This window comes from Geospiza fortis, unplaced genomic scaffold (genome assembly GCF_000277835.1).
Source record: "Geospiza fortis unplaced genomic scaffold, GeoFor_1.0 scaffold11, whole genome shotgun sequence".
Lineage (NCBI taxonomy): Eukaryota > Metazoa > Chordata > Aves > Passeriformes > Thraupidae > Geospiza > Geospiza fortis.
This window is the reverse complement of record NW_005054304.1, coordinates 9,182,010-9,248,777: the sequence shown is the minus strand read 5'-3', so window position 1 is coordinate 9,248,777 and position 66,768 is coordinate 9,182,010. Positions and strand designations below refer to the sequence as shown.

The window sequence follows — 66,768 nt, the reverse complement described above, 5'->3', positions numbered from 1 at the left end:
TGATTGCTTCTTTTGCTTGCTCCATCTGCAGCACATGGCTTTTGGGGCTGGCTCTGAAACACTCAGCAGAAGTTGATAGGCTGTGATTTATGAACTGTTATATTCCTCACTGTGGATCCCAAGAGTGCAAGGATGGGCAATGAGGATTAGAGCTATTCCCAAGGCAGGGAAACCAGTGACGAGCAGGAGGAGCCTCTGACCTGCTTCTTGGCTGAGCACTGCCCCACAGCTTTATGGGAAAGCTAGTTCTTTGGGAAAGCAACTCCAGAGAGGTGGTGTGAATAAAGATATAAACAGGAAATCCTGAGCAATGATAGAAGGAGCTGATGCTGCGCTTACTCATCTCCCTTCAGTTTAGGATATCAGGTAATATGGACAACTGACTGCAATCTCCTTATTTTCCATCAGTTTCTTCCCGGACAGATGCACAAAGTGATGCTTCACTCTGCAAACTGAACAAGAAAGTGGCCTCCTGCACATTTTATCTTCACTCCTAAATTCTCAGTTATGTATGTATACATTTATCTGCATATCTATAGGCATGTTCACAAATTTCCTATATTCTGCATGTTCACAACATGCACTGACAGTTCTGGAATTATATTTTTTGTGCCACAAAAGGCATCTAAAACATCATGGCTATGCCTTGACCATTTTGTTCCAAAAGAGAGGAACCACAGCCACTAAGACCAGGACAGTAGCAAATACATCTTTGGTGCTGGTATTTTTCCAAGCACTGGTGCTTTTTAAAGAGTTATTCCAAGTTGGGGAGTAGCACTAAACTTGAAAATACTGAGCTCTGCAATAGAGTTGCTGTATTTATTACTCTGATGTAGCTTTGGACTCAGCCTCTGATCTAGCATCTGTTTGAACCTCTGTGTTCTGTATATGGTAGGAGAGGGGATGAAAGAGTCAGGGTCAAACCACAGATCTGGTGGTTTTCTCCATCTGCAGAACTCCAGCTTCTCAGCACCATTTGGGAGGGGACTTGTAACCTACAGGGTAACTGTGCTGTTGGCCTCTTGCTATGTCTCCTTTGCCAAAAAAAGAAAAAAAATCCTTACAAAATATACATAGGGATGAGAAAGAGGTTCCAAATACTGAGGAGCTTGTTGCTGTAGCTGCCTCTTGCCTATTGAAAGGCAAAGCTCAGCAGAGCTCAGAAACGAAATCTGACTCTGAGTTGTTATAATCATGAACCATTTCTTTCTACGGAGCTGTGCAACAGACTGGAACTCAGGCAGTAAAAAGTGCTTGTGTTGCCACCCACCAGGTGTCTAGAAGGTGGTCTGCTATGCTCACATTCAGTGAATTAATAAGGCCACTATACCTAGAAAACCCAGAAAGTGACGTCTGACTTCCGCATACAAGAAACCAACATTTCAGTGCAACTCCCTCATATGGATTTTATAACCAAATCCTAATTACTGATCAGTCCTTCTCAAAAATCTGCTCTGAATCAAGTGCACATCAGAGTACTTAATTGGCAGAGTTAAAAAACATCAAATCCAATAATCAGCATTGCAAACACAAACAATGTATGATTTTAGTGACTAATATGTTGCTGTTATTTTCAACTCAAAAGACCAAATATGTACTATTTTCCCTGTGTGCAGCATATGAGAAAATCCAGATTATATGCACTTCAATTTTCATCTGTTTCCTATCAAACAGTCCACTTGCATTTCACTCATAATGGTAAAAGCAAGGTTAAGCCATTCAGCAACTGACTGTCACTTCCTGAGACTGAGCTTTAATCTCATCTCAGACTATGTCCTGTAACAACCATGATAATATCTGAGAAGTGATGGATCAATCCCTTCACTGTTCAGAGAAAAATGAGGTATTTTTTTATTGTACTTGAGAAAAAATATGAAAAAAAGATTTTGAGCTATTTTAAAGTGCCAATTTCTTTTAAACTTGAAGAATATAATGATTGGCATCTTACATTTCTATCGGGACACCCACTGGGAATTAAGTTCCATGTCCATAATGTAAGCTCCTAAATATATTGGGCACATCATGGAAAGATTGATATTTCTTTAATGATGACACTGCCAAGGTAATAAAACCTTACACTGCAATGTTACCTCTTTATACCAAAAATATACAGAAATAAACAAATAGAACATGTTGAGAAATTATACAGAAACTCTGTTAAACATTTTAAAGGGTAATAAAAATGCCTTTGGCCCATTAAGTGCACTCTACTGACTACATGAGCCAGTGCCAGAAGGTATCAAAGCCTTTACAAAGAAAGATAAATAAAAGAAAAAGGTCTAAGAATTTAGTAGTGTATGTTCTTGCTGAATAATTAAATGAATGTGCTGGGCATAACCCAGGAAAAAGCATATGGGCCGTTTCATCTTACAGAAACCCCAGTGCATACACATATACATGTACACATTATGTAAACACACATATATTTATACCCATAAGCACACTTGATATGGGCATGAGAGCCCACGTGATGGTTTGCCAGGAATATGATACAATCAATGATCATTCTGCCCTTATCAATTCAGCAGTGTAATTCTTTTGGCTTTCTCCTAAATGTAAAACTCCAGGGTACCTTCTAATATTACATTAGGAAACCTGAATCACCTATAAAAAAACCTTTTCCCTTTTCTCCATTATTTTTACCTCAAGCAGTTGAGCAAGTTTCTGCCCAGATGCAAAGAAGTGTCCCACAGTCCCAAGTCCAATTTCTTCTGAGCACTGAAATGTCCTGGGACATCGATTTTTCCAGTTCTGCAAATGACAGATCAAACCTCGAAATAAGTATTTCTTATTTTATTTCATAACTGATTTATGACTAAAAAAAATTACATGTATTAATGTCTGCATCAATGCGTATTTTCATATCCCTTGTGCAGCAAATTCATGAGGCAAGATCCGAATCCTAGAACCAACTGTTAAAATGACACCTACTGTAAATTCTTCTAAAAAGTGAACTTTTTATGTAGAGCTAACCACAATTCCAGATGCTGTTCTATCCCTAAACCTGTGGATCTCTTTCTAAACGACAATGCTTTGGGTTTTTATACTGTACATATGTCTAGTTGCAGTAATGAGCACCTTAAACTTTGTGATTGCATTTGCTCTGGTATCTCTTTATGTGGCCAAATGAGTCAGGACAGGCCCTGTGCATTAAATAATTTTTCGAAAACAATATAACTCCAAATGATACTTTCCTTCAAGCTTCTGAGATAACTTCTCTGCTTTGCATCTTCCTTATAAAGATTATCTTTTATCAGAATTTCACATGGTCTACTAAATGAAAATAACAACCCACAATGAGCTGAACTCTCTGCCCATATAAATTGCAACCCATTAGATGTAACATCTTGAAAGATGACAGGGGACTCTTCTGTCATGTTATTCTCAAGTCAGCTGTCTTTTTAAGGATCCAAAATACATAAAGCATCTCCCGGAGTCACTCTAACTGAGTTTGGATCCTTTTAGTAACAGTTTTATAAAATAAATCACTATCTTCAAGTGAAAAGATTTGGGTAACGCTGTGCGGGTGAAGAGGAAATTGATGACTTGCTTGGAAAAATGCAAAGACAAAGGAAACACGGATGAAATTTTCACTTTGCTATTTGAAACAACCACAAAAGGTTGGGAAGTCAGACTGGGATTACTCCAGCAACTGTGTGCACTCCTCTCTTTGTACAGGAATGGTAATTTAATCTATTTACAGTGACTTGTACCATGACCTCTGGAAGGCGTCACAATAAACTCAGAAAGGATCTATGAAAAACATGTTTGAAAAATTCATATCTAACCACACGACAAAAAGTTTGGCTTCCTGTTTGAGACAGATGGAAGAGATTTCACATAAAGCCCATGTAGTTTCATTTTCTTGTGTTCAAACCCAAACCAGCTGAGGTCTAAGTGACTTTAAATCACTAAATAGTCATTTTTTCCCTTTACCTAATTTAATTTTTCTCTTGCTGTTGAATTTATGCATCCTTCAGCTGCTAAGCTAATATGTGGAATGTGACCTGCAAGGAATTTTCCATGAACATTGCTATGTAGGGCTGGAGTCAGGTTAAAACAAGATATACACACACATGGAGGCAAGAATAAGCATCTCCCCTATGCTCATTCTAATAGCTTGAGCCAACTGAAACAATATTTTCCTGAAGAGTTTGAAATACTATGAACAGCACAAGCATAAGATTTCAGATTTGGTCTCTTATCCATCCATTTTTCTCCAGGCATGTTGTTGGAATTGTGTAAGTAACAACACCACAAGATAATTGACAGGGGAGAAAAAGGGTATAATACGGATTAGCAGCACAGATAGTTTCTTATCAGCCAAACCAGGAATAAGAATGTAGACATGAGTAAGAATTTCATAGATAACATTTGGCAGCTGGTGTAAACCATGGGTAGGATGAATGGGGTGAACCTGGAATTATTGCAGATTGGCTCTTCTGCTTCAGCAGTAGCTGAAGAGCTCATAATGCTAATCCTGCACAGAGTGTTATCATTAATACACATAGTTCAACCTAGTAAGCTAATACAGCTCACACTATCCTGTTAATTCATTTGCCAAGCTAATCAGTCATTAACCACTCTTGTGTTTCGTCACTTATTTAATTTCCACATTTTGTAATATTTTCATTCACACCTAAAATCATAGAAAGCTATTTATGAAATAGAAGGTGGTTTGATATGGCATTTTCAGCAACATTTCCTGGAAAGTGTGTAAAATTAAATATTAATCCAGTTAAGTCCTTGCTTTCCATCAAGGAGAGCATTTCTCACACACAAACGCACAAAATTTTGCCCCCAAGTGTGAAATTAAAATTATAATTCTTTGTCTCCTTGATAGGATCACAGGATAATTCTGTTTGGAAGGCACCTGCTGAAGTGTCTGGCCTAGCCTCCTGCTGGAAGTAAGGCACACCAGGTTGCTCAGTGATTCAGAGATTCAGTTGGGACTCAAAAACTTGAAGGAATGGAGACTACACAACCTCTCTGAGCAACACAATATCCCAATAAGATAATACAGTGCAATTAATTTCATGGGCAAATCCATAAGTCACATTCTTTTCAAGATGTACTTCCTTTTACTATATATCTTCAAAAGCAAGAGGGTGAAAAAGAACTGAAAAACATCCCCATCTTATTCTATTTTCATTTTTCACATTTATTTTTTCATTAGTTGAACTTCATGAAACTTATCAGTATGAGGCTTTTAGAACTTGTGGTCCAAAATATATATGTTTGAAAATGAATAGGGTGTTTTAATAGATCCAAGATATTTCTCTCAATGGTTGCATCTGAACTTATCTGAGACCTCTGGGACTGCATACCCTGGTTCCAGACATGCCTCTATTTGCCCACAGAGTGTGTAATAGCAATAATAATAGCACCAGCCTGGTGTGTGAGCCCAGCCTGCTGCTCTCCCTGTGGCCTGCAGTGAATGAGCACAATTGCTCAGCTGACATCTCCACTACTCTTGAAAGCAAAGCTCAGCTAGACCATTTAGTCAACTCTGACTGTTCTGATTTTACATAAAAGATCACATATTAACTTCAACTCTTTCTGCTACAAGAACTTCATCATCTATACCAATTTTATATAGCACTTTTATTTTTTTTCCTATGAGCTTGTGATAGTGTTTTGTTTCTCCCCAGTGATAGTAGAAAAGGACCTGATGAGGGCCATGAAACTTCTGCTGCATTGCAGAGCAGTTTTTAGGAAAGGTCCTGCTAGTTGGCTATTTTTATTTTCTGGCATCATTAGATGTCTGGAAAAATGCCCTGTTTGAGTCCAGGCACATGGACTTCAGAAATTGTTATATATTAACCAGAAATTTCCTCTTTCCCCACCTACTTTTAAAATTTTTAACAGTGGAATATATTGAAACATGCAGAGAACTGAAAGATGGCCAAGAGGACTTACGTAAAACTCACTTAAATGGTCCACTTCTGCAGCAGAATAAATCAGAGGAAATATCAGCTAGGAAAGAGGATATCTAAAGAAAGTGACTGCAAACTGCTAGTTAAAAAAAAAGTGTGATATCCCTTTCAATTTCCCTTTTTCTACTCTCAAAGAGCCACAGCTAATTGGATTGCTTTCTGAAAGACTCCCATCAAATCCACTTTACTCTATAGAAACAAACAAACAAAGAAGTCACCCTTTCTTCCCTTGGACCAGCCCAGGATGTTTGCAGGCTGAGTACTTGAAGGGCAATGCAGTCACTCCACGTTGGGTAACAAGCATCTCCTGGGAGATGTGACAAGGGCTGAAATGTGTATGACAAACCCCATTCATCTGCCCCCTGCATTTCGCAGCCCAGCATCTTTTGTCTGTGGGGAGGAAGGGAGTGGAGTGCCTCCAAGATGAGGGCAAGGTTGGAAAGCGTGATCAGAGCCTGAATGCAGTGACATCTGTTAGGAGCACAGGGAGTTGATATTTCTAGGAACTCCCGTGACCGTTTATAGCCACATATTCCAAGAAAACTCCCAATATAGTTGCCATCGCGAACAAAGACTGCAGGCTATAAGCAACAGATGAGCTAACCTTCCTGCCTCTTGGAGCATATTTCCTTTGGCCTGGAGCAGGCACAGCCACCCTGGTGCAAGGTGGGGAAGGGGACAGTGGGTGGCTCCTGCCCTGCCTTTGAGGCCAGGGCACGAGCGAGAGAACAGGACTGAAGTGTTCCTTGCTGGAACAGCAATCGTAGCCAGGCTGCTCCCACCCACCCTGCTCCCTTGGCTCCTAAAGCTGACCAAGGCTGGGGACACTACAGCAACACCTCTCCTGAGGTCTTGGCTTCAGCCACAGCTGCTCTGTGGCACAATGGGACGTGCTCCTTTTTGGTTCATTTTCTGCCCAAGGACAGGGAGAGTGGGAGTCCCAGGAGATGCTGCACACATCCCAACCACCTCTCTTGTTCCAGCTTCTCAGTGCTAGCATTTTGGAAGAAAAAGCCCTACACTCTGCTGACAATCCTAGCTCCCAGCAAGCAGGCAGTGCAACCATCACTTTAACTGCTTTCCTCAAAATACCCTCTGAGCCTGAGTTTTGGCTCACCTGGCATTTGACTAATCATATCAAAGTCCTTACCTACGCTTTGTTTCTATTTTTATTTCCCCCTGTAATATTAGCTTCAGATGTCACTGTTTTGCTTTTTAATTAAAGACTTTGACATTTTAAAGGCACTTTATATTTCCTATCTTGGCAATATTCAAAGGAGGACTACACAGATGGGCAAATAATCATATCAAGATCTGAGGCAGTGCTTCCCTTTATCTTGGTCCACTTGGGTAAACCCACACCACATGCCAGTGTGAACTATTCTTGTAAAGAAGACAAGGGCTGTAAATCCCTGCTGAAACTTATTTGGGAAAGGTAATTTTGGCTATGCAAAAGTGCCATATATTAAATACAGTATAGGTGAAATTTGCTGGGAAGGGCTCTGACATTTTTAAGTTAAATGGTACCTATTAGAGAGTCTCCAAATCCTGAGCAAATGTAAGATAATATAATTTTATATATAATTTATACAGCAATTTAACATGTAGTCTCTTCAGAAAGAAACATCAAACCCTTTTCAATTCCATAGTCTCTGGCCTTTAAAATTAAATAAATTCCCTTCAGTTACTCCTAGGTATTCCATGTGCAAAGGCACTGTAATATTTTTTCTTATTTCTGAATAGGTGTCGTTAGACAGTGTCTTTAAGTGAGCTGTGCAAAGATGCAAACATTTGCTGTCTCCTTTCTCCTTTACAAAGCACCTGCATCTGTCTTCCTCATGCTTTCCCCAGGGAGAAGGGAAGCTGGGAGCCTCACAAAACAGCAATGGTAGCCTGAACCACTCCTGAAATGCAAGCATGAAAAATGTGATGGGGCTGATCCTACCTTGGGTGTCCATGAGTTAGGAACTACAGCTACAGAACCTAGTTTCTTTGAAAATATCCACGCCCTTCCCTGCCTTATTGCAAAGATTTTATGCCTCAGTAGGCAAATTATCCCAGCAAGCTCTGGGATATCAGTTTTGTTAGAATAATTTGCCACTGAATTAAGTTTCTCTGTAAACCTTTCATTTCTTACTATGCTCTAGTGGATTGGGAGGCACCTGAGACTCGCTTGTAAAACTGCAGGTGTCAGGTTTCTAGCACACAGTGTAATTCTCATAAGGACGTTTAAAAGTTAAAGCCACTCTCCCACATGAAGGTGGTCTAATTCCTGACAGGTAAGTGGCTGCTTGGTCCTGTTTTACTTCTTTCCACGGCGCTGTCTTTGGGTCCTCCATAGCACTGCAGAAGGAAAACCACACCCGCCAGCGGGGCAGGCTGGTGAACAAAGCCAAGGACATCATACATGGAAAAACCAACTCAAGTGGGGAAACTGACAAAACACAAGAGGTTTTAAGATATCCCCTAGAAAAACAGCAGCTGCTTTCTTATAAAGAGATGCAATGGTTACCAGCAGTTGCAGCCATCCAGGCCAAGCCCTGTGGCAATTCCACAGTTCCTGTCTCTGCTGCTGTGTCTGCAAACAGAACCAAACCTAACCAGCTTCAGATGGCCTCTTTTCTCTTCACATCATCTATAAATATCCATTTCCTCCTCTAATTCCACCATAAAACTCCCTTAGCTTGAATCTGCCCAGCTCTGGATCAGTGACATAGTTTAGATTTGACATCTTAGACCTCCATGCAACAAGAACTGAGAGGTCACTGCTGCTGACTTGAAGGAAGCTTTGTAACTCCACAGGGTGTGTGGGACATGGACACAGACCTGGGAAGCAGCAGGACTGCACAGTCACAATGAGTGCAGCTCTTCTGAACTATGCTGACATATAATTTCAGATACTAAATATGTCAGTGGTCTAGAACCAAAAATTGCCATTTGCTGGCTCTCAGGCAGCCATAACTTTCAGGAGAAGATTCACACTGGAACTAGAATCACATGAGCAATTGTACTGGTTCAACATCATTTACATTTGTTACCATCCTCAAATTCAGCCATGCAGTGTAATAATAATTTTATGAATCATTTTGATAAAACTCACCTTTTACACAAAATGACAAATGTGAGTAGCTTAGAAAATGTGCAGATTGCCTGGATCTGCACGCAAGAGAAGAGGCCTGCTCAATTTCAAAACAACAATAATTTTTAAAAAATGGTTAGGAATATAAACATTGATAAACTTGCCTTACAAATATTATTTTAAAGATACCTGTGACAGATTGCTTGAAGTCAAAGCCTAATACAGCAGTTATCTTCAAGGGGACTTTTTCACATGTTTAAGAGGAAGCACGTGCTTCAGGGCTTTGCTGGGTTCCAGGCACAATGTCCTAATAACAATCACCTGCAGTCTCTGCCTTATTCCAGCAGGCATTTCCCTGTCCAAATCCCAGGCCACAAATCCCAGAGTGCTGTAACAGTGTTGCTCTGAGTGACCAAGAATGAGAGAAGGGCTGCAGGCTGTGCTCTGTTTTACATCTTTATGAGGCAGAACATAAGGCTTTCTCTTCTTTGCATACATATGCAGGGGATTATCCATATATCAACCAAAACAAAAGAACGAAAATTAAAACCAGACTTATTGGAATTAATACAAAATAAACAGTTTGCTTAATATCTCTGTCTAATTTATCTTATGACAAAAGTGGAGCAAATGCTTCTGTCTAAGCTTGGGGGTGATGGTGTAGAGTAGGAAAAAAAGGAAAATATTTAGCTTACCTCACCTGAAAGCAATCTCCTCTTTGATCTTGTTTTGCTTGAATTGCTAGCACCACTACTTCTCCTGGATCATCAATTCCTTCTCCATCTCTATTTGTTCTTTTCCATGGACCTGCATGGTACTTAGTTGCTGGCTGGGGCTAAACCATGACAGGTCTTCATTTCTGTAGCTGCATAGACACAAGCCCTGTAGATTTTACACTACTCAGGTCATATCACTGACTGCTGTGCTTGGGCTTTACTGCTAATAAATAGTTGCTCGGATTTACTTTTACACCCCAAACCCCTAACAGTTTGAGCTTTGAACCAGACCAAGAGCATTGCTATAAACACAATAGCATTTGTCTTTGCTGTATGAATTATATTCCATTAAAAGAACATCTGTAAGGCTGAAAAGTAAGATGCTGTTAATTAGCAGATGGTGCCAATTCAGTCCTCTTTGGAAACAACCCTGGGTTACTGCGTGCTCCGGTTTTCCATAGCAGTCCCACTGCCTGCATGGCAAGTTTTGGCTGACATGCAGATCCCAATTTTTAAGGATGCTGGAACTCAGATGAACAAGCTCCCAGAAAGCTGATGGATCAAAACTAAAGTAAATTTACACCTTTTTTTATTGTTTATAAACACCAAACTATGTATAATTACAGAAAACACTCTTTATCATGCAGCATGTTAGTCTCGCCTAGCACAATCACATTATCAGGTTCTTTGGTGAGAAACAGTGAGAACACTGATGGATAAATATTTTTTGTGTGGTTCTTGTCCCATTTTCTCTATGATTAAATGCACTCCTTTGAGCTAAGCTATGTCCTTCACTCCCAAACACTGAAAATTCTTGGTGCATTAAAATGTTTCCCAAGTTCATCCCATGTGCTTTTCAGAGCCCCATCTCTATCCTGCCTCATGAGGGATACATGAGCTGGGGCTGGACAGGCTCCAGGTGAAGGAAACATGGACCAAGAGGCAAAAGCAGAAGCTCCTGAATACTTCCTCAATCCATGGTCCAGGACACCAGCCTGGCCAAAGCAGAGTTGCCTGAGACTGCACAGGGTGAGCATTTCACTCCTCCAGCATCCCCATCAGCCAGCTGTGGTACAGCAGTGCAGAGCCATTTCCAACCACAGCTGGGGCAGGTGGCCAGGGAAGGGGCAGAGTGTCCTTCCAGATGGACAGGATCTCCAAACAAGGCAGCACTGACAAATGACAAAGGGCAGATCAGACCCTCAAGCAGTTAACAATATCCAGCTGACACAGACTATGCAAATCTATAAAGCCCACTGATCCAAAGAAGCAATGGATTTGTTTGTCCTTGAGCTAGACCAAAAAGCTTCCAATAATGTGTCAGCTCCCAAAGCAGCTGGATGCCCCTTGCACAGGGACATGGTTTAGCTCTGGCACTCAGTGCCTCACTGAACAGCATTTTAAACAGCATTTGAAGAACAGAGGCTTCAACTTTACATATAGCAATACACAAAAAACTTCATGGTAGTGACTAGGTGAGGTTTTGCAATCCATTTCATGCCCCTAAGTTATAATACTGCACAAGGGTGCAGCAGCTCGAGGTGCATTCTGCTCTCACAGCCCCACACAGCTGCTGTGCAAAATCTTCCAGTGGGCTCTGTCAGAGGTGGCCAGGCCAAGAGCTGTAAGAAGTTCAGAGATGCAAAGCCCTGGGGGAATTTGAGATAGGGCTGCTACCTACAGACAGCACAAAATGGGATGGTGCAATTTGAAGCAGCAGCTGGCACTGAAAAGTTAAACAAATCTCACTTCAGCCTCTGGGCAGCCCCAGATCAGCTGGTGACAAAAAAGGATTTGCTTGTGCTCATGTACATCATGAAGATAAAAAAAAGTTATTTGACCTCAAAGAAAAAAGCTGTCAGAAAAAAAATGCGCACAATTTGGTGATGAATATAAATGTAGAACGGAGAGGGAAAAGCCCTTCCCATGAAGCTGCAAGGTCTGTGTGCCTCTTAGGTTCCCCTTTGGGGTATCCTCAGCTCCTGCCAGCTGTTTTACCTTGCCATACCCAAATTATCCCAGTTTTTCAGACCATGTGCTCATCAGTCTTTGACAAGAAACAACTGACAAAACAGCCTGACTTGCACAAGCCCTTGCTCTGTTTCTAAACTGTCTCCTCCTCTTTCCTCCTGTCACTGTGCCCTGAATCCTGCCCTTTGCTGTAGCTCACTTTTCCTTTCTGTCTTTACAGTGACTGAAAGCACAATTAAAAATTTCTGTGTAGCACACCTTTTTTCCCCTCCAGGAGAGAGATGGAAGCTTACTGTACATACATCATGGCAAGACATGAAGGACAGAATAGCAAACACTGTTACTGTTCAAAAAAACTGATTTGAATACCAATTTCCATCCTGGCTGATTTTGCAAACCCCTGCCAGGGAGATGTTAGAGTCCTCTCTCAACATGCTCCGTGAAAAATAAGTAATTATATCAACATAGACACATATTGATGAAAGTAGGCTCACACTTGCCCTCAACAGTGATTATCCTTGAATGTATACTGGTTTAAAAACCTAACCTAAAGCCTTCAAAGATGTATTTTTGGGTCTCTGGATGTGGGAGAACAAAGGCTCAGGGTCACCAGGATGCTCCTGCCAGTGGCAGGACCTATCCAGGGAAGAAGCTGAGGATGCAGGTGGCATTCCACAGCTCCCATATACAGATTTTCATTTAACTATCTGCACCCTTTGTGTAGTGGAGCAAAGATCACCACATTACTCCCACCACATCCCAAATTGTTATTCCCAGTTTCACGGTAATGCATCATGCTGTATGAATAATGATGCAGTGCTCCCAACAAGACACTACAATCCTCAAATGCTAATTACGACTGAACAGAAAAATACAAGATTCTCCTACTTACAGCCATGCAACTGCCTTTAAGATTAATATGGTATTAGGAAACTTATGCCAAAGCTCTACAACCTTATAAAGGACTTATTTTTCGGGGGAGTAGCATATAATAGGCTTCATCAGAGCACACCTCGAAACTGATTGCCACCACAGACACCCACTTGGAAAAAATTAAAAAGAAGTATCAAAACAATAACACGCAAGATTTAAAGACAGATTTGCAGCCTTATTGTAGCATCATTTAACTTCCACTTACACACACTGATTTATTTCAGAGAAAGTCCATCCTATTTTATTCTCCAGATACTACTTGTCTGAATTTCCCTGAATCCTCTACTGACTGTCAGTGGGTAGCAAGTGTGGAAAAAAAAAAGTCACACAGCAGATAAACTTCACTGTGGTTGTTCAAAGCCAAGTGTAAGTCCAAGACTGGATTCTGGGTGAAAGGAAATCCTGATAAAACCAAAGACCAAATCCTTAATTCTGAGTTTGCTCACTGGACAAATGTAAGCATAAAATTAAAATAGCTTTGATACCAGTAATTTTTAACTTGGAGGGGAATAAGTTGAAATCAGTGATATTGTACCTGTTTAGGTTATCCATGATTTTGGCCCTATACTTGTTTTCACGTGTTTCCCTTTTGCTTGATGGATTTCAAGAGAAACAAAGACTTTATGTGGGATATAATTACATTTTGGTCTAGTATCTCCAAATATTTTTCCAGAGGAAACTTCTGGGTGGGAAAACTTGACACTTGGAAAAGCATGACAAAACTTACTGAAAGTTTATATTTACCAAAGGAACATTTGACATTTCATTGATGCATCACAAAGAGAAATAAGGGACACACCTGACAGGATTATCTCATAATGAAGTATTTTAAAACAAACAATGGCACTGCCCAGCAGTAAGAAAAAGCGAAGCAAAGACAGGAGAACTGAAAAGGAACAACTCTGATCTACAGAAAATGTGAATATTACAGCACAACGACAAAATCCTTAGTCTCACAGTACAGGAGAAAGCTTGGACAAAAGCATATCCAAGATGCTGGATATTTTTCAACAGGTCAAGGTATTTTCAGTGCAAATACAAAAGTGCTTTATTACAATTGCACACCCTATTATCTTAAGTATTTTCAAAAATCAGCCATGCATAAATTTTAGTGGGGTGATTTTAAATTTCTTTAGAGATGTTTTTCCTTTCACTCCATATTATTATAACATGCCTTTCTCACACAACTTTCATGAGACTTCTAAAGACACAGTGGCTTTCTATCCCCAAACTACCATACACAAAATGGGTTGGAACTTATCAGAGATTTGCACTATTTTTTAGTTTCCTATCTAAGCCAACCTCAACTTTCCTGGCAAATGATAATGAAAAAGACCATTAAGCAAAGCAATAAAGAGCAATATAAAAGCTCATTATAAGCCCAATTCATAAAATTACAAGCTGTAGTGTGCAGTAAAACTGAAGTAAAACTGAAACCAAGTTCAAGCATACCAAACGAGATTATAAATTAGCTGTTGTTTTTCTGTCTGAGAAAAGCCATTCTTTAATGAGCTTGGAAACACAGCTAAATATTTTCTTTCATAAATTCAAGAAAAAGCCATACCACTTTTGAGACTTCTGCTGGGCAGCTTTTTCTCGTCTCCCTTTTCCTCTTTTAAATTTTAAATATTGCATAGGAACCATTTGCTCTGTGAGGTTCCCATAGTTAGGACCAAACCCTTCTCAGAGGAATTTTGGCACCTTATTAATTAGCTGGTTATGAGAAGGAGCTGTACTCTTTCAGTGACTCCTATTTCACCATCAGTAAAGTGTGATACCATAATAAATTTCCATCAAGCAAACTATTTCTGGTAATTCCTCCTAATTAACACCAGACTGCTAATAATAAATTAGGCCCTATGTGTTTGTGATATAACCAAGATCTTGTCTGAGCACAAGATATTAACCAACGTCCCAAGAAAGTAAAACTTGAACCTAAATTAAGCCTTTGCTGGTAAAAGGATTTATATGCAATTTTGTGAGAAACCCTTTGAAGATCTCATATAGGCATTTTGACCAGCAAATATTTTGAGTGACAGAGAGATTTGTTCTGTGCTGAGCAGTGAAAGTGGATTTATTGTGAAAACACACCATTGCGTTTTAAGCCTATAAATCTTACACTGGATTACAGCATCTTAATGAATGAATGACAGATCTCTTTTTTTTGTTGGTCAGTGCATTTTAATGTTACATGACGTTGTGATTGATAGAAACCAAACCTTTGCCATTAAAATGTCAAATGCAGACTTCATGCCTTTAAAAATTTGGCTTCTGGAGCTTAATGTACTGTTTGCAAATAGACTTGCGTTTGTCTTGCTCACAGCCTAAACACTGAAGGGGAGGCAAGTATTCTGTAAAGTTGCCTCTAAATTTTATAGAGCTGTGTGCAGTGTTTTCCTTTGCCTGTGTAAATAAAGGTAAAAATACAACAGTGCATTTGCCTGTTTAAGGGATCCTCAGCTAAGGGATTCTTACCAGACTGGTATTATCATGAAGGAACTGGCCCTGTCAGAGCAGAGAGTGAAGTGTCCCACGGTGAAAACAGAGACTGCTGCATGCCAAGGCTGAGTATGGTATCAGACAAGGCTTGCCAGAGCAGGCAGTATTTCCTTGGACAGTCTCAACTAAGGAAAAACACTAAACCCTTCCAGAGAAACAGTGCAAGGTATTCTAGATGGGCAGCAGAATGGAGAAAGGACAGCAAATAAACAGTATTTGGCTGATGTAAGTTTTACATTGTTACATATTCTACAGCATTCAACACAGTATTTGTACCTTTCCATCCATCTTGAAAAAAGATGAAGAATCAGAGACTCACCAAGGCTGAAGGGACCTTGACTAGTCCAAGGGCTGTATCCAGTCAAGTTTTGAGTATATTCAAGTAGAAAGGCTCCACAATCTCTCTGGGCAACCCGTGCCAATGTTTACCATCTTCACAGTTGTCCTCTCACTACATACCAAGCCTGGCTGTTTTTCTTGACTCTCCTATGCAGGTATTTGTAGACATTGATGAGGCCTCCCCTGAGTCCCCTCTTCTCCAGGCTGAGCAGCCCCAGCTCTCTCAGCCTCTCCTTGTATGACAAATGCTCCATGCCCCTCACCACCTTCCTCGCTCTTCACTGCAGTAAAGCCATGTCTCTGGTACTGGTGACACCAGCACTGCACTCAGCTCTCCAGATGGGTCTCACCAAGGCTGAGCAGAGAAGGATAACTTCTCCCATCTGCTGGCAATCCTCTGCCTAATGGACCCCAGGAGGTTCGTGGTCTTCCTTGGCTCAGAGGAGGATCACTGGCTCATGGTCACCTTGGTGTCACCAGGACTCCCTGGTCCTTCCCTGTAAAACAGAGCTAAAAAACCCATAAAACCTGGAGAATGAGTTCAAATGCTATCTATTTGTGTGTAAAATCATGGTTTTCCTTTACTGGCTGTGATTCATGAAAAAAAAGTATCCAACGACCACAAAATAAGTGAAGACAGAGAATTTCAGGTTTTGAGTAGGGTTTATTTGCTTGTTATGTTTTTCAATTGTAATTAAAATTGCAAATGTGAACAGACAAAATTTAATACCAAAGATTATTAAACACAAGCAAAGAAATCACCAGGACTTAAGAGCTGGTAGTTTAGCATAAAACAATGTTTGCAAAGCAGCTGGCATGGCTAGATGATGCAAGTAGCTCTGTGAAGAAATAGGTACACAATTAACAGACCAACACACACTGAACCACAACTCAACACCTGCTTTTATGTTTATGGCATTGTTATATTAAGCATTTATATTTACATGTAATCCTGAATTATTTCATTACAACGTACTGAAACTGTCATCATGGATGAATTATTCACTTATAAAGACATTCTACCTCCAAACAGAGTTAAGCCAAATTCTCTCACAGGCAGTTTTGGAAGAAAAACAATGCCTGACTGAAAATGCATGCAAAGATCTACAGTAGTTAGGTAACTAATATATCTGTCCTGACTGTAACATTCCCTCATAACATGAATGCTATATGTGTGTTGTGTGAAAAGCAGTTGGGAATCTCACTAAATCCCCAAATGATTTTTTGCTATGTCAAGTCTGCATTCAAATGCACATTTATAATTATGTCTCTTGATGCATGTGCATACATGTGCATGTAGAAAGAAGTATATTTAAACACATACACTCAGACCCCAAAAGATTCTAGAGGTAAAGGCAGGCTTAAAATAAAACAAAATAATACCAGAATGAAATAGTTCTAAACAACAACAACAAAAAAGGTAATAAATATTCAGTGAGATATATGGCATTATTATAAAGTGCTCTACTAAAATCTCACTTATTAAAATAACGATAAAAATTATGTTCCTTTTAATTGATTTATATAATTTGGTAAAGCCATTAAATATTCATTATCTATCAGTGACTCTATGCTTCCTTTAAAATTTTAAACAAATAGATAAAAGCAGAAATTAAAAAGCAAAGCAGCTAAATGAAGCAGTTCTATTGGAGCCTTTCAGGCTTTTGTCCTCAAATTCATTAACAACTGCAAAATTTCAAACCCTAGAGCATGTGGATTAAAAATAAAATTCCAATTAAAATTATGAGGCTAAACAAAATTTAACTGGATTTTAAGGACAATGACAAACTGAGAAGTTTTTATCCTATGTTAAAATTGCAAGGTTTGAATCACAGAAATTATGGAATGCCTTTTCCTGTGCATTTCCTCCTCTTTCCTCACACATGTGCAATAAAGCTCCACTGAAACCTAGTCCGTAGGTCTCATTTCTCCACATTCCACTTAATGTTAAAAGCAACCTGGATTATATGTTATTGTATTTTGTCCAGTCTCCTTCCACCCTTCTGTTTTTCAGCCAAACTCACAAAAGGGTAGACCTACAAGAGTGTAAACATTTTAAACAGCTTTATACCGTACCACCAAATTTCTTATTTAACAACATTCACCAAATTTACCAAATTTCTTCTGTACCACTGGAAGTTAAAAAAGAAACGTGGTAATATTGAATAAAAGCAACTTCAGGAAATAAAGTGAAACAGCCCCACAATGTGAACCTGTCTCACTGAATTAATAAAAAGCCAAATATTTTTTCATATTTCAGTACAGCAATTTTGGTTTTCTTTCCTCCTCTTTTGCTGATGCTCCTCATTACAATTACTTTACTCAGCCATAGCAATTTTTTTTTTACTTTTTTATCCATGGTTTTATGGATAAAACTATCCCTTTAATCAGTAAAAAAACCCACCCCACAACAACAAAACCAGTAAATGGTTATTTTTAATGTCTACTACTAGAAAGAGCACTAAAGACTAACAATTCAACTCTGACACTCCAGTTGAATCAAACAGCATGTAAATTCAGTTTCCTTCAGGTATCTGCTCTGGTCCCAAGAGAGCCCCCTTCACTGTTATACTATTCTGCAGAAGCAAATTCACCCTGTGCAGAGGAGCACACCTCCTCCCTGGCTGCCTGCAATTGCTCCAATTAAACCAGTTGAGCCCTAATGTGAGGCTAAGGGGGACTGAGCTGGTGCACTGCTCTTGTGCTGCCTCTCTGTGTGGATGCAAAATTCCTATCAATCCACAGAATCAGCTGATCTGGCTAGCAGCAAATGCATAATGACAGCATTGTCTCTCTGCTCCCTTGCAAGATCTGAGAGGTACTGAGCTGCTTAAACCAATGGAATATCATTTAACAATACATTCCCTACATCTGGAAGAAAGGTGAAAAATAAATCCTTAACTAATAAAAATCCTAATAGCTGAGTAAGAAAGTTCAGTTTTCAGTACGCTACCTGGCACACCACCAATATACATATTCGTGAGCTACATGGTAAAGAATGTACTGAGAAAAAACCAATGTCCTCAGCTGCACTTCAACAGCTTCCCTCGTTCAACACCAGAATCTCACATCCTGGATACAAAACGCTGTTACCTGCAGATTCAGCACAATTTCCCCTTCACAAGGCACTTAAAGCTACCTAAAACCTGAACTGCAAACACAAGAGTTGAAATCCCTGCTCCCTTAAGATTTCATCTGACATTTTCATTCTATCAAACACACTCTCAGCAGCATGGGATTTTGGCTAGTGTTCTGGTAGTACATGAGTTACAGAAAAGTATCCCATTTATGTTTTAAGTGGCACCTTCTAAATATTTTTTTTACCAGCATAGCCATTTAAATGCTTTGTAAAAACCTCTGTCCCTTGCAAACCCATCAGAAATTCAAGTGCAAAGGCATAGGTACATGTAATTATGTAGGAAGCTTCCTGAATACAAATATCAGATTTAAAAAAAAAAAAAAGTTTTGGAACTATATATTTTGTGTAATCTTATCTTTACTTTGAGTTCTTTTTAATGGAGTTTAGCTGCAATACTTCTGGACACACTTTAAAAACATGACTGAAATAAAGTGATTGGGATTGCTGAATCCAAACTCCTTTTATTTCTTGAATAGCAGCAAGACTGAGACCTCTAATATCAGGTATTTACTTTTATAGATGCTTCACTTCTCATAATGAAACAGAGATAAATGTGGTCATAAAATCATGAAATACAGTAATGTGTGAAGTGCAGAGATAAAGACACTCTAATTGTTTGGCTTGGGTGCAATTCCTGATACCTTTCTTTTTATGAAGCAAAACCATAAATTATAAACATTCTGAAAAATTAGTGTATAATCCTTTCTGCAAGTTTCCACATGACTTTTACATTTTAGAAAAAATTGGTATAAATAATTTTAACCAATTATTGAACATGGACATTTTAACCTTTCTGCTCAGTACATTTGTTACACAAGACGAACTCCAAGTTTCAGATGTTGACAGAGTGGGCGTGTTTCTTGCACAGTGGCTTGTCCTTCTTGGAGAAGAAAGTCTGGCCCTCCAAACTGTCACTACATACCTGAAATAGGGTAAGAAACAAAAGAACACCCAATTCAGATGGATTAATTACACCATAACCATTCAGAATGCCAAATCATGGTATTGTCCTATGCACAAATATATTCAGAGAGTAAGAATTAGCTTTTCTTTTTAGAAAAAAGAATTACCTTTTAATGTAATACTAGTGGTTCGTGTAAGCATAACCTTCCTTAAGAGATGTGTAAGTGGGAGCAGAGTTAGATTCAGAATTTAAGAAAAAAAACCCTCAATCATTAATATTGGGGCTTCTCTTTAAGGTTTGTTTGGTCATACAATATTAGTAAGCAATACCTTGGCTACAGTGTCCTTATGTCAAAAGCACTCTTACTACTTTGGAAACACAGCCCATTCCCTTAGAACCTTCAACACTTACTCTGAGGAAGTAAATGTCGAGGGTTAAATGCTGGGACACAGGGCTGCAATCCAGGACACCTTTGCTCAGACCCGTGCCAAAGGCTTACAATAGCAACACACCTTCCAAATAACTGGGAAAGCACTCTTTGTTTGGGCTCGGGGGATTGAGAGAGGTTAGAGCTGTTAACTCCCATATGGGTCAGGCTAGCACTGCTGCCAGGGTTTGTTTAAAGGCAGACCAGCTTTACTTACAGAGCATACAAAGCAGGTGTCATGCCAAGTGTGGCCCAGGGCTTCAAGAAACCTATCTCCAGCTTCAATGGGGAATTCACAGCCATGGCACATCGTACCAAAGAGGGCATAGTAATCTGCAAAGAGATATAAACAGCTTTTAAAGCATATGCAGAAAAGCAGTACTGACCCTTCAAGATCTTTGCTCTTTCATTGGCAATAGATTTGAACTTGCTGAAGTTTATTAGACTGAGTACACGGAATAAAGAGCTCCTAGATCAAAAGGGATGTTGACTTCTTGCTAATTCAGTTCTCTTCCTCTTCCTTTCAAGTGGGCAATGCTTCCATCTTCCTGCTGTTTCATTTCCTTGAGATCAACCGTGGGCTCGAGTGGGGGAAATGCACTCTTTGAGAGCACCCACATGAACTCTACATGTTCCTTATGTTCTCTCCAGCTGTGCTTTGAAACCACACCCCAGCTGCTCACACGACTGACCTTCTCAGAGAGTAATGAACTCTGACCTACATTCTGGTACAGTTTTTGCCCCAGATTGCACTACTCAAAACCATGTAATCATTAGCCTTCTGTCCTAATTAGAGTCCAGAAATTTGGATCAAGTCAGAATACCTTTCTAGTCACTAAAGTACGTTACACGACTTTTTAAAAAACCAACAAAACAAAACCCCAAAACAAACCAACAAACCCTTCCTCTTCATTACTATATAGAAGCTTCTCCAACGATCTCAGGGAGCTGGGACTAAAACAAATGGCATTGAACCATTCATTTTCCTCAACCCAAGTTGTCTGGTCTTTTCCACTTATTTCAACTCTCAAACACCCCATTCTAGGAAGCAAATGTTTTATTCCTGCAGAGACAGCAGTGGCATTAGTGCTAGAACATGAGAGAATTTGGGACCCTCACACTACCATGGCAAACACATCATGCAACATTATGTCCTCATAAGATGAACTACAGTCAAAGTGACAGCCATAATGAAGCTTTGGACTCCATCTACCAGTAACAGAGTGTTACTACCATAGTAACACTGTCTCTGACAGGGAAATTAGATGCCAGGGGTCATTTTCAAAGGAGAATTATAACGGGTGGGAAGCTGGGTAGAAGTGGATTTTGTTTCTCACCTAGACTGTACACATCTGCTGAAGCTCTAATACTTACTGCAGTAGAGCCCAGAGAGGATCATCAGATGTGCCAAGCCCAAGAAAAAAAGTCCTGGTTTTATTTCCTAAGATAGTGTTTTGTGTGATGACCTCCATGAAAATGAATCATCATAGGAGAAATCTCAACAGGACGGGGAGTACAAGTGCTCTGGAATAGCAAAGCCCTTGATAGCTGCCAGTGGCAAGAAACTGCTTCACTGATCACCCCCACTAATCCATGCTACTGGAATAAATTTTTAAGTGTTTAAAAAGAATGACAAATAAAAACATCAAATGGTAGGACAGACCTGTGCAAAACCCCTGAAGGGAACAGCCTCATGACCGTACTCTTTCAGCTCTTTACATTTGTGGTTATACAGAATCTTACTGATATTTTCCTGGTGCCAGCAGTTAAAACCTTTTGTTAGTTGGCCTGTGGTTGTGTTGATAAGTTTATTGGCTTTTCTTCTGAAGAAAGGGCAGTAGATAAGGCAGAATGAAGGGCATCAGCTTTCTTTTGCATGCTTGAATTGCGATACCACAGAAGCCTTCCAAGGCAGACTTCTTACATAGTCACATATCAGTGCTTCCTGCGCACAGCATTTTCAAAACTAGGCTACTAACTCTGCACTTAAAAAATGTTCAAAGTTGTAGATATCCAGACTTTTATTTTAATTTTAGCCTCAACATCTAAACCCAAAACATTCTGCAGATTAATCCCACTTTAATACTAATAGCTGATGCTGTTATAATTTCAAATACAGATTTAAAATTAGAATTCTCCTTTGCACTAGGAAGAAGGAAAGTTGGCAGTGACACTTACTCCTTATTTCTTTAAAATTAGTCATAGACTCATAACTCCAGCTGGACTGAAAGTCTTTGAAAAATTAATATAACTCAAATTAACATCTAGTTAGTGAGCCAGAGCCATTACAAAGTATCACTGCCAATAACACCTCACAGATTGTGTCTGCATTAACTTGCACTAGAAACTTTTTATCTCAGAAATAAACTTTTCAAGAAGTGTAGTATACTTGACATCTTACCACAGTTTTTCCCGCTCACAGTATAGAAAAAGGCACATTTTGCACAGGAATTGTAACAGTAGCACAAATCAATGCACTGCATGACATGTGGGTCATTTGGTGGCAGGAACAAGAACTGAACCTTAAGAGAACAAATCCTGTCATGAGTTTTCCACCCAAAGGGGAGTTATTGATTCGTCCAGTACTATTTTTGAATCATCAAATGGTTTCAGGATTAGGGGCTTCACATGGCTTCAGGATGAAATTTCACCATGCTGTCACACTGGAGGATGCCATTCACATACCCGTTTCCTCTGCTGCTCCACTAATTCAATAGGAGCAACACCCTACCCTACATTTGTCACCAAGTTAGCAATAACCTACTGTGTCCTTTTGTATCAGCCAACTTCTCATTAAAGCAGCTCTTACAAGAGAAATTTTGGATAAATTGGCCTACTTCCCTCATGCTTACAGTACCTAGCACTCTCCCTGGCACGCACTATGAACAACTCTGGGATCAGCTCAGAAGGAAATCTAAGCTCCAAAGAGGTCATTAGAATTTCATGCTAAATCTTTTCTAGCCAATCCATTTCTACAAACTGCAACGTTCCTAAGAGTAGAAGGAAAACCGTAACAAGGGTCCAACTGACAGCTCCCACACAGCATGCACTGTGTGGAAAAACAGATAATTTTGATACAATTTTGTCTCTTTTCCATTTTGTGGGAATTCTTTTACAAATTGCTTATTTCTTTCCTAGCTCAGAAGGGTACATGGAAAGTTTTAGGTGAACTAGAAAACCAGCTTAAATAAACACTGTTCATACTACTAATAATAGGTTGACAAGAGGCTCAGCATGGCCTGGCAATGTGCACTCACAGCCAAGAAAGCCAACTGTATCCTGGGCTACACCACAAGAGGAGTGGCCAGCAGGAAAGGGAGGGATTCTGAACCATCTACTTCACTGGAAGTCCTGCATCCAGCTATAGGGCTCCTAAGATGGGATGGATGTGGACCTGCTGGAGCACGTCCAGAGAAGGTCACACAGATGCTCAGAGGAATGGAAATGGAGCACCTCTCCTTTGAGGAAATGCTCAGAGAATTGTGGTTGTTCAGCTCAGGAGAAGGCTCCAAGCAGATCCTACAGCACCTTCCAGTACCTGAAGGGGGCCTAGAGGAAAGCTGTAGAGGGACATTTTACAAGGACAGGTAGTGATAGGACAAGGGGAATAGCTTTAAGCTGAAAAAGTACATTTATATTGGATAATAGGAATATGTGAGGGTGGTGAGGCGCTGGAACAGGTTGCCCAGAGCAGCTGTGGATTCCCCATTCCTGGAGACGTTCAAGGCCAGCTGGATGGGGCTTTGAGCAGCATGATCTAGTGGGAGGCATTGGCAGAAGGGTTGGAACCAGATGATCTTTAGGGTCCCTTCCAACCCAAACTATTTTATGATTTTATAAAAAATGTTATGATTAGCTGGAAGTGCTAAAAACCAAACCAGAAATGCTATGAATTTCTAGGCCACATCATGCATGTAATATTGCTCATCCATCAGGCTTTCAAGTGCTCTAACAGTATCACTGTATTTTTCCCCTGACAGTTTTTTATCCTTGATTCTGCAAAAAAACTATCTGGACAGACTTCTTACTCTTGGAAGTCCCTCAGGCTGTGGACAAGGCTATTCAGAGAAAACCACATTACTCCACTGGCATTTGCTCGTGTTTGGTAAATAAGCAGATTCACATAAACTTCAGATTACTTTAAAGCCAACCAGAAAGTCACCCTAAAACTAACACTTTGATGTATCACTGATACTCCAGCTGAGGATTTAACAGGAATAGGTAAAAATCAGTGACAAGAAGCCTGCTGCTGCTGAAGCTGATGAAGAAATCCTCACCAACTTCTCCTGCTGCAAACTAAAGGGTCTACAGCAGCAGTTACTGCTTTGAATTGACACATCAAAGTTGCGTGAAATTGCTGGGGTGCTTCTAATGTGTAGCTTGAGAAAAGGGAATTATTTTTTTCCCCAACTTTACTGAGCTCTGCTTTCCTGCACAGCTGCAGTAAACTTTGGTTGTGTTGCTTCTTACCCGTCTCACAGTAGGGATCACCATCTTCTAAGTGAAAAACATTATTGCGGATGGGGTTATGACAGGCCACACACACGAAGCAGGAAACGTGCCAAGTTTGTTTCAAAGCATTTATTACTTCCTGTGGGGGTTAGAAAAAGTGTTAGGAACACATTATTTTGATGTGATGACTAGAATTGTGGTAGCCATGCCTCCACACTTGATTCATTTCAAGAATACTTTGTTTCCTGCTGCTACTTTGAAAATGGGTTGCGCACACAAGTTCTGCGACGTTAAACTTAATGAGGTGCTTTATTTATGGTACATCTCCTTATTTTTCATGAGCAATCCTTTGGAGTCTTTGGAAGGTTTGACATAGAGTTGGACATATTTTAACAACTTATTTGTTCAAATTCTTAGTTTGAATCAGGATCTCACCCATAATGGGCCTCTGAAATAAGAAAGGCAGCATCTCTCCCTTCTCCTGAAGTCTGTGAAGAGTTAATCAGAAGACATCACACAGAAAATTATGACTGCTCTCTGCTGTTTTGGAAGATGCTATAGTGCCAAATATGACTTGAGAATTGTGCTGCCAGAGCCCTGCATGACCCCAGTTACACAAGAATGCAGACACATTGCTGTCTGCAGTGAAACAGCAGCCGATCAGCTGGCAGGCTCAAATGAGCAATATCAGCACCCAGTAGGAGAACGCGTCTTTCCATCTACATTAACACTGGGAATATTTCAGTACTTCTCATCTAGCAAGCAGTGTGTTCTTAATGCTCAGTTCACCCAAGGAGGTTTTTTTCTTTTTACTTCCCTCCCCCACTTCCCCCTTCCCATTCTGCCAAAAGCTGCCAATTAAAAGCATGTTGCTCAGGAAAATTTGGTACTGAACAGCTTCATGAAAACAGGAGATGAGCTTAGGAGAGCCAAGGAGCCTACAGCACCTTTTCTCAAAGACATTGAAAAGGTTCAACATTAGGAGGTCCAAAGGCAGATTTTGAATGTGATGAGAGCAGAAGAGGTGTGTCAAGAGCATATTTCAAAGAATGCAGACTGGGCCAGGTAAAATGGAATTTCCTAGCAGAGAAGCACTGAACACTCTGATTATTGCTCCCACCAAAGAACAGGCCACTTACTGGTCACTTACCCCAAGGATCTTCTTTTGGCACTTTGAACACTCAGGGGCAAAGAACTTCTCATAGCAGACCTCACAATACAGCATCCCTTTCTCTTCCACAAATCCTATGTAGGCCATGGAGGTTTTGCAGTGGGCACAATTAAACTCCTCTGGATGCCATGACTTTCCCAAAGCCACCAAGAAGGGTCCTCTGATTAGGAAAAAGAGATATTGTCAGCAAAAGCACTTGGACTGGCTCCTGCAAAAGCTGTTAATAGATTTATCTGCAATAGCTCTGTGCCATTACTACACTGTTCACACATGTACATTGCTCCATCCCTCTTTCCTCCTTCAGGCTCTAAGAAAGCTCCAAGTGTTTACTGTATCCATCTCCATTGAACTCTCTCCTAGAAATGCCTGCCCACAATAAACACTAATTCTTTTCACTTCACTGCATTTCAGAAATCTTATTTTAGCACTACATTAAATACAGTGCTGAACTGTCTGCTAGGGAAGTGAAGAAGATGTTTTCCATGTTCCCAATTCCATCTCTTGCAAAGTGATATTTGACTCAGTGACACGATCAGCTCTCCTATAGTCTGCCTTCATATTGAGACTACAAATATAAGTAGACTTGACCCCACCAGGAGCAGATAACATCAGTTTATTCTAAGACAAAAATTCAAACACTGTTCCTATCCAACAAGTTTCTTACAGAACAATCATCCTAGTTACAGGAAGATTTTTTTGGTACTAAAATAGGTCAATTTTTTCCCAAACACGCAGCTTCCTCTATAATTTGCAAATGCAAAAAAACTCTATACTTTTAATACCATTTGTCTGGTTAATGCAATGCAGTTAATAAGAAAAGAAACTTATCCATTTTCAGTCAACAAAAAATTCTCAGTTTGTAACTCATGAATCCCAGGTATGTATCATTGTCTCTATATTCATCTGAAAATATATTAAGTATGTTAATCTCTTTAGTGAACATATTTACTTTAAAGAGGTGCCTCCAAGGTCCCACCAACACTCAACTTTCCGGAATTTAGGTTCCAGATGAACTTTGTGGTTCATCTCCCTCACCAGATTTCCTGTTTTTCCAACACACTAATAAAGATGTAATTCTTTCAAGTAGTGAAAAGTGAAAAGATGTAATTCTTACTTTTTTTTTCTGATCTAATGCTGCACTTATAAAAACCTGAAAGGTACTAATATGACCACCTGCTGCTAAACATTTTTTTGGAAATCAAGTAAGGTACAAGAACATTTTTGTGTTAGATTTTAATATGAATAAAGGAACAGCAGTAAAGGAAAAAACACCAAACAAACAAGAAAAAAACCCAAAACAAACCACCACCACCCCCACCTCAATCCACCTTGAAATTTGCTTATGTTGACTCTAAAATGGAAATATAAGTGGGCTGAGAACAGAGGGCAATTTCATCAAGGATAGAGTGTAAAGACTGTAATTTCTCTTCTACATTTTCTCTGGCAATGTTATGTATTTTCAGCGGGATAGGAAGTCCAAGACAAGGGACTCAGGATAGACTCAAAGATTTAGGATAACCCAAAGACCTTGTAAGATGATGAACATACTTAGTCTGGGCCAGTTTCTTTTATTCACCCCTGTTTATTGGAGGGAACAGAGTGGAAAAGGGCTCCTGAAGAGAAGCTTTAAGGAGAGAGCTGAGTGCAGCTCTCCAGCCCCTCTCCCAGCGGATGCCTGAGCAGTGCAAACACTGACCTAACCTGATACCCACCCACTGCTCTACAAGCACCTTTTTACATCAATGCCCTCTCAGTTATGTACTGATCAAACAATACAAGCCCTTATGTACAACAAAGTGCCCTCAGAGCACCATGTCAGCACAGGCTAATTTAACAGATTCATTAACACGGGGCTGACACTAAAGACGCCCTCCCAGCTCCAGGTAGGATTGAGTTTCTGGCCATCTGCACTGAAATGACAGGCTCAGCTCTGCAGTGGGAAGCAGGCATGCCAGCAACGGGAGGAGAAGGAATTTTTACATCTGCTGCATTTAGCTCTCCAGAGTTTACAGCCCTGACATGTTGAGGTCAGCCACTCAGGACAGTGCTCAGGAACGCAGACAGAGCAGGAACAGCCTGTGAGCACACCTAGGGAGTTCCTCTCCCAAAGCCCCCAGACAGCTGGGGCTGTGCCCTGCACAATGTCTGCGAGGTGTTCCATTAGTGCACTGGCTCCCTGTGCACACATGTCCAGCGGAACACTTTCTAAATACAATTTTACTTTCAATCAGGCCGCAGTTTAAACATGTCAAGCTGATACTGTAGCTTAATGATTCCTGCAACTTAAAAGCTGCCCAAAGCACATGGAAGAAAAAAAAAAAAAAAGAAAAAAAATACCTGCCATGTAAAATACACTAAAACATGATATTCAGAACTTGGAGGTGTTCCCACTCTCTGCATAATTTTGCCATCAAAATGATAGCTTCCAGTAATGAAAGGTATTTATTTCCTCTATTAACTTGAAAAGGACTTTAAAGCCCCAATTTGAGTAAGGGGCAGGATGCCCACTCTCACACAACGCGACAGAAGTAGCTAGGGGGATGCAATGCTAGGAAGATGGCTGTAGATTCTTCATCCTTCACTTCTTCCCCATTTAATACCAAAACCAATAAAAATCCCACATGCCTCCATCAACTAGAACATATTTACAAAAGCACTGCTAAAACCCATGTTCCTACTGTCCAAATGGGATATGGGATGACCCAGCTGGCAACAGTTGGCTATGAATGTGCCTCTACCCCAGGCTACTCTGACCTGCTGAGCATTTCTGAACAAATTTCTGGCATTACCACCTAGACCACGTGAACAGAACTCAGAGATGAAAACAAACTAGTCATTTATTTATTATTTTTTGGAAAGAGATTCTGATTGATTTACAAGAGTATTTGCAGAATCAAACGCTCTAAAGGTACATGATTTTAGTAGTCACCTCAGACATCTGGGTTCTCTGTATGCAACAATGATATTGGGGCAAACTGAAAGGAGAAGTAAGCAACTTAAAGGAAACATAAGTGCAATTTCAATGACTTAATGTTCATAACTGAATATAACTTCATCAGTATGATCGTGATATATTTTATTAGTACACCAGTAATTTCGTTTCTCATGTGGCTTGTATTATGATAGTAAGCCAGAACTGAAATTTGGTGGTAGAGAGATCAAAAAGGCTTTCCACATCTGCTAGGAAGGCCAATCACTTCACAGTTAACCATACAGCAGTTCTACATTCTTAGAAGTTTCTTCTTCTCCTCCCCTGAAAATGCCACAGTATACAATTTGTGTACAGGAGATGCTGAAGGGAAGCACCATTTATACTTTTTCCTTTGTGTTTTTTTGCCTTTAAAAACAATTAAGCTTTATGCAAAGATGACAAAGCCAAGTCATCATTCACAGCAGCCATGCCAAAGGGTATGTTCTCAATGGTGATCCAGAGAAAACACATTTGGACTTCAAAGGAAGGGCCAACTCTGCAGTGCAGAACTTGGTAAGGCTGTCTGGGAACCAGAAGTCTTCATCAGGAAATGCCAGAAGTCTGCCAGACCGTCACAGCAAGTAGATCAAGAGAAATTTAGTTTGCCTCCAGCTTTGATTCTTTTAGACACGGAAAGAAAAGCTTACTTAATGAAGCTTTGGAAAAAACTGGAACCTTCAGACAATCACTGTGTGAATAATTGAAGATATATTAAAAAGTTATAAGGTATCTCTAAGAAAGGTTTTGGCTCATCCAGCCATGGTTATTCTATGCCTGAGTGTAAAGTAACCAACTCCAGGATGCATTTTGGCTTCAAAACAGATGTACAATGCAATGCCATTTGATCCTCCTCCTACCTTTTCATAGGTAAAGCTACCACTGAGGGCATGAAGTGTAATTATGCTAAAACTTGAACTCAAAATGCCATTGCAGTCTTCCACATCCACTGTATGCTGTGAACATGAGGCATATTTGGCATTGATTAATGCACATCAACTCATCTCGGAACACTTGCTTTTAATAATTGAGCAGGCATTTAACATATGAAGAAATATAAGGATTTAAACACCAACAGCAAATTACAAAGAAGTCAGATGTGGGTACCAATTACTATTCATGAAAAGGTGTCACTTACAAGAGGTGACAATGGCTTAAGTACAGTCAAGTGGGGCCTCTGCAGTTTGCCCTCACTATCCACTAAGGAGTAAATGTTGCTCCACAGACCAACAGACTGCCCTTCTTAGAGGGCAGCAGCTCATCCCTTTTTTGTGATCAAAATGGGGGAGTGGGGAGAAGCAGAAAGTGATTTAAGGGCCAAGAGGAGAGGGGAACTGCTCAGGACTGAGACTCCACAGCAAGAGCACCAGCACACCCTGATAAACCACAACTGCTCTAAATAAAAGGCAAGGAAGCCTATTATATGAAAGATGCAGCATATAGTGCACTTTGTGTTTGGTTTAAAACTAAAATAACAGCACAAAAAAGCAAATCAATAGTTTCTTTCATGTTATTTACTAGACACAAATCCAAATCGCAGAGAACAAAAAGGATAGAATACTAAAGGCAGATAGAATTATTATATGGGCCAAACTGTTCAAGGAATCAGATGAATCTCACCCCAACAGTAATTATGCTTTTCTGATATTAATCTTTGATTTTTCAATGAAGAAAAAAATGGAATAAGATGCATAGGTGCACCTGTGTTGAGAATGTGTAAAAGTATTTTCTATTGCTTCAAGGGGGTTAGGTTCATATATTTTTATTTTATTTCCTTGATGTATCCAGTGGAAGTAGGAATAACTTTTCCAGAACATCACTGATCCATTAGTGAAGAGTCTTGTAAAATTAACCCCCGTGCTAACTGAACTGGTAGTGAACTACCACAACAGAAATCTCACAGAAGCAAACAAGCTGGACTCAGTTCACCCCTAAAGATAAGTGATTTGCATTGGCTGGTTCTGATATAGAATCCAAGCCAGGACTCAAGAGGCTACAAAAACCCACGGTGGAAAGGCTGATTTTCTATTATAACAAATGAAAATTATACAGCTCATGGAGTTCCTAATTTTTCAGAACTTTCTAATCAATAAAAGTCTCTTTCTTTAATCTTGGTGAAACATAATGCAGGCTCTCTTATTTCGTCCACTGAAAACATGGGATATAGAAAAGTAAATTTAAAATTACTATTAGAATTTCTGGCAAAAACATTACTTTCCCCTTGTAGTTTAAGAACACAAATGACTGAATAAGCAAGAAGAAAACACTTTGGAGGAATGCATTTTTTTCAATAATTCTACAAGATTTCTATTTTAGGGAAATAAAATGCAAGGTGGATGAAAACGAGGATGATTTGCACATTGGCAATACAAGCAATTACAATTCCCTGAATGAGACAATCATGGCTAATTGTCAGAAACCACTGACTGAACAATGCAACCCAGATGCAATTCTTCCTCCATACAAAATTCTGGCTAATGGTAGCATATCTTATGGGATCAGCAGAACTCACTTAACTTAATCTCTATTGGCAAACTTGTGTTTGTGTTGTACCCATGTCATACAAGTCAAGGACAATAGCTACCATAATGTCCAAAGGCCAGGGAGCCCATCAGAGAGCTTGAAGTCCAGCAATACAGTAAATTATTGTCAATACAGTCCTAGTAATTGTTAAAACACCACTTGCTTTTCTTCTATGGATGTTATTTTTCTTCTCAGTTAGAAACTACACTTTAGAAATCAACATTAGTCTTTCCATGGCTATGCTCTGTTTGGTTTCCAACCAGCTGATAGTCCCAACTCTATTGCAATGGGTGTATACATGAAAACTAACTTGCTTACTTTTCTTTCCTCTTACATTTACTCCATTCCATCCAGTTTTCTGGTTCTCTGTAAAATGGACTGTAGGACTGTGATTGTTAGCAGTTCAAAGTATTTCTCCTCCAAAGTAGTTTCATTCTCAGTTTTGTTAGATAAACCACACATGAAAACAGTATTCTGCATTACCAAAAGAAGCCTTAAACCTCTTGTGACCAAAGAATCAAAACCCACAAAAGCAAAACAAAGCCCTGCTGTGAGAGAGGCTGCAGGATGAACATAATCCTAGAATCATTCAGGCTGGAAAAGACCTGTAAGATCAAACAGTCCAGCTGTTCACTCAGCACTGCCAAGTCCACTACTAAGCCATGTTCCTAAGTGCCACATCTACACATCTTATAAATAGCTCCAGGATGGTGACTGCAAGACCTCTCTGGGCAGCCTATTCAAGTGCTGGACAACCCTATTGGTAAAAAATATTTTCCTACTATCCAATCTAAACCTCCCCATCACATCTTGTGGCTATGTCCTATCACATGAGGAACATTATTTCTATGATGATAGAAGAACGATAAAAGTACTACTGACTGCTGACCTGACTATAAACCTGCTGACTCCTTTGAATCAGCCTCCACATCACTGCAAGCTCCTTCCAGGCAGCTGTAGAGAGGGGTAAGGTCCTCCCTGAGCCTCCATTTCTCCAGGCTGAACACTCCCAGCTCCCACGCATAGGATTTGTGCTCCAGACCCTTCCCCAGCTCTGCTGCCCTTCTCTGGACATGTTCCAGCACCTCAATGTCCTTCTTGTAGTGAGCAGCCCAGAACTGGACACAGGGTTTGAAGTGTAGTCTCCAGTGCTGAGTACAGGGGGACAATCACTGCCCTGGTCCTGCTGGCCACACTGTTGCTGATACAGGCCAGAACGCCACTGCCCTTCTTGGCCACCTGGGCATACTGATGGCTCATATTCAGCTGCTGCTGATCCACATCCCCAGGTCCTTTTTGGCCAGGCAGCTTTCTAGCCACTCCGTCCCAGCCTGTAGTGATGCCTGGGATTGTTGTGACCCAAATGAAAAACACAGGACTTTGCTTTACTGAACTTCATAAAACTGACCTCAGCTCATTGATCCAGCCAGATCCCTCTGCAGGGCCTTCCCACACTCCAACAGAGCAACACTCCTGCCCTACTTAGTCACCTACAAGTGTGACTAAGTGTCACCTTGATTCCAGTCTGGACCATTGATTAAGATATTAAGCAGCACATGCTCAAATACTGAGCCTGGGGAGCAACCGTGGTGGCCAGTGGCCAGCTGGATTTCACTCATTCATCACCACTCTCTGGGCCTGGCCATAGAGCCAATTCTGCACATCCCAAAAGTGCCCCAGCAAGCAATACAGACCTGATGACCTGGTTGCAGTGTGCACACATGGGAGTGCGCTTCCCCGCTGGAATATGCTCCGCCCGCTGAACCAACGTGTCCTGCTCATTCAGCTGAGGTGCTGTTGCAGCTTTTTCACTCGGGGCAGTTGTTCCAGGTGATTTAATACTGTTTGATGTCCATCCACTGACAGGAGCTGGGGAAAGAATGCCAAAAGCTTTTACAGGACCATCTTTCAGTACCAAGTAAATTAACTTGAAACACAAGCAACCAACAGTATTTGCCTAACATCATTATCCAGTGTATACCTGCCTCCTTAAAGGAACATATTATAAAGTACTCATTTTCCCCTCCTCCCCCAATAAGTTACCAAGAAAGTCCTACCTACTGTATGAAATGTCTGTGAAATAACACAGAATGGTTTTGGCTAACTTGGAGAGGTAGTGGACAAATTTTAACATGTTGAAGAAGTTAGGTAAAAGAATATACAGTCTGTGAAGGCGTTTTTTTGTTTTAGATACAAAAGCTGAAGCCAAGAACATCAGTGCATGAATAGAGGCAGGAGAAAATGACATACCTACTCAAAAAATTTCACAGCGAGTGCAATAGATCATACATCATTACTAACATGTTAAACAAGAACATGCATTCAATACAACATGTGTAGGAATTTAAACTACAGTACTGTATAAGCAAAATTTGTTTCTACGTTGAAATTAAACAGTGGTCTAGATCAGTGGATTCTGCCAATCTGAAGCACTCCAAAGGTCATGTTCCCATCCTCCTTATAAAAGTATGACACAAATAAAACCTTGACATTTTCAGAAATGTATACGCTACACACTTCCATGTGTACTCAGGGTTTTAGAGCTGGAGAACAGACATAAGCTTTTATGGAGTTTGAGAAATGCATTTACAAAAACGAAAGGCACAAATGATACTATTTTAAGGGTAGTGAAGAAACAAGCAGTCCTCTGCTTTTATTTTCCCTCTATTGATATATGTACCTTGGCAACATTCAAGCTACAACAACATGGGTTTTATGGGAGCAGCTATTCCTGTGAAGAGGAAGTATCTTTCTTTTTCAAGTACATTATAAAAAAGCCCACATTTCCATGGCCTTTTGTTTGCAACCACAGGCAAAAGAAACTTGGAGTGTTTACTTGGTGCCCTGTCTTGAGTGCAGTTTTGCTAAAGCTTGTAAATCAAGGAGTGAAATTAAGACCCGAGTGGAAATTCACAGGCAAACAACCAAGCAATGACCGAGACACTGGACAGTGCAGGATGATGCTTCTGCTGCAAAGATGCAGCTCTCTAACACCAGGGTCACGACAGTGGTATGAAGCTTTGCCAAAAATCTAGTTTGTGGTGCTGTTAATCTTTGTGCTATTTGTCCACTCTTGTTTTTCATATATTCCAGGGAAAAAATGAAAAATTGTTTCTCTTCATTTCCATTAATGCAATACTGAGCAGCCTCTGTCCTACAGAAAAGTTGCAAGTACTTTTCAGGCCAAACACTGCATTCCCTGCTGAAAGAGAAGTGCCATACTAATTCACAGAGAAGACAGATTTAAGCAACACTGAATCCACAGAAAATCCAACATAAATGCCAATATTGTGCTATTTACAGAATATAGCCAAGCACTGCACAGTTTAATCAAAACACTACCATGAACTTTAGCAACCCCTTCCTCTACTCACATCTGGGCTAACACATCTGGAAGAGAAATACTGTTTAACACCAATACTTTTGTACTGTAATTAGACTTGGCATTAACCTGCTGATATGGGCTCAATACCTGGTTTTGCTTATTCTTTCTGTGTATGAAAAAAATTCTGTATATATCTTTTTTTTTGTTTGAGTGGTTGGTTTATGAAAATTTCTCAGATCATTTCAAGACTGATACATTTTTGGGTCCTTTTCAGAACCTGATAACAACTGATAAAGTTTGCTTGTTTTAGTTTATTTCTTTTTTAATTTTTAAATCAAGACTATATTTCATGTATAATTAATGAATTTGCAATATCTTGAAAAAATAACACCTTTATTTTTGAAACATTCAATGTTCCTGAGCGGAAAGAATTTAGGAATAGAGGCACTTGATCTTGAACAAGTCACTCCGCTACTGTAGCTCACTTTAGATTATAAATGCCTGCTAAGCTGAAAACCTAGGACGAGATAAAAATGAAAAAGGTGGCAGAACAGCTTTGAAGACATGAACAAAAGTGGTGTTGATTAATAGCACTTTCCTCCTCTGTCATCACACATGGTTTTTCAATTTTCAGATCCCATTTCACGAGAAGACAGGAATACACACTAAACCCAAATCTGTTTGAAGACAGCTTTTGCCATAAATCAAATTGCAACACAGCTTCTAGTGTATTGCTAATTTCTGTTTGGGTTATCTACTAAATCCCAAAGCCCATTCAGACACATCAGCTGTCTTGTTTGCACTGTGTTGCTAAAAAAAGGGTTTCTGCTTGCTTAAGGGGGGGGGGGGGAAACCCAAACATCACAATTGCTCCCTTTTCTTTGTTCTCATTACAGCTTTCATTATTGCTGTTTTTATGAATGATGCTTTCTGAGTACTACTGAACTTCAAAGTTACTACCGGCCAGGAGGAGAATTTGTCTATGTAAACCTTCTCTACAAAGCTGTTAGATCAGTCATTTCTGAGTTATTTAAAGCACTAAAAGTGAGAGAAGGAGATAGTCCATCACATTATAACAGAAACTCTCTTTTAAGCAAAACATAATAGAAACCACACAAATTAATATTGTGTCAAGCAAGAGCTGTGGCCTGAGCAACACCAATCTGGGCATTTAGTGTTGAGGACACTCCCTGCCCATACTCCCAATTTGTGCCCCCAGCGTTCCCACAAGGATTCTCCTTCTCTTTGCTGGTAATCACATTAAGACCTTGTTCGTCTTGCACAGTCAAAAATCCACCAGTAAAGTACTGTAATATTTATACCTATATCAAATACCTTATTTGATATACTGGCTTCTTTGTAAACCTTCTATAGTTCTCTAGATTTATTTCTTTTTTTTTTTCCACCATAGATCATTCTCCCTTCCTCACTGCTTGATTTGCACCTCAGCCTTTTATCTTCCTCATTTCCTTCTGAACACCAGCAGGAGGATAGCTTTTATTGGCCACTTCTATCTTTCCACAGGCCACAAACATACCTTTAACACTTCAGTAATTTCACCAAAGGTTCATTACTTCCACTGCAACCCACAGACCATTTTTTGTTGGTGGTGACACTTTCGTTTAGTTGGTTTGCTTTTGATTTAAGAAAACTCCACTAATAATGCTCCACTTAAATCTGTATGAATTCTCAGTACTTTTCCCAACACTACTCCTCCTCTTGCAGCTAGAGAATTTCAAATATTAGGCCTGTTTTCTTGTTTAGATAGAACACAGATATTTCCCATATATTCCTTCTACTTCAACAGCAAGTTTAACACTCCAGTGGACAAGATGTTTTTTAATGCAGACAGGATAGGGATACTTTGAGTTCACATATTCTCTTCCTCTCCTTTCTCTTCCCTATTCCCTTGGAAATCTTTCAGATTGAAACTCAACTACTTGATTTAAAAACATCAGGCCCAAAAAACTGATGCAGGTGTTTTTTTTTCTTGCAATGAGAAGATTTTACCAGGGCACATGAGGAATGCCAAAGTAGGTACAAATCTTTGCACCCAATCTAAGTGAAAACCTCTCAACTCTTGGCAACCATTTGAGCTCTCCTGTAGTTTGTGTTTTATACTTTGCTTTTTATATTTTACACATATGATCAGCAGCTTTGTTCTCAAGGAGTACTGGGGAGATAGACGCCCCATTATCCAAGATGTGTCAAGGTGCATGCACATTTTTAATTGCAAATGGTGACTGATTAGTAATGGAAAAGGAAATCACCCATATTTATCTGTTGCCACCTCTGTTGCTTGAAATGAGACAAAGGACAGCAACTTTTGTGGGTGGTTTGAAGATTTAAAACTAAAATCAATAAATTCAATTAATAAATAAAATAAATTATTTATAAGAATTATACACTCCAGCAGGAGCTATTCTGACCTGAGTACCAGAGAGATTTGGGTTCTGTGCAAGTTATGAGAAGATGTCTATGGCCAAATTTTGGAGTTTTGTAGGCTTCGCTTCACCTTCACTCTTTTTAATTAAACATTCTAAAGCAGCATTGATTTGCAATGATGTATTGTCTTTTTTTTTTTCCTAAAACCAAAAAGACTCTGTCCCTGACTATTAACTTTTTACTTTATTAGGTTTAAGTTTAGCAAACCCACAGTGTTTGCTTTCACTGAACTCCTTGGTATGGCTAGTTTAATATTTAACAATCTTTTAGGCAGGGTAAAGAACTGCCTCTTTTTTTTTCCCTTTTTAAAAATCCCAGCGTGACTTTGCCCTTGTTAGTCTAACAATAGGTTGTTCCATCGCTGAGCACATGGATAACTGCAAACACTGCTGAAAGGTTTGGAAGACAAAGGGAGAAAGGCGGATACGCAGCGGTGCCAAAGTCACTTTGACAGAGGTTCTCTGGTGCGTAGCAACAATACAACAGCCTGAACTGTTTAACGCTCACTTAAACATAACATCAGCCTTCATGTAATATCTATAAATAACAATGCTACTTGAAGCAGTGGGAGTGCCAGAACTTCATTTTAAAGCGCTCTAACTCAGTGATTTATACACTGCAATCAAACTACTGTATTATAAATGGAAAATATAAAGCTTCATACATCCAATTCTCTGACTTTTCGTAATATATCTGTAGTGTAAGAAATCTTCCTGTTCGTTCCCTCAAAACCAAACAGATGGCTGGATGAAGCAACGTGTCTGAAAAGCTCTGCTGTCAGCTCACTGCTCTGGCTGCATGCAACACCCCATCCACTCCCAGACCCACATGAAATCATACAAGTTCAGTGCAGAATGCTACAGCACAAGTACAAGGTGAGAAAAAAGCCAAACCACAAAAAAAACTCCTCCCAACAAACAAAGTTCAACCCCTGTATTCTGTAGTTGTTTCTTTTGTTTCTCACGAAGTCTTGGAAACACAGTCAGAGCTAAACTCCTTTTGCTGATTAAAGGCAGAACAGGACGAATTAAACCATTATCATGTATTTAAATGCTGGGTGAAAGCTGTATGCACCCGTGGAAAATCAAAACAGGTGTCACCTTGGCCCCATTTCAACAGCCCCTGCAACTAGACGGACTAGTTCCTGTGTTAGTAACCAGCTTTTCAACTGGAAAGGCTCCGGGTAAATTAGCTGTAAAGCATCTTAATTAAAATGAGTATGGTGGTTTTGGCTTGCTCAGCCTGTCTCCTTCTGATTTGTTACATCACATACCGTCACAAATTTGGCACAACTGGCGTTGCTTTTATCGAAAAAGCAACTCAAGAAGAAAGAGAAAACCAAGTCCTATACTACAGTGTTGCATTTCTCTGCAGTGGCAGTATAGAAACCCATGTGGTAGCTTTCTGCAGATAAGATTTTACCCCCCTTGCTTTTTAGTTCCTCTTCTAAACTCGACAGCTGGGTTATGCCTGCAGAGAGCATGTCTGTCCAGTCTCGTGTAAATTATCTGTCAGTGTCATGAAGCTGATGTTTAACACTGAATTCCAATAAATGCATTTACCAGAGGAATTCTGGCTTTTCATTTGCTGAACAAATATTAGGCATAATTCTTGAATGCCCTACACCTGTGCATCTGAACAGGACACACCACTGCTCTGAGCTGGTGATAACTAATGGAGAAGAACTGATCTGGTGAGTCAGTATGTGACAAGAAGTTACTTTTTAACAAATCAAAGACAATGAACATCGAATTTGGGTAATCAGTGAATGTTCCCACTTGATGTGTGTGAAATAAGCATAGAGCCAAAAAATCTCTGCATCTCTGTTTAAAGGAACACAAAGAAACATGCATCTGTCCAAGTACTGCAAATAATTCATTTAAGTGACCAATTTTGTGCAATAGCACGTGAATTTGGCAAAACCAAAACATAAGAAAATTGTCTAAGGTTATGTTTGTAACAGAAAAGCTGAGTTTCTATCCAGCAGATCTTGTACTGAGGTACACTAGGCCATTCTGTCTCTGAAAAGCAGGTGGTACATTTGTGCATCATTACTATGATCTGCCCCTTCTTAAAGATAAGCATTCACGTTTTAGAAACACACTAATTTTTTCACTAACTCTACAACGGTTGAAATTTCATACTGCCATCAAGTTAAGGTTAACATTTATAAATTACTCTGGTTTCACAATGGGTTTTGCTGGCTAAGTGACTTCACATTAATTAACTTGTAAGAACAAACTCTTGTGGTTTGCCGTCACATGATGATATAATAATCTAGATTAGATGAAAAATGAATTACAGTCCATAAACCAGGATCAGAAAGGTTTTGTATTTTGACCTGTCAATCATAACATTTTTATGAAGAAGGCTTTCTGCTTTCATGAATCGTGACTACATCATGGAGCAGCAACCTTGAACAATCTTTTTCAGTGAAAAATGGTGGAACTGTTTTGGGACCTATTTTTAACAGAAGCCATACTAACAATGTAAGAATTTGTCTTAACGACTAGCAGCGTTAACCCAGTTTCTTCCCCATATTCAGACCTTGGCCCTCAATAGGCAAGTAGCTCTTTGAGCTCCTATAATTAGTCCTGCCTTGAAATTCCTGTTCTACAAAGGAAACAAGTTATTATGAGAGGGTCCTAAAATCAAAATTGCAGAACTTTATGATCACCATGATGGTGACACAATAGTTTGGTTGCTTTTATATTTGGTTGCTTTGGAAATACCTCCATGCAGAAGTATTCTCAAAGCTATCAACTTAACTTACACCCCCCCGGGGTAAGCATAGCCTCTGAGATCAACAGAATTGACATAAGGGCTGGTGCAAATACAAATGAAACACAGAAAAACAAAAATGACAAGGACGAAAAGTGCTGCAGTCCATCCCTTTATGGTACTTAATCCCTTAAGGACTTACTGGCAGTACAAGCATTTTGGGATACCACAAAGTATCTCAGTGCCTTCCTCCCTCTCCACAGCTCCATACTTTTTGCCCTGATGGCCAAACTCCACAGTTTGATATATAATTTTTATCCCATATTCTCTACATAAATAAGTAGTAGAATAAGTAGCAAGGAAGGAAACAAAGACTCAAACTGCCAATTGAGCACAATGTCAAGCCACGCCTAGGAACAGGCTTGCATTTTCTTTGGCTTTTAAAATTTTAATATTATTGCAGGAATGGGATATAAAAAACAAAATGCAGCAAGAAAGTTATCCTATGGATAACTCCAGAGAAGGTAAATTCAAGGTTACCAAGTACACAAAAACAATTTCAAGGAAATAGCAGAATTTTTAAAACAAAGTTGTCTGGGGAGTACTTTTTACGTGCTTGCAGCCAGCCAGTTTATAAGTGTGTTCCCTCTGCTGAAGGGATCATGTGCTTAACACATGTGCTTGCTCAGGATTAGGCAACTGACAGTTGTGCATATTGCAAAATATGCTGACATTCCCTCGCAGCTCTGCTGGAAGGGGATTATATATCCCAGTGATACCAGGCTGAGAGAGACCCTGGGAATAAGGAAACTGGCACATCTGAGTAAAGGATCACTTAAAACACCGGTTTTGAATGCTTCTACCACAAACCTTCCCCATCCCATTCTTCTAGCTCACTGCAAACCCCAGGAGGAACAAAGGGCATCGACTGCAATGAAACTCTCCTTTCCAAGAAGCAAGCCAGCCTTTCTGGCCACCAGCTGTAACAGCTCCCCACAGGCCCCCTGCCATCCCACGGGACCCCAGCAAGCAAACAGGATGCTGCCTGCCCAGCTCCTGGACTGGAAGGCAGGGTGTGGGACTGGCAGTGCTGTGCCTGGCACACAGCCCCTACGGTCCCCATGCATCAGTAGCTCACCCCCCAGCAACAGGTTTGAAAGATGTCAGGTAAGAGAAGGCAATTTCATGTGAGAAATGTCACACTGGAAGTCCTGACCGCCTCTGACCATCACAGATCCTGCTACACTCTCCCTGAGAACAGTTTGTCTCCTGGACTGACTCCAGCTGGTGTAGCTGTGCTTACCAGGCAATTACACCTCCTGAGATTGTCCTCAATTTGCCACGGTGCTATTCACTTCCTTTCAAGTTGCCGTGGAATGTCACGGCACGCTGACAAGCAGCTGTCATCTGTCACCCACGAGGTGGCTGTGTGGCAGTGGTGAGTGAAAGCCATTCCTGTGCATGCATCGTGTCCTTGCCCAGGACTAGAAAGTGCTTTGGGGTTCCTTGGGGTGAACCATGCTGTCTAAGTGTAGAGTCATAGCTACCAAATATAGAATAGCTCACTACAATGTAACCAGGATGCTCTGGGTTATTTAAATCTTTGAATTTAAAATAATCTTGCAAAAATCTTCTGCCTCTGGTAAATGAGTAGAACTTCATAATGAAGCTCGAGAAAAATGAAGTGAGAATTATTATAAATTCCAGTCTGCACATAGAACACACAGTAACAGTGTGTTTTTACTTGTTTCAACAATAGGAAAAAAATTGGAGATTATTGAGCCTCTTACCCATGCCTTAAAAGACAGCATGAGATGGCCATTTCTCTTTTCCTCTAGCAAACCACTGAGGAATCCTGTAATACTATGATTTTGTTCCAAAGAGGAATAAAACCTCTGTTACTAGCATAGTGGACAACTAGCATAGCAGCACTCATGGGTACTCCATGAATGGCCCCCACAGCCAATGAGGATAATTCAGACCCAAGGGTGCTATCATTGTGAGATCCACTCAGATCATGACACTTCTGTAGAGAGAAAACCAATCCCTGAAGCATCTCCAGGTTCACTATCTCAGCCATTCAACTTTGAACCATCACGTTGCCAGGTCATGAAATAGCTCATACCTCACAACAAAATCCCTGACACCTTCAGGCATCTCTGCACAATCTCAAAAAAGAAAAACCAACAATAATCAAACAAATCACCCCAAGCCCCTACACTGAAGGTAAAAAAAAAAGCCGTAATACTTGTATTAAAAAAAAAACCCAAAACAACAAGGTATTCTCTGGGTGGTCTGTACAACAAAGAGATTCCAACTAATAATTGACAAGATGCTGTCTACCCAAATGACAGACCTCTGTAGTCAGAGAACTTAATAAAATCACTGGTAATCTTCATGCCACACCATCAATCAGCACCTTACAGCTTCCCCAGGCACAAACAAAATCCTATGGCATGCCTATTTTGCTTTGGAAACAACTTGGTGTTAGAAACAATATTCATTAGAAGAGTGAGTGGTATCAAACCTACCAAACTGTGCTCCCAATACACTTCTGCTATTAATAGCATACCACTACACATTTACATAAGATTGTATCTTCCTTCTAATTATTTCCTAAGGTAGACTTCAGCTATGAAATCAAAGGAGTTTTTTAGTCTAAAACTTTGTCAGGCTTATGGCCTATGAAGCCAAATTTTGTTTGGCCTGTGGAGCACTGGAAGTTTTACTTTAAGGAAAACTTTATGCTCACAGACTGTAAAGAAACAGCAGAACTGAAGTCCAAGCATTCTCTGAAACACTTATAGTCTTTCTTTTTCTTCAACATCCGACTAATTTTAGCAAAGCATTCAATTATTGGAACAGTTTCACCTGTCTGACTGCTGTTCCACCTACAGGGGACAAGCACTGACTGGCTTCCCATGGCAGTGGGTGACTGTCTGTGTTCCTAAGGTGCAAACTGAAACTCCTCTGGCACCTGGGACATTGTACTCATCCCACCCTGTTAATTCCTGGGCAGCTGCCGTTCACACTTCTGCATTATCTTCCCTGTACTTTCCAGTTTTAGGGAACTCTGAGTCTTCAATGCCTCTTTCTCCTATAGCTTTTATTTCTGGTTCCCCCAATATTTCTGGGGAGAGGTAACAGCTTTGCTTCTTTGGAACTTAGTGCATCTCAGAACCCTTCATCAAGACAGCACAAAGCTGACATCCTCATGACCATTTCTTTCCACCAGCTTCTCTACCAGTATGAACTTTCTAAGCTTTCTTTAAGCTGTTCTGGAACATAACAATCAAAAATTCTCTGCCTGGCTTTCCCTCTCACCTGCCTACTCGGTATCTCTGATGTAAAAAAAAAAGGAAAAACAAAAAAAGATTTTCACATTATGCAAGAGCATAGGCATAGATTTTCAGAGCACTACAGAATAAAGTGTAGTTTAAGTAATCTCTTTAAAACTCTCTCCTTCATGAACATCTTAAAAAAAAGGCTATTTTGAACATTTGACTCCTATTAATACTAGAGCATGCTAGTAGGATTTAGCAGTGAAACACCTACCAACATACTAAAAATGAGTGTGGTACTACAGAAACTCCAATATCATGGGTGGTTTCTATGCAAGTGAAATAATTCATCACTTGGTGACACAGAAAGTTATATCAACTGTAAAGCACAACCAATCACTTAGAAAAATGCAGGATTATGACATGCCCACAAAAGCTTGCCTTAAGCACACATGCTACCAAAAAAGTAACTTTAAAAACTGTTGGGGCTTCTGTGGTTACTGCTTATTTTGAAGGTTTTTTCCCCTTCTAATGCTAGCTAACTCAGAGAAGTAAAACAATGCTAGAATTAAACTGATCTAAATTTTAAGAAGTCTTTACCATGCCCTCATTAGCAGAGTCACTATTTGCCAGGAAAGTACAGCAATGACAGTGCATTGCCATCTTGAGGCTTCCTACAGAACTGCACAGCCCAACCAAAATACACCAACATGTTACCAACCTCAGCAGTCATTCAATCAGCAGTGCCAAAGCCATTATAAAACATGCAGCATTAACACTGCATTTTTTTTCTTTATTTTCATGCCAGAGCTTCTGCAGTTCCATTTTGGGACTGGATATACCTCTAAAGAGGGAAAACCCTTACATGGAACAAAAACAAATAGAGCTATTTAGCATAATTGATCCTGTCAGAAAGAGAATCAAGACTACTCATCTCATATTAGCAAGAAAAATCTGAAGCTAAAGCTTAATTAATAATACAGATTTCCCAGTTCCTTTGAAATTACTACACAAGTTTAATTCAGCACCAAAGACTGATTCAGCTTAAAAAATTAACCCAAGTAAATGCTGGATGTAATACTATGAAAACTTAAGTACACAGTTACACATACAAACGTTATCTGTATCCTCTAATAACTTAGGAGTGCTCATAAAGAAAACAGAATGCTTTCCAGATATAACACATTCTGGTGTGGGTTCAAAGGTTTAGAAATCACCAAAGTTCATTCAAAGGTTGAAGCTATGTGAATCGTCCTTTTAAGAACTTCTACACAAACCTCTGCAACTCAAACTTATGTAATAATCTGGCACCCTGCTCAAATAAAACCTACAGATGTCAAATACACAAACATTCCAGTGCTTCAGCCTTTTAAATCTTTTTTTTTAAATTAACTAGTACTTCTGAAAAGATCACTTGGAAAACATGTATATGGGTAATATTAACATATGTCAACATTCCTACCTGGAATAGCATGGGATATGCTTGAATCTACAGTCACATGGGAAGCACCCAGATGAAACTGTGGGGTGTATATACATATAATTGATTGGTATAAATGTCTTTAATAGAGGCATGAGGCAATTGATTTTGATTGTATGTGAAACTAATTGCATCTATGAGGCTGCTTACAAAGGGCTACCGGTTTACTAAAACGGCTAAATTGGTTTTTCTTCTCCTCTTTTCCCAGCAAACTGGCCTGTTCTCAAAACCCACAAACAGCCATTTGAAGCCTGTTGTTTTTACGCCCAAGGTGAAGCTTGTTTTGCTGAGCCACCCAAAGGCCTTTAGGTGAGCAAGAAAAAGCCTGTCTGGAAGTTACCTGCTTGGCTTGGAGGCTGCCAACCCTTGGCAGAACCCAGGGGTGCCACTGGCTTGAGGACTGTGGCAGGTGAGGAGTTGGCAGCAGCAGGTCTCACATCCACATTGTCCTGGCAGGCAGGGATGCTCCTCACCGGGGCAGGCTGGGCAGCTTCCAGGGAATCACTGTTCAGAAACCAGGGAAGAGTAAATAAATGCCTCTTGCTAGAACAGGAGAACTTGTGAAAAGGACATGTGGAGTGACATTCCCTCACCCCAGTGTAACAATGCAGCACCCACTAGTCTGTCATCACCAACAATGCTGTGGTAGTTACACCCTGAAGCTGCTTTCTAAGAACTGGACATTTGAATAAGGTCTGCCAAAAGTCAACAGAGTCAACTAAACCCCTTCACAATTTTCATTTTAAAAGAGTTGTAAGTTTCTTTAGTCATTAAACAACATGCATGATATTTTATATTGCCTCTTTAGAGCACTTTACAGCTGCTTTTATACTTTAAGGGTTGGCAGAACTCTTTTAGCTCTTTAAAAACACACATGATGAAAACTGAACTCAATCACAATCCACATGGAGTGCAAGCAGCCACTAATTACACTGATAGCAAGAAAATTTTTCATTTCTCACTTGCCTTTGAGCAGCTGAAAATAAATACTTTTATTTAAAACAGTCAAAGTAGAGGAGTAATTACTAATTAAGGTCATTTGCAAAACAAATGTACCAGGAAATTAACAATATTGTGAAATACAGCCAAATACATACATGAAATACCATTCCAAAAACATATTTTGCACAATTTAGAAACCCATTGATAACACACTGGAAGCCTTGTATTCTTTCTTCTATTGAAGAAAAACAAATTTTCAGCACAAGTGCACCATGTGTATTTTCACCAGGGTCATTCCCAGAATTACAAACTGTGCCAAGTTTGTAAAGTAAAAATCCATGAGCTATTTTTATTTTACAAGTGTTGCACATGCACAGCATTACCTTGCCTGTATGACATGCAACAACTTGAACACACCATGAGGCCAAAACACACATTCATAACCTTGGGTTTTTTTGTTTTCACTAGATTTACAGAGTAAATAATTCATGTATTTAAAATCTTCTTCCAGGTAAGGGATAAAAAAAGTCATTCACAGTTCGGAAAATAAATCTGAATGCTCAGTTTAATGAGTAACAGCTATGGCAATTGCAGGCTTTGGTAACCAGCACTGGTGGATTTGCTGTACGCAGTGTGCACAAGCCCAGAGAAGCACAAAGTGAGACCTTGCATTCCATTATCTTCAAATGCTGAAAAGATATTTAAAGACATTTGTGTAACTCAAATGGAGGCATTGAAGGTGCATGTTAGATTCCTTTGAGACTCATGTTCCAAGTCTTTATTACAGGCCGATTTTGGGGCAGTGGAGATGCAGGGCATAAAAGTGCTAATGCAGACTGAAAGAAAAAGGACAAGTAAGTACCCTCTGATGTGAAGTAGCAGCAGTGGCTGAAAATGACAAGGTAGTTTAGGATTGGCTTCCACAATGAAAAAAGTGCATGTCTGCAACTTCATTGTTACAGAAACATCCTTCTCTACTGTTGAATATATTTGACATGTAACCCATCAAACCCATTCCAGGCCAGAGCCCCACTGCAACTTTAAGAATTCCTTGTTAGCACTGTTGGTGCTAAAAAAAGAAAGTTTCCTCCTTCTCCATCCAAGAAGCTCATTACTGCTTGTCAAATAACTTTTCAAGTCTAGCACCTCTTCACTGCCTTTGTCTGGAATATATAAGTCATAAATAATACAAATCATCAGTCAGAAATAAAAAATCCTGCTGACCCAGCAGCCATCTTTTACAAGCAGAGGCTACTCAACAAGCAAAAATGGATTTCAGACAAGCAAAAATGGCTCCCTCCAGGGAGAAGATGACAAGGAAGCATCTTGAGGGAAGCCCACAAGGCTCATTGCAATGCTGATTGGAAACTCCACTGCTGCTATTTTTGTGGTCAAATCCTAAGGCTTGTGAATGACATGGTACGGCAGTTCTTGAAGCAACAGAATGCTGGAGACACTCAGGCTTTCATTTAGAAATTAGGTGAAACCCTAATGATCCCGAACTAAACAACAATTATAAACCCAGGTATAAGCTACCTCTGATGTTTTTTTATCACCTCTGGAAGTTTATGTGCCAGAAGCCTCAAGTAAGAAGCTTCCCAAGGGAAAAGCCTGAAGCCATCACTCGGACAGAGAGAATGTTACTGGCCTCAGGGCAAAACTTCTGAAAGGTCTTGGACATCCTTTGCTTTGCATGTCTGATTCTTAAAAGCAGAAATTGAATAAACTCAAGCCACCACCTCAGCCTGTTAACTTAACAGGCAGGCTGCTACTGCAGCTTGGCAAGTCTCCACTGTGCGACAGTGCCCACCTATGGCTGGCTAAATGAAATAATGCACCATTTCTCTGGAATTACAGCCTCCAGTCAGTTGGCTGTGAGTGCACATACAGTGTTCTCTGCAGAAAGACTGATCCATCTCTGTCTCACTTTCAAAAATGCACTGCATCCTCAGCAGCGTCTCCCTCATCAGAGGTTCAACCTTTTAAACTGAACTTGAAATTCATGCTGCAAAGTTAACTCCTCAACACTTTACTTCATGTTTTTCTACACTGAGAAACACTCAAACTCTAGTTATTGTTATCCAACTTTACAAATACAGTGATGGATCTTTCCAGAAGCACACTTATCTTCTACAACTGGCTGTACAATGCCCATAATTAGCCCCACTAGTATTTTGCAACTCACGAGGTTGGACAATGATGACCCAAGTTTCACCATCTAGAAAACACAGGATTTGAAGAGAAAAAAATACTGAAATTTAAGAAAATAAACACATTATGGAAGAGAGCTCCCACCTGCTTTTCAGTGTTGCCACTGGGAAGCTGAGGGAGGAATGATAAACCTAATGTATTTACCAAGCCCTGTGTGAGTACTTTCTCAGACTTCCCAGCGGACACTCACAGGTCAGCTTCAGGTCAAGAACATTTAAATGTCAGAACACTTGTATATTATTAATGACACACCTACCTTCTGCCTCTAGCATTAACATTTTAACTCTGTTCCATAACCCTTAAACTCCTCCTTCTCTACCTGATGAATACTTACAGCAAAAATCAAATTTTTCCAAGATAAAAATTAATGCAAACATGAGGCTCATCTCTGCAAGCTAACATTTCCTGCAAGCTGTGTATGCCCTGCTGTCAACCTTTGGGCAAGGGGTTTTAACACTGCAAGAACTAAGGAATAGTGAAACATGAGTCTGTCAGACTCAGTCTTGTGTCCTGAAAACCCATGAGAAGTTAGATTAATAAGCTATGGGAAGATTAATCAAAATAATTCTGGAAGTGTGTTGCGAAGGAAACAGATTGCAAAAACAGTCCAAGAAAAACGTCTGGCAAAGAAGCAAGCCAAAGACACCTCTCTATTTTTTACATATGCTAGCTTATCCTTAACAGACACGCCTGAAATTCCATGGAGAACAGCTCCTACCACACAGTGCAGCCTTATTTTATCAGAGTAAGTGTGTGTATGGAAAACAAACAAATTTCTGGGGAGCCAGTCAGGAGGTCTGAGGGGGACACACAAGGCTCCAGTGCTAGTGCAAACTTTATTCAGAGCTCACAAAAGGCTCCTCAGACTTACCCTTTCTCCTGGTCAACAAAAGCACCATGGAAAGTGGGGGGAAAAAATTAGAAAAAGCAAACAGTAATTTCTCATCCTATGAGGGAGGAAGTGGGCCCAATTCACACTTTATATAAGCACCAGTATTTCAGAGACCAGGCTGAATGCACTTCATAGGCATTTTTAAAAATTTGCACTGCAAAATCCTTCTGAACGTATTTAGAGGTTTTTGATGGCTCTTCCTCCCTCAAAAACACCAAACCCACAAAAAAAAAAAAAAACCTCACAAAAAACCAACCAAACAAAACCAAAAACAAACAAAACTCCAATAAACCAAAAACACCCCAAAAAGCCAACCAACCAACCAAACCCCAAGAAAACAAACAAACAAAAAGAGAGAAGAAAAACACGTGGTCTGGAGCTATAGATGCCTAAACCTCCCTCCATCCTTCCATGGTAACTCCTATACAATGCTGTCCAGAATTTCTTCACACAAACTTTAAAGAAGCTAATAATGGAGATGTTGTTATCAGCCAAAGGAGGACCTACTAAATAACTGAAAAGAATGGAGCTTGATGTCATGTAACTTCTAAGAGCAGTGAGATGATAACAAGGGCCAAGTTACTTGGACTTTCTCAACCAGGTTCAAGGGATTTGGCTGGACCTTCTCCTCATGCAAGTGTAAGATATTGGCTATCCATCTGTAAAAATAACTGAACCCACAGCTCAGTCTGGTACATCAGTATTTTATCAATAGTTCTGTGGCTATAAATGATGGTTTAAATATCTTGTTAAACTAACTTGCTCTGCTGTCCAGAACAACTGTGGAAGTGGGGCACAGGTCCCCTGTGGTGTGAGGAAATTTGCTGACAGGACAGGTCAGGTAGTATCTAAGGGACAGCCTGTAAATGCTTTCTCCAGATAGCCAGGAATTCTGTGATCTGGATCTCAGGCCTCAGTTGTTTGTCATACAAATCATGTGCTACATTTTGTCCAGTATCAAAATACACAATAGCTGAAAAAAATATATATATATAGGAAACCAGAAAAAGGCAGGTATGAGAATGGCAACAAAATTCCATGAACAAGGGAAATACAGATGGCTTTTTGTAAGGGTTTTCTGGTGTAAAAATAGAGAAACAGAAGCCAAGAAGCACTGAGTGCTGACCTTATCCCTACTACAAGCCCAGTGTTTATATTTCATCTTAACCTAACAGTGCTCCAGTATCTTGCTAGAAAGAAGAAAAGCAAAATAAAGTAATAGAAAGAAAGAGCAGAGAAAGTCATCTGGGTGGAGGTATTTCTGTATCAAATTACAGGGAGGGAGTATGTAACCCCTCTGTAAGCAGGGCTCTATCCACAGAAACAACTCAAAGCACCTTTCAGAGTATGTATTCTCTCAGAATTAACACCAGTGCTCGTCTCACAAGGTGAGACTACAATTTTTTTAAAGTAATTGAATGTAGCATGGTATCAGGAAGATAAACAAAAAGCCATGCCAAAAACAAAAGGGCTGTCAACACCCATTCTTGCTAGTGCTTCCCAAAATTTCCCAGTGTTTCTGCCTTGAGATTTAATTTTAAGGCAGAGCTCCAATTCTTGGTCATGCAAGACATTAAATACATAATTTCCTGTGCTGCATATGTGTCGTTTGTTAGAAAACACGCAAGCCCCATAAACTCAAGGCCATCCTTGCTGCCATTAGGATGAAACACTTAGCATAGTGCAAGACTGCATAGCTGTTACACACCCCCAAAAAAAGCCCATTACAGAGGAGTCTGGTGGGGAAGAAAACATGTGGATGCTCACCACCACTTCAGGCCAGTTACTAAGCCAGAAAAAGGTCACGCACTCTGGCAGTAACCCAGTACGGAACAGTTTTAGACAGCCAGCTTTTTGGAGCAGAGACAGTGAAGTGAGGGATAAAAGGGAAATATATCTGGAGGAACCTTACTGCAGAAGAGAATCAACACCCTGCTTTTGTTATAGCTATAACCTTCCTGAGTTTGTCCCCAGAGATAATGCAAAGAAGCCTAAGCTACCTTGGTAAAATAGATTCATTACCTTTCCAATAAAGTTATGAAAGATATAAAAGAGCCAGAAAACTCCAAAGCAGTTTATTACTTGGCTTTCCTGGCTGAGTCAAACAGTCCTAATTCTATTTGAACCAGTTAGTCTGCTGCATTCTGTCATATGCTTTTCTCTTTAGTTATGGGACGTAAGATTTCAGCTCTCCTTTCTTATCAACTATTTTATTGTGGAATGAAGTGAGCTGCCATTTAAAACAACTTTTCAGCATTAAATTCATTTATATATCACAGTATGTCACTAGATGGATTTTAATGCAAAGACATTTTAATACCTAGTTTCACATTCAATGGGTACATTTCACTCAAATCTATTATTTTTTTCCTGACATAATTGACTAGTTTTGCTTAATCTTTGCTGATATTCAGTAACAATATGTAGTTGCTGACACTACATTTATCTTCTTTTCCTACATGTTTCTCAAGCCATACAGCAAAGGCTGTGGTCCTTTATTCAATAGGACAAGACAGCACAAAGCTTCATTTCTTCAGCTCCATCTACTGTTAACCTCTCCTTCCTTACCAGTGCAGCAGCTCAGGACTAAGGATGTTAATATGGAAACCAAAAATCATTACCCTCATTTGTTCTATGCTGTCTTCAGGACAACACTGGCTATTCATGCAAAAATCCTTTTTAAAATGCAGTTTTATACAGAGTGTTCTCAGACAAAATGTACTGCTATATCACATGTCCCAGATTTTAGGTCATATCCTGTTTGGGATGTCCCTAACAGCCTGAAAATCATCTTCTTCCTTTATCAACTTATGCCACAGCCTTGCAGCAGCAACCTGAATAACCAGGATAACCCGGATATTACAATGGCTTAAGAGATTCACTTTTCACAAGTTTAAAGGTTAGGTTTAAAACGCCCTAAAAATCCATGGATGTTTATTTCAAGCCATTCAGCCTCAATCTTGATATATATCCAATATTGATACGGTCTTTTGGGCAGGCTTATATGGTCTCTGTACTCCCAGTGTACCTTCTGACTCCCTGGCACATCTCTCCCCAGCTCTGTCAGTTGGAAGAGAAAAATAGATTAAGCCCCTCCAAAACTGTCACAGCTGTGGAAGCATGAAACCAGTTCTACATTGTTTCCTGCCTTTTCCAACATACAGCCCCATGTACTTGCAAGGGACAGCAACTGAATGGAGACACTCTGGGAATCCCAATACCGAATGCATCTCCAAAAATAAATTTTCAATACCAGGAGAGCTTCCCCCATACGGTGAGCAAACAATGGACAAACAGAAAGCCAGTTACAGGTTCATGAAAGAGAAAGCTTCCATTAATGTAATAACCTATCTTCACTTGCCATAAACAATGCACATTAGTGAGTGAAGGAAAAAAAGAAAAGGGAAGTCAAGAGAATTTGTTTTCACTGTACTAAAGTATCACCAAACAAACACCACAGCTAAAGAAAAAAGTCTTGCTGATGGCATGGCCTGGGCTTCATCTGTAGTGCACAGACAGGTATCAAAACTCCTCAAGAGGTTTTCTCTTTCAATGCATACATAAAAGGTTTTCGAGTAAGATCATTCAGCGGCAAAAATAAAATTGATATTTTAAGTTGTATTATATCACCACAATTCTGTCAATGTTCCTTTTTTATCTTTTTTAAGTGGATATGCTACAAATTAGAAATTTTGATACAAATAAAGTTGGTTTGTGTCTTATAAACTACTGTTTTTCCTCCCTGAGGTTAGGGCTACTTTAACCTTCTCTAGAGACTGAGGTCACCTTGGAAGCCATGAAACAGAAAAAAAAGAACTAATACTTGTTACTCAACACCAGTTTCTACATCAAGTGGATCTCAGCTCTACTTATAGTTGGGCCTTATCTCTAGAAGGGTCTAAATCTTGTGAAAATATAAATAGGTACAAGAAAATGCACAGATTATTTCTTCCTTAGCACAGTTTAATATACACTGTCCTGTAAAATAACCAAGCAGACTCCTGCCTGTGCAGCTGAAGTCATAAAAGCAGCTTTCCGCTGAAGCAAGCATTAACATCGCTGCGGTCAGGAAAGGAGAACAAACAGTCCTGTGCACTGAACAGAATCAGCACTGGAACAAAGAGCCGAGACAGCAAATAATTTTTGAAACAGTCATTTGCTGGCCTGCATGCCAGTTATTTGATTTTATACATTCAAAGTGAGCTTTAAAAAAATAACCTAACATGACGCTTAGTTGCTCAAGGAACTGTGGCAAATAATTCACCCACACAGAAGTTTCAAGCCAGGATCTTGTGTTTCTTCTCCGGCTGCCTCTGCAGAGTGACACTGCCTCCCTCAGAGGCTCCTCACACAACACAAGCACCACCATGCATATTAGAGGGCACTTGAAGCCAGTGAGGAAAGGAAACCTCTGCTTTAGTATGGTGGACTTGCACAAACACCATCAGCAGGTCCAGGGTGCACACATTAGTCCAGGTGTGCAAAGACATGAAACGAGCAGGGTTTGGAGATGCTAACCTCACGTCAAACACCAGGACAGGCACAAGCATGCAGACAACAGAAATGTGCTCTGAAGGAGTAGCCAGCTCCCTGTGAGTCCCTGTGTGCCAACCACACACCACACGTGGACAATACCTCTTGCTCTTTGGCAACTCCAGAGCACTTGTGGATTTCCTGGAGGGCGCGCTGGCTGGCAGGGGAGGCTTTGCGACAGGCGTGATGAGCAGCGCATCCAGCAGCGAGCGGTAGGCACTAGGCTCGTGGAGTCTAGCAAGTGTGTAAAAAGACCCCAGAAACAAATGAGGTGACCACACAAAGATCAGGATGGCTGGGACCACGGACAACCCAAAAGCCCTTATGAAAAATCTATTTGGAGAAACTGAACACAGGAAAACTAATGCAGGAATTACGTCTAAACAGGCAGCCCACAAAGTGGAGGCTGCACAATTCAGGGGAGGCATAAGAAAACTCACTAAGGTGTGAGAAGCATGTTCTTCATATATTTTTACCATTAATAAAGTAAAATTTTAAAAAATGAGAAAATGTTTTCATCTTTTTTAGTTTTCTGATTTTGTGTATGCTTTCTAATGTACATAATTTATTAGCACCCTAGAACATGTATGCAATTTAGAAATACAAATAAATGAGTATTATTGCCTATTAAAAAGTATTTTACCATTATGAATGGATGATTGAAAAAATTGTCAAAATGTCTGCTCTAAGCAAGCCTTTATAACAAGCAATGCAGTAAAGATTTAGATGGAACTCAGCAAGCTATTGTTTTCAAGCATCAAAAAGTTCCTCAAAGTTACAGATTACTCTTTGTCACTCACGTAACACAAATGTTATTTACAGTTAATTTACTAACTGAACTGTAAAACAGGTATCATGAGGAACAGAATGGTGGAATTACTCACCAGGTTCAGAGCAGCTAAGCTATAAAAAGGGCATGGGAGCTTTGGACATATTCTAATGGCTTGCCCAGTATTGTGACAGAGCCGATTGATTTCACAACCCTGCCAGGGACCAATTATTCTTGTGTGAACTGGAACCTCCTTAAACCAAACCTATAAAACATTCCTTTTGAAGTTGATGTCTACCTGGCCCGGACAGCAATCGCAGCAGACACTGCAGCAGCAGCCATGCTCTTAATTTTTGATCTCTGCTCAAAAGGAGAAAGAGCTGGAGGAGGAGAGGGTCCAAGGATTGGCAGATTTCCCGAAGGATCTTCCAGCATTACTTTTGCAGCACAGAAGCTTTGAGTCAATGCAGGAGAAAACAGAGAAAGTAGGAAAGATTGACAGAGATGCAGTACAACACCAGACCACATTAACCACTGGAGAGTTATGGAAGTTTCCAGCTCACAGACACATCAGGCAATGTGTGAGCGACTTGAATACTAATATAGAGAACAGCAATTTTGATTTCACCCACAAATAAAACTATTCCCTCATCAAGTGAGCATTTAGCATCTGTCAGCCTTTAAATTCCTCATCGCAGACTTTGCCTCTCATGCCTGGGTCATTCCCACTCAACCAGGGCCCAGAACTCTCCACATGGATCCATTTAAGTCTCCATGGTGTAGACAGAATTAGCCCTGAAGATCATTTACCTTGTCCTCTTTTTCATAATAAACAGTTAACATAGAAAACTGGAATATTTAGTGATATAACATCTGCAGGTCCACCCTTACCAAATTCAGCATGTAACCTCCTTTTCATTTTGTCTACTTATTTTACAGGTGGAAATGGATTTGAACAGAAAAAAAAAAAGTGAAAAACCCAGACTGGGTCTAAAACAACTCCAACAATTTCTAACCTCTAACTTGGGTTCTTGTTTTAAAATTTCAAGATTATCTACTGAATTGCTGTATATTTTTTTAAATTACTACAAAGACGGACAGAACACTCTAAATATGTACCGAACTATATACCATTTGCCAGATTTAAATGCAAAACTAGTGCCTGAATACCTTGCTTACACCTAGCAGCTTGCTGTAGATATACCTTAAAATATTTACCTTGTATGACTTACAGATGATTTAGACTGAAAGCTTGAGATTTTATTGAAAGAATTTGTTTCACAAGTAGGCAGAGATGCTTCATGCCTGCCCAAAAGCAGCAAGAGAAGAGAAGTTATTAATCAAGCACTTATTACACCTCTGGCAATACTAACTAAAGCTCAGGAGTTCATTTAAAATTTTTTCCTAAAGCTAACCTTACCCATGAACAAACAAACAAAACAGGTATGTTTTTTTCAGGTATCTTGTAGTGTTAATTACTGAGGGAAGCACTTTCTCTCCCTATTGGTAAAGACTTATATTCTGGATGTCCCATCACTACACAAGTTAAAGCCTGTATTCTCCTCCAAAAACTTTACTGGACTACTGGATAATTTAAAAACACACATTTTGTAGCAAGGGTGCCTATATTCTCCTCATATCACCAACTTCTGCCAACAAAGCCCAAGTGAATCTCCTACCCATGACTGCTTTTCTCCTCCATCAAAAGGCTCCTTTAATTATTAAATTATTTTTAGAACTTTTGCCTAAAAACTACTTGAATTTCTAATTACTGTATAAATTGCCACAGCACTATGAGGATCAGGAAACTCTTGAGCTGCTCCATCTGGACAGCATCATCATCAAAAAAAGAATCAGGTGAAACTGTACGGCTTTAAATCTAAAGAGGAGAGACTTAGATTAGGTATTAGGAAGGAATGGTTTACTATGAGGATGGTGAGGCACTGGAAAACATTGCCCAGAGAAGCCGTGGATGCCCCAACCCTGGAAATGTTCACTTCCAAGTAGGATGGGACCCCAAGCAATCTGGTCTAGTGGGAGGTGTCCCATGGCAGGAGCATTTGAATTAAATGATCCTTAAGGTCCCTTGCAAACCAAACCACTCTGTGATTCCATGTGTGTAAAATTGCAGTTTCTGACTGCACCTTTCTACCACAGCTGGCTCGGATGTACCTGGCAAGGGCAGGAGGCAGCCCGAGGGCTGTTCCTGCATGCAGGGCTGGAGAAGGCAGCCCCCCAGCTGGGTCAGCAGGCAGGGGGAACTCGGTGGTCTGTGTGGCCACAGCACACATCTTGGAGACAGCAGGTGCTTCATCTGCTGGCAAAGAGCTTGCTGCATCTGGAGCAGGCACGGTTATCTTCCTAGTTGATGTTAATTTCATGAGTAATTATAATGAACCAATAATACAGACAAGAAATTTCTCGTTTGATTAGAAATACAAATTAGCAATAGCAAACTCTTTCTAGTTGATATTCTTGCATCTGTAATTCTTGCATATTCTGTAGGAACCAAATACTTATGCCCTGGGAATCACACCATGCTGAAAATAATTCTTGGAGGCATTTTTACAGCTAAAGCTTGAGTGCTTGTTTAACCACAAACCCAAACTATTTGGGTAGTTACTTAAAATATAATAAACTTGAACAAGAGCACAATCAGTATACAAGAAACTACACCTAGTGTCAGGAGATGACACTTCAGACACTGAGGCTACTTGGCCGCTGGCATTTAAAACCTGAATGATTGAAGGGAAGATGAGCTGTACACTTGCCTAAGACTCCCAAAAGGTTCTCAAACAAAAGTTCTACATAATAAAAGCAGGCAGAAAGACAAGTAGCATTCACCACAAGAGAGCAGTATTTCTCCCCCATATTTTGCTTCCTCTTGCTTGTCATCACACCGAAAAAACCATAAAAACTCTGACAGTTTTAGTACAGTCAGACTGAGACCTCCCCTTCTTTCAAACTACAGTTTCTGCAGAGAATGTTCTTGGCTGTCCACTTATGAAAAAGCACACAACAAATATCAGGACTAATACCTATTATTACTTATTACTAAGTCTTTGTATTTATATTAGGAATAATTCCATTGAAAGAAAATATAAAAGTAGGTCTGCGTGACTGTAAAAGGCATGTCTATAAAATACAATCTAAAGACCTGCTGGCATCACATCTGTTTAATATTAGTCATACACTTTCTCTGGAAATGCCAGATTCTGTGGTTTACACAGCCCAATGCTGCCAGGATTACTTCTTGAGATGACTTTTTGCAACTTCCTGGAAAGGCTGTCACTGTTCTTAAATATTTTACTGTTAAACTTACAGGAGGACATCGCATACATGAAACAGAGTAATAAATAATACTCTATAACTTACAGTAGTTGGTTATATAGACATACAACTATTTAAGACTCAATAAAGAACTAAAACTACAATAAAAAAGCATTATGAAGTCTACCTTATAAGCAGCTCACTTAACTTTAATCTAGAAATCAAATCCAGATCCTCCATACATTTCACAGCAAGCTTTCTCCTTCTTGGTGGTTAAGTAGTGGCTGATAAAATTTACAGAGCTTCAGCCAAGAAAAGATGGAGCCCATTCAAAAATAGGGACCTAGGCGAGTCCTTGCCAACAAATTCAAGGCTTCAGTAGCAAGAGCAAGTCTACTCACCCTTGGATGGCCCAATTTTGCTTTACTAAAAGCGTGACATGGCACTCATTAATTGCTCCATGCAGCTTTCCAGTAGCTACCATTTTACTAAAAAAGGGATTTGAAGACCAGATTTGCTGTATTTCCCACTCAAAAGAGCATTATAAAAGCAGCAGCATCTGCTCAGTAACAACTTATAAATATCAACTGTAACTGCTACACTGATGATCTCTCAGTTCAGGGAAGAATCCAGACTACACAGCTGCATCAAATAATTTGTTCTCCTTCCCACACCCAATGCTAAAACTTCCCTCAACAACTCTGCAGAAGCTGCCCCAATTTCTGCCCTTCTTGAGCAGAAGATTCTTACCAACTACTTTTATACTTGTAAAAGTACTTTGGCTGTCATCCTGAACCAATGGTCAGAACATAGCAGCTTTTCAGATTTCACATCTTAAAGCTTGCTAGGTTAATTTTGCCAAATAACAACATTTAGAGATATAAGTCTTGAGTAAGATTAGATTCAAATTTCTTTTGCCTGGATTCAGATGCAGAGCTAGGATTTAGAGAAGACTCCTTGGTACTCAGAACACAGTAACTGCAGTGGTATCTGCAAGGCATCTACAGCTCAGCAGAATCATAAAATAGGCTGGATTGGAAGGGACCTTAAAGGTCAGCTACTTCCAACCCTCCTGCTGTGGGCAGGGACAGCTTTCACTAGACTTTGCTCAGAGCTCCATCCAACCTGGCCTTGCACACATCCATGGATGGGGCAAGTAGGTGTAATCATACTGAAGTTTCACTGGTAGACATGAAAATCAATTACTTAAGCAGTACTTTTTTCACTGCCTTTTTCATCCCAGCTTTTCTGCTTAAAAAATAAAATCACCAGGAGTACCGTCATACATCTTCGGTGTGTATTTTTAATCTTTGTTGATCTAAGAGAATTTGCTGCTGAAAACATTACAACCAAATCTTCTTTACTGTATTGGCTGAAGCCAAATGTCACCATGAAAGAACCCACCAGCCTTCATCCCATCCTGCCTAAGCTCATGTTAACTCATGAACATACCTGCTTCTCCCAAACAAAAATGTCCTCAAAAGACACCATAATAGGCTTGTATTTTGATGTCAGATTTCCTCTTCTCTCAACTAGTTGAGAGTACTGCTTTAGAGGTTTAAAACTGGTCAATTCCAAGTCTTAGTATTAGTTTTCCAACAGCAGAAAGCCCACACAGGTGTAGGCATCAGTGTATTCTTGTATACTTTATTCAAGCATGAATGTCTGTCTAAGGCCTGGCAGGAGCAGGCACTGCTCATTTAATTCTCATTTTTACAGGAACAGCTTTGTTTCATATTATGACTTTGTGCTTGTGCATGCTACCTGGAACTCAAAAACTCTTGTACAATGTAAGATAATCCATGAGAAAATGTTATTGACCTTCAGTAACAGTAACAATCAATCACCCTCCAAAGTACTGTCGCTCTCTTCTACCTAAAATTACTGTTCCTGTCTAGTACTCACAAATTACCTTCAAAGCACCAGCAATTTGCCAAGGTTAAGTGCCAGTAAAACTATCCAGGGCCAGTGACAGGAAATTTGCCAGATAGTCTCCTAGTCTTCCGTGATTGCATCACAGCACAACACTGTGTTACAAATTAAATAACCCACATTTTAGAAAATGACTTTTATATTCCTAAATTCATATTCACTTTTGACTTGATGAGACCACTAAAAAGTTACTCCACGTTATATGGTGGACAACCACTGACAGCATATCCACGCTAAATATTGTATCTTGTTTCAATTAGTATCCACAAGACTGTTCATGAATTTCCTCATTTTTATCTAATTTTTCTCCTTCCCCCTCCTATCATTTCCAGGAAAATCCCTAGTCACAGCAACTAAATGAAGTTTATTTTAAGTGAATGACAAACAACCCTCTCTCCTCCAAGGCAGACAAACCCAGACTAGAAGAGGACAGATTGTAAACTGAATCAAAACCCCTGTGAATGATTTACCTCGCAGGAGCTGGTGCAGCAACATGTTCAGAAAGTCTGGGAGAAGGGACACTGCCAGGGCAGGAATCTGCTATCGGCAAAAGAGCAGCTGCAGGTTCTGGTCTAGCATTGTTTTCACTCCATTCACAGTAAAAAAACCCAAGTGAAGACACACAGAGAAAGAGATTTTTAATCCACATTAAAATAGTATGTAGAAGAGGAAACACTGTGCGTGAAAGTGTTAGTAAACTGAGAAGTAAAAAAGAACTCAAACCCCAAAAAACCTCCAAAAAGACCATGAAACTGATAGTAAAATAAAACTGAGAGGTTAAAATGATGCAAAACACACTTAAGGAGCATCACACTTCCAGTGAAGGCTGAGAGTGTCCTTGCTGCTTTAAAACTCAGAAAGCCAAGAAGTATTGGACATTTACAAATAAGGAAGACGTTAATTTGGGATTATATTATGTGACAGAAAACAACTTTAGAAAATACTGAAAGTGACACAAGTGCTACTGAGATTCACACCAAAGCTTTGTAGGCTTTTTGCTCCAACTTTTTGGTGGGGTTAGTTTTGTGAACATTACACTATGTATTTCTCAGTATTTTTCATACCCTTTCTGTGATTCAGTTGTTATAGGAAAAAAATAATCTAAAAATTTTTCTCTTAAAGTGCTCTACTTGAAGAAAAGCACCTGCCAGACTGTAAAACATACAAAAAAATTAAACTACAAGGTAGAGAGCAATCACAACAATAAGTTTTGAGCAGACTAAATTAGCCACAGGAGCAGGCATTTCTGCCTTTTTTTTCTTATGTTAGTATACAGAATTAAGTATCTTATTAGAATAGGGAACCTTAAGTGCTTAAAATTATTGAACAGATTTTAAAATGACCAGGGAGCAGACCTCAAAGGCGGTAAAGGTGTGGATGGAAATTCTGGTGCAGGTGGCATCTCCAAAGCTGGGGTAGCTATGGATTTTTTATTCAAATTAGTACAGGTATCCTGGGTTCCTGCTCCATCAGGTAGATCTGCAGGCATGCTTTACATATATTTATGACATAGAGGAGAGAAAAGTAAATACATGATTTTATGACAGATTGTTTCAAGACTGACCAAGAGTAGGACAAATATTTTCCAGTCACTGTGGATCAACTAAACTACAAATCCAGAAAATCTTCACTCAGGACAATGAATTGACTCTACAATTTAAGGACAAAACCAAATCCAGAGCTGGTTGCTCAAAAGGAGATGGTTAAAAGTGAACATTTAAAACAAACACCTTGGAAATAGGGTACTGCAGACATAGAAATAATCTAAATCACATAAACTTTATACAAAGGCTAGACATTGCCTTTCTAAGTTTTAAGTAACTGGTTTAAAATCTGCAATCTACACATTTAGGTGAGGGCTTTCTATTCCTATATCCCGTCTTTCCAGCTGCTGAAGAGAAAAATCTATTTTATCCAAACAAAAATCCCTAGCGGGTTACAATTTAGAAATAAACAATAATAAAAACCACACAGAACACCTGTCTTGGACAATGCCTGCCTGAAAAGCTGAATATTATTAAATTGGGATATTTTACTGAAGATTGCTGATGAAAGAGAAGTTTCCATTTCATTGTCACATTGATATTTCTAGGAGATGTCTAAAATTTAAGCTTATTCATTTATATAAAAAACCACTCCTAATATGTTTTCAAAGATCAGACGTATGCTGGGAATCAGACATGAAATAGGGCATGTTTGTCAGATACAAATGAAAAAGAGGTCAATTTTTGAGAACAGTAACAAAAAGTCCAAAATTGAATGCCAGTAAGATCTGTGCAATGGGGATAGTGGATGAAGAGATGACATCTTTCAAGCAATAAATGAAATTAATTTCACGCATTCATAAACCACTTCTGGAACTAGTGGAGTTTTTACAATGAATTTATAGAAAACTAATAATTTGGCTGTCTCTCTCAAACTACTTTCATCTCCTTGAAAGACAGACTCTATTACTATGTTTAATTTTACTCAAAACAGAGGCTTCTATTATTTTGATTATTTAAAGAGTGTTTATTCTTCTTTTTCTCACTACAGCAACTCACCCTTCAAAAGGATAAGAGCTGGTAAGATACATAAACATAATGGTAAGCTTAATAACAACATGACAATATTCTCATTACCTAGGGACATCTCCAGAACATAAAAATACCTGAAGGCCAAATCATTTTGTCCTTAAAAACAAACCTTTACAGAGAATCTAAGTGATAACCTTTCTAATATTTCACAGTTTTCATTGCATTGATGGTCTCTGAAATGCTCACATTTTGTTCTGTTCCTAAAGAAATTATATAAACCCAGCAGAACAATTTAAATACACTACTTGACACTGCCACCTTAATTTGCAATACTCAATAATCAAATTATTATATAGTGGTGTATGTGCACTCAGTAACACACTTGGGTTTAGTAGCACAGGACTCATTGTCAAGTTATGTGATGGAGGGGAATGGAAATTAAACTGATTGGCACTTCTCATCCAAACACTCTTTTGTGAAATTACAGAAGTGAATGTTTTCCCCTACTGTCCCTAAGGAGTTAACCCAAAAAGTGTGCAAGAGGTGACATCCCTTGGGCTATCATTACCAGGGCAAATCTGTGCAGTGTTAGGCATCCACATTGGTGACTGTTAGTGCCAGACAACTTATCTATTACCTGAAGTCTCCATTTTCTGTTTGTCTTTTCCTAAAGATAAAATGACAAATACCATAAGCTACTGCTGTACTGTATAGTAGCACAAACCATCTGAAAAGGAAAATCAAACTTAAAATGGTTCCAAAGGTCCTCTCAAATTCTGACATTGTGCAAGGAAAGAAAAACAACCCCGCCAAGTCTTCTGCAGAAGCATCTGTTCACAGGAGCAATTCCATCAGAGGAGCGTGTAGGTCAGCTGCAGAAACCCAAACCAATTGCAATGGTTCTCATTGAGCAGTTGTGAGAAACTGGGCTTTTACATGTGCTTCCCAATCACCTTTGTTTGAGGTCTCAAACGTTAACTGGTTCAACAAGCGCTGCAAAAGCTGACAGCGAGCTTTATTTCGTGTAATTCTTACTCCCATAAGGGTTGATCATTTTATTGATTCCTGCAAATCTCGTGTCAATTGCAACAACACAAACACATACCCCATTTTTAAGATGATCAGGAAATAAAACACTGGGATAGTTTTAAACAATTCAGACTGTTTCTACTATGCAGCAGGTATTTAATTGTTTCTCTCCCTACAGGCTGTGAAGGTGCCATGAAATGTCAGCCCCATGCAAGAGAAGAAGATTCAAGGAGTCCAAGAGACTCAAAAGAAAAACAGACAGAGCTAAGATAAAAGCAACTTTTATTAAAATACTCTCCAAGCTTCAAAATGCATAAATTAAGGGATGTGTAGCTACTATAATACATTATTTTACATGAGAACCACAGGGCTGTGAAGCTTTCATAAACACAAGAAAGCCTATAACCTTCACTCTGTAAATAAATAAATATTACTGTCTAATCTTGTCCCTGCTAGAAAATGTGTTGAAGCTCTTACACAGCAACATTCTGCTCAATTATTGTTTTTTAAGTTTTCCAAAACATGAACATATTACTAGTCTAAGCAGCAGAATCCTTATATTGAGCTTTCACTTCAATTCAAAACATTGGAAAATAATTTTTTTAATTTTTCTTTTCTTTGCTTAAAAGCAGTCTGTCTTCTTACTGTACTTTGTAAAACATTTACAACCACTCTAAAACTGACCTGCTGAAAATCTAATGAAATCCAAGACAGTTTTCCTGGTAAGTATGATAACTTGAAATAAGTGCATACAATCCCCTCTTCATCTTCCCCCAGCCCCAGAATCAAGGCAACACAATTTCTTATTCATTTGATCAAAATTTTCTGCTTTCTAACAGCCTACAGTAACTCAAACTCAGCAATGCAAATGATTTCTTTCAGGCAGAAAAAAGAACTGAAACAGCCATCTCCTCCTCCCCCACATTGGGAGATTCAGCCACCCAAGTTGTTAAGATTTAAATATGTATTTTTTGTCAACTAATGATTAGCACAAAAACATTTCATCTCATTTTTTACACATCAGTAGGAAAGTGTTAGAAAAGTATAGAAAAGGCTAGAATTTCTCTTGCAGAAAGGCTACTGAAACACATTTTCTTTTTTCTTTTTTTTTTGTTTTTTTTTTTGCAAAGCAGATGGAAAAGAAGAAAGGAAGGAACTGTTTTTATTTTGCTTTTGCAACTTGGGTAAAATCACTGGACATTAAGAACACGTGCTGAGACTTCATGGTGCCAGTCACGTAATTTTGTATATTTGGGGCTAAGGACGTGGATGGGAACCTTTTCCCTGTGAAAAGAAGTGATAGAAGAAAAATAAGAAAGAAAGAAAGTTTGTCTTAAGCAGTTTCACAAGTGAGCATGCAAACTCCATGCACTATTTCTATCGCATTGTCTTCCTCTCTGTCAAAAAGCTGGATCCAGTGTTAGTCAAAGTCAGAAAGTCAGTAAAGAAAGTCTCACTGACTTCAAGAGCCATTAGATTTAGCCAAAGGTTGGTGGTCCTTTTGAACACTGCTTATCCCAAAGCAAGGAGACAGCTGACCCTCACTTGCAGCCAGAAGAGCAATACGTCCCAGCTATGTCTTGCAATCAGATCCACACTCACAAATCAAAAATGTCTGATAAGACTTGCAAAAGGAAAACACAAGCTGACCTCATACAGGCAGCCTAACCGGTTCAAGTTTGCAAAAAATCTCTACACAAACTCCTGCACAAACATTACTACTGGACTGCACCAACACCTTTTAAAAAAGTTTGTCTATGGAGAAAAAGATCTTGATTTTGACATGCTGAAGTAAAAGGCAAAAAGGGAAGGAACATTTTAAAACACCCAGATGTCACACAAGTGCACCAAACATTACAAGTTAAGAATTAAAACATGCAATGTATTAAAGTAATAAAAATGTAAACTCACTTAGTCTTCTTCCCAGCTTCATTTTCTGGTTCTTTCACTGAAGGAAAACAGAAAATTTTTATTTTCTAGGGCACTAGAGACACTGTACCACAATACTGACATTCTCTGCTGTGCCAATGCATTCACTACAGCAGCAAATGACAACAAGGCTCGTTAGGATTCTTTGATTCTAAATCCGCCCCAATGGACAGGAGTTATGTCCATGAACTTCAAGAGCCCCTTTGCTAGTAGGACTGCTGAAGAGTGGTCCTGCTGGTCTCTGCCCTTCCCCCTGGCCCACTCTCCATGTTGGCATTGAGAAAAGTGATTTGAGAAGGTGAAGATGAATGAAAGTTAAGAGGTAATTCTTTTGGATGAACATCCAGTGGGTTTTTACCAGGTGATAATCCAAGCGTCTGTTTGCAGCCAGGCTATTTTCCACCAAGGTTCTAGAGGTCTGCACAAGGGATAATGCAAAATTCCCAGTCCTGATTTTAAGGCCGGCAAATCTAGTTGCAGTAATTCTCTTACAGCATGTGTCAACATGATAAATTCATCTTTACTGAATAACATGTTATTTGATGTTCAGGTCCCATACTCTGCCCTTACAAGGACTGATGAAGGGAACTGAACACAGGACCACAAAACAATCAAGTCCAAAGTCAGAATATTTATCACACATGGACAATAACCCTTATTTTGGGAAATGTTATCACTGGCTTCTAGAAATAGCTGATTTAATCAAATCTCCCCCCAGAGAGGAGGTCCAATTTCCTCAATGCCTTCATTATTGCAGCTCTAGCTGAGAAAAGTTGAAGAATGAGAGCTCAAAGCCCCTGACAGCACTTCTGGTGGTCTTCACACAAAATTACAAATCTCAGCCAGTGACTTATGGCTGATAGCAAAACATGAAATCGAAGTTTTAGCATAAAATTATATGACTGGGAATGACATTCACCACATCACCTGTTGCACTCCACCAATATAAGTAATCACACCATAGCATAAGTAGAGGGTGGAAACATAACCACGGAGGAGCTATGGATTTACGTTTCTGATTGGTTACACCATTGCAGATCACATACTTTTGCATGACAGACAAAGACCTTCCACATGCCAGAAAACACCTGATTTTTCTGAAGCACTAAATTTGATCAGGAATGTCGTCATTTTGGTGATACAGGGGGAAAAGAAATAACAAATATGAATCTTTCAATAACTTAGGGAGTAGAAATTGAAATTTTAGGATTTATCTAGAACATTTTAATTCAGCTCAATCCAGAATAATGTCCAGCAATATATAAATCCTTAGTAATGGATCCTTAGTAATGGACTTAGTAATGGAAGGGTTTTACTTTATTATCTATTTTAGAGTAATATTTAGAGGGAAATATTTTAGAGTACTATTTCCCTTTCTCTCTCTCCCCTGAGTCCCAGCTTTAAAAACCCAGTCTGTGCAGGGGAACTGCCCATTACTGCCCCTGCCCCGAGGCACTCACTGTGATCCGTGCCGGTGATCTGGGCGAGGATGCGGAAGGAGCGGGACTGGGTGGTGCCGGTGCGGGGGTGCCAGTCCTCGGTGTCCTCGATCAGCCGCTTCTTGCTGGCGTCGCTGTGCGTGGGCGTGTGGTAGAACTCCGTGTAGGTGTCCACGATGTGCTTCCGTGGGGGGCTGCGCCAGGGACAGACACAGCAGTGAGTGCAAGGCTGCACACAGCACCTCACTTCACACCAGCTATAAAGGTACGGATGCAGCTGTGACTTCTCACAGCATTTAAGGGCAGCTTCTGCGCTGCGATGCAGAAGGGCAGCAGTTAAGGCCCAGCTAAACACAGATGAAGTTTTCTGAACCAAACACACCTTTTACAATTACTCTAACCCCTGAAATAACCCTCTGAAATATTTCTCCTTGTATCACTGATGGAAAACTAGAAACAGTAAAAGACAGCATTATCAAGACGTACACGTTTAGACTTTTACCGTTTGGGTGGATTTTTCCTTGGAGGCGACAGAGTAAGACAGAAAAAGAAAGTTTTCCCAGCATGAACAGGAAAAGGAAAAAAAGAAAAGAAGAAAAAGTCAGAAAGCTGAAATGAAACAGAAATGTAGCTAATTATTCTAATTAGTTTTGCGAGAAAGGGCACTAAAATCCAAATAATAGCCATATTCTCCTCCTACTACTAAAACCACCGCACAGAACTCACATACTTTAATTAAACTCATGGTGATTTCCCTATAGGGATGAGAGGGAAATTTGTTTTGGTAAAGCAGGGTAATCTACCCAGGGCAGATCAGGTGCCCCTTGACAAATTCTCCCTTTAGCTCACGAGGGGCACAGCACAGATGTGTGCACATGCAAGGACCACCCAGTACACACCAAGTGGTTTGCACTTGGCAAAGCCTAGGTCAGAACCAGGCCATCTGAAAGCATAGATGGCCATGTTCTCAGGCATAATGAGGAGATATCCTCATTGA

At 39.7% G+C, this 66,768-nt stretch overlaps 2 protein-coding genes across 3 annotated transcripts in view; both read right to left on the bottom strand.

Moving 5' to 3' along the window:
* Window positions 1–16,117: 16,117 nt before the first annotated feature.
* LOC115949517 (PDZ and LIM domain protein 5-like) lies at window positions 16,118–56,211 on the bottom strand. Its single transcript, XM_031066421.1, has 10 exons — window positions 55,829–56,211; window positions 54,875–54,961; window positions 53,955–54,110; window positions 52,990–53,121; window positions 44,650–44,813; window positions 32,752–32,926; window positions 25,546–25,726; window positions 24,414–24,534; window positions 20,161–20,276; window positions 16,118–19,534 (listed from the first exon to the last, which is right to left on the bottom strand). Exons 1-10 carry the CDS (start codon window positions 56,035–56,037, stop codon window positions 19,445–19,447), a joined length of 1,431 nt encoding a protein of 476 aa, XP_030922281.1. The 5' UTR covers window positions 56,038–56,211; the 3' UTR covers window positions 16,118–19,444.
* A 6,457-nt stretch (window positions 56,212–62,668) lies between these two features.
* PDLIM5 (PDZ and LIM domain 5) overlaps window positions 62,669–66,768 on the bottom strand; it is a 76,540-nt gene continuing 72,440 nt past the window's right edge. For both annotated transcript variants that reach the window (XM_031066422.1, XM_005418136.2), the window contains exons 5-8: window positions 66,274–66,291; window positions 65,793–65,965; window positions 64,315–64,351; window positions 62,669–63,687 (exon numbers count right to left, since the gene is read on the bottom strand). In XM_031066422.1, coding sequence (XP_030922282.1) covers window positions 63,594–63,687; window positions 64,315–64,351; window positions 65,793–65,965; window positions 66,274–66,291 — 322 coding nt within the window. In that variant the 3' untranslated portion in view covers window positions 62,669–63,593. The remainder of the gene's footprint in view (window positions 63,688–64,314; window positions 64,352–65,792; window positions 65,966–66,273; window positions 66,292–66,768) is intronic.

What these genes read in the sequence shown, in the direction of transcription:
- LOC115949517 (XM_031066421.1), bottom strand. Translation starts at nt 56,037, where the DNA reads ATGAAATTAACATCAACTAGGAAGATAACCGTGCCTGCTCCAGATGCA. An exon ending in CTGCCTCCTGCCCTTGCCAG is followed by an intron (nt 54,962 to 55,828) that starts GTACATCCGAGC and finishes GCTTTTGGGCAG; the next exon opens with GCATGAAGCATCTCTGCCTA. An exon ending in GCGATTGCTGTCCGGGCCAG is followed by an intron (nt 53,122 to 53,954) that starts GTAGACATCAAC and finishes CACACTTGCTAG; the next exon opens with ACTCCACGAGCCTAGTGCCT.